The 71,874-nt window shown below is 46.2% G+C and overlaps 2 protein-coding genes across 3 annotated transcripts; both read right to left on the reverse strand.

Moving 5' to 3' along the window:
* Positions 1–7,539: 7,539 nt before the first annotated feature.
* rhogd (ras homolog gene family, member Gd) lies at positions 7,540–17,037 on the reverse strand. Of its 2 annotated transcripts, none has more exons than XM_014213180.3 (3): positions 16,959–17,037; positions 10,655–10,824; positions 7,540–10,543 (listed from the first exon to the last, which is right to left on the reverse strand). In XM_014213180.3, exons 2-3 carry the CDS (start codon positions 10,781–10,783, stop codon positions 10,097–10,099), a joined length of 576 nt encoding a protein of 191 aa, XP_014068655.1. In that variant the 5' UTR covers positions 10,784–10,824; positions 16,959–17,037; the 3' UTR covers positions 7,540–10,096. The 2 variants fall into 2 exon arrangements, with proteins under 2 accessions (XP_014068655.1, XP_014068656.1); XM_014213181.3 differs by having other exon boundaries at positions 16,962–17,019.
* A 3,305-nt stretch (positions 17,038–20,342) lies between these two features.
* LOC106612215 (uncharacterized) lies at positions 20,343–45,137 on the reverse strand. Its single transcript, XM_045724154.2, has 12 exons — positions 44,934–45,137; positions 42,055–43,038; positions 37,193–37,254; positions 31,125–31,227; positions 30,669–30,754; positions 30,318–30,418; positions 29,648–29,718; positions 29,314–29,421; positions 28,211–28,281; positions 26,491–26,608; positions 25,412–25,576; positions 20,343–23,806 (listed from the first exon to the last, which is right to left on the reverse strand). Exons 2-12 carry the CDS (start codon positions 42,529–42,531, stop codon positions 21,587–21,589), a joined length of 3,582 nt encoding a protein of 1,193 aa, XP_045580110.2. The 5' UTR covers positions 42,532–43,038; positions 44,934–45,137; the 3' UTR covers positions 20,343–21,586.
* Positions 45,138–71,874: the final 26,737 nt, after the last annotated feature.

Consider the following 71,874-nt stretch of genomic DNA (forward strand, 5'->3'; position numbering starts at 1 on the left):
CCACAGAGCTGATAGATACAGCTAACCTCCCACAGAGTTGAGAGATACAGCTAACCTCCCAGAGAGCTGATAGATACAGCTAACCTCCCACAGAGCTGATAGATACAGCTAACCTCCCACAGAGCTGATAGATACAGCTATTCTCCCACAGAACTGATAGATACAGCTAACCTCCCACAGAGCTGAGAGATACAGCTAACCTCCCACAGAGCTGATAGATACAGCTGAGCTGATAAATACAGCTAACCTCCCACAGAGCTGATAGATACAGCTAACCTCCCACAGAGCTGATAGATACAGCTAACCTCCCACAGAGTTGAGAGATACAGCTAACCTCCCAGAGAGCTGATAGATACAGCTAACCTCCCACAGAGCTGATAGATACAGCTAACCTCCCACAGAGCTGATAGATACAGCTAACCTCCCACAGAGTTGAGAGATACAGCTAACCTCCCAGAGAGCTGATAGATACAGCTAACCTCCCACAGCGCTGATAGATACAGCTAACCTCCCACAGAGTTGATAGATACAGCTAACCTCCCACAGAGTTGATAGATACAGCTAACTTCCCACAGAGCTGATAGATACAGCTAACCTCCCACAGAGCTGATAGATACAGCTAACCTCCCACAGAGCTGATAGATACAGCTAACCTCCCACAGAGCTGATAGATACAGCTAACCTCCCACAGAGCTGAGAGATACAGCTAACCTCCCACAGAGCTGATAGATACAGCTAACCTCCCACAGAATTGATAGATACAGCTAACCTCCCACAGAGCTGATAGATACAGCTAACCTCCCACAGAGCTGAAGGATACAGCTAACCTCCCACAGAGCTGATAGATACAGCTAACCTCCCACAGAGCTGATAGATACAGCTAACCTCCCACAGAGCTGATAGATACAGCTAACCTCCCACAGAGCTGATAGATACAGCTAACCTCCCACAGAGCTGAGAGATACAGCTAACCTCCCACAGAGCTGATAGATACAGCTAATCTCCCACAGAGCTGATAGATACAGCTAACCTCCCACAGAGCTGAGCGATACAGCTAACCTCCCACAGAGCTGAGCGATACAGCTTAGCTCCCACAGAGCTGATAGATACAGCTAACCTCCCACAGAGCTGATAGATACAGCTAACCTCCCACAGAGCTGATAGATACAGCTAACCTCCCACAGAGCTGATAGATACAGCTAACCTCCCACAGAGCTGATAGATACAGCTAACCTCCCACAGAGCTGATAGATACAGCTAACCTCCCACAGAGCTGATAGATACAGCTAACCTCCCACAGAGCTGAGAGATACAGCTAATCTCCCACAGAGCTGAGAGATACAGCTAACCTCCCACAGAGCTGATAGATACAGCTAACCTCCCACAGAGCTGATAGATACAGCTGAGCTGATAGATACAGCTAACCTCCCACAGAGCTGATAGATACAGCTGAGCTGATAGATACAGCTAACCTCCCACAGAGCTGATAGATACAGCTAACCTCCCACAGAGTTGATAGATACAGCTAACCTCCCACAGAGCTGATAGATACAGCTAACCTCCCACAGAGCTGATAGATACAGCTAACCTCCCACAGAGCTGATAGATACAGCTAAACTCCCACATAGCTGATAGATACAGCTAACCTCCCACAGAGCTGATAGATACAGCTAACCTCCCACAGAGCTGATAGATACAGCTAACCTCCCACAGAGCTGATAGATACAGCTAACCTCCCACAGAACTGAGAGATACAGCTAATCTCCCACAGAGCTGAGAGATACAGCTAACCTCCCACAGAGCTGATAGATACAGCAATACTCCCACAGAGCTGATACATACAGCTGAGCTGATAGTTACAGCTAACCTCCCACAGAGCTGATAGATACAGCTAACCTCCCACAGAGTTGAGAGATACAGCTAACCTCCCACAGAGCTGATAGATACAGCTAACCTCCCACAGAGCTGATAGATACATCTAACCTCCCACAGAGCTGATAGATACAGCTAACCTCCCACAGAGTTGAGAGATACAGCTAATCTCCCACAGAGCTGATAGATACAGCTAACCTCCCACAGAGCTGAGAGATGCAGCTAACCTCCCACAGAGCTGATAGATACAGCTAACCTCCCACAGAGTTGAGAGATACAGCTAACCTCCCACAGAGCTGATAGATACAGCTAACCTCCCACAGAGCTGATAGATACAGCTAACCTCCCACAGAGCTGATAGATACAGCTAACCTCCCACAGAGTTGAGAGATACAGCTAACCTCCCAGAGAGCTGATAGATACAGCTAACCTCCCACAGAGCTGATAGATACAGCTACCTCCCACAGAGCTGATAGATACAGCTGAGCTGATAGATACAGCTAACCTCCCACAGAGCTGATAGATACAGCTAACCTCCCACAGAGTTGAGAGATACAGCTAACCTCCCAGAGAGCTGATAGATACAGCTAACCTCCCACAGAGCTGATAGATACAGCTAACCTCCCACAGAGCTGATAGATACAGCTATTCTCCCACAGAACTGATAGATACAGCTAACCTCCCACAGAGCTGAGAGATACAGCTAACCTCCCACAGAGCTGATAGATACAGCTGAGCTGATAAATACAGCTAACCTCCCACAGAGCTGATAGATACAGCTAACCTCCCACAGAGCTGATAGATACAGCTAACCTCCCACAGAGTTGAGAGATACAGCTAACCTCCCAGAGAGCTGATAGATACAGCTAACCTCCCACAGAGCTGATAGATACAGCTAACCTCCCACAGAGCTGATAGATACAGCTAACCTCCCACAGAGTTGAGAGATACAGCTAACCTCCCAGAGAGCTGATAGATACAGCTAACCTCCCACAGCGCTGATAGATACAGCTAACCTCCCACAGAGTTGATAGATACAGCTAACCTCCCACAGAGTTGATAGATACAGCTAACTTCCCACAGAGCTGATAGATACAGCTAACCTCCCACAGAGCTGATAGATACAGCTAACCTCCCACAGAGCTGATAGATACAGCTAACCTCCCACAGAGCTGATAGATACAGCTAACCTCCCACAGAGCTGAGAGATACAGCTAACCTCCCACAGAGCTGATAGATACAGCTAACCTCCCACAGAATTGATAGATACAGCTAACCTCCCACAGAGCTGATAGATACAGCTAACCTCCCACAGAGCTGAAGGATACAGCTAACCTCCCACAGAGCTGATAGATACAGCTAACCTCCCACAGAGCTGATAGATACAGCTAACCTCCCACAGAGCTGATAGATACAGCTAACCTCCCACAGAGCTGATAGATACAGCTAACCTCCCACAGAGCTGAGAGATACAGCTAACCTCCCACAGAGCTGATAGATACAGCTAATCTCCCACAGAGCTGATAGATACAGCTAACCTCCCACAGAGCTGAGAGATACAGCTAACCTCCCACAGAGCTAAGAGATACAGCTAACCTCCCACAGAGCTGAGAGATACAGCTACACTCCCACAGAGCTGATAGATACAGCTGACCTCCCACAGAGCTGAGAGATACAGCTAATCTCCCACAGAGCTGATAGATACAGCTAACCTCCCACAGAGCTGATAGATACAGCTAACCTCCCACAGAGCTGATAGATACAGCTAACCTCCCACAGAGTTGATAGATACAGCTAACCTCCCACAGAGCTGATAGATACAGCTAACCTCCCACAGAGCTGATAGATACAGCTAACCTCCCACAGAGCTGAGAGATACAGCACACTCCCACAGAGCTGAGACAGAGATGGGGGAGATGTATCTGAACTCTGAGACAGACCATGGTTAATATGTGTAGGTGTAACAGATTGAGATCGTACTGGACAAACTCAGCCAGTTGGCCCCTAGAATCAGATATTTTCACTGGTCCACTGCTCAGTATGTTTTCAAGCCGACGGTCACGTGTGTTGGCCAGCAGAGGGTCACTAGTTTAAGCCATGTTACCGACAGGGAGTGGAGGAAGCAATACAGGTTGCAGCACAGTGGCACCAATTACAAAGGCCTAGCTCTTTAATGGAACTGTAGGAAAAAGAACCGTAGAGGGAGAAAGACAGAGTGAGCTAGTAAGGGAGAGAAATCTGTAATGGAAATATTCTGTGTGTATTGTGTTAAGACCTTGGTATATCTTCTCCTCTCCTCAGTTCTCTATCCAGGCTTTACAGTGGATGTCCTCAGCTCTGCACCAGAGTAACTTAGCTGTCCTCAGCTCTGCACCAGAATAACTTAGCTGTCCTCAGCTCTGCACCAGAATAACTTAGCAGTCCTCAGCTCTCCACCAGAGTAACTTAGCAGTCCTCAGCTCTGCACCAGAGTAACTTAGCTGTCCTCAGCTCTGCACCAGAGTAACTTAGCTGTCCTCAGCTCTGCACCAGAGTAACTTAGCTGTCCTCAGCTCTGCACCAGAGTAACTTAGCTGTCCTCAGCTCTGCACCAGAGTAACTTAGCAGTCCTCAGCTCTGCACCAGAGTAACTTAGCAGTCCTCAGCTCTGCACCAGAGTAACTTAGCTGTCCTCAGCTCTGCACCAGAGTAACTTAGCTGTCCTCAGCTCTGCACCAGAGTAACTTAGCAGTCCTCAGCTCTGCACCAGAGTAACTTAGCAGTCCTCAGCTCTGCACCAGAGTAACTAAGCAGTTCTCAACTCTGTACCAAAGTAACTTAGCTGTCCTCAGCTCTGCACCAGAGTAACTTAGCAGTCCTCAGCTCTGCACCAGAGTAACTTAGCTGTCCTCAGCTCTGCACCAGAGTAACTTAGCTGTCCTCAGCTCTGCACCAGAGTAACTTAGCTGTCCTCAGCTCTGCACCAGAGTAACTTAGCTGTCCTCAGCTCTGCACCAGAGTAACTTAGCAGTCCTCAGCTCTGCACCAGAGTAACTTAGCTGTCCTCAGCTCTGCACCAGAGTAACTTAGCTGTCCTCAGCTCTGCACCAGAGTAACTTAGCAGTCCTCAGCTCTGCACCAGAGTAACTTAGCTGTCCTCAGCTCTGCACCAGAGTAACTTAGCTGTCCTCAGCTCTGCACCAGAGTAACTTAGCAGTCCTCAGCTCTGCACCAGAGTAACTTAGCTGTCCTCAGCTCTGCACCAGAGTAACTTAGCAGTCCTCAGCTCTGCACCAGAGTAACTTAGCTGTCCTCAGCTCTGCACCAGAGTAACTTAGCAGTCCTCAGCTCTGCACCAGAGTAACTTAGCTGTCCTCAGCTCTGCACCAGAGTAACTTAGCAGTCCTCAGCTCTGCACCAGAGTAACTTAGCTGTCCTCAGCTCTGCACCAGAGTAACTTAGCTGTCCTCAGCTCTGCACCAGAGTAACTTTGATGCATGCATGTTTGTAGTCCTATAGACGAAGGTGGTCCGGACTTCAAACCTCCCTGATTTCAGCTGGGTTGGTCTTAATCAATTACGTCTAGTAGTTTAAACGCATGTCTTGTAGAGCTGGGCGATATCAACCAAATTACATATTGCGATAAATTGTCTAAATTGATGCAATAATGATCAATAGAACCATAAGTTAATCCTATAAATGTGCACCACAGTTTAAAATGATCCTTTAAACTATTAAACTACTACTATTCTGATGGTTGAAGCCATCAATTGTCCCATTAACATTTTCTCATATTAGCAAACATTTCATTTCAAACTTCACATTTGTCTGGTATAGGCTACTTATCCAAGTGAACGATATGAACAAACTTCACATTTGTCTGGTATAGGCTACTTATCCAAGTGAACGATATGAACAAACTTCACATTTGTCTGGTATAGGCTACTTATCCAAGTGAACGATATGAACAAACTTCACATTTGTCTGGTATAGGCTACTTATCCAAGTGAACGATATGAACAAACTTCACATTTGTCTGGTATAGGCTTCTTATCCAAGTGAACGATATGAACAAACTTGCTGCGATAAGTGATTGGTATGGTCATTGTTGATCATTTTAGGTTCATCGTCACAGCTCTAATGTCTGGTATGTCGTCTAAGCAGTTTTATGTCCATATTGTATCTACTAAATGTCAAATAGGTCTTCTTACTATTCTGTGCCAACAATGTCAACCTCTTGAATAAAACTCAAACATGAACGGAATAAAACATTTCAGGACAGAAAATACGCATACTGTTGTGGGAGTTTGTTGGTGAAGTTCAACACATCTATCACGTGGTTAGAGACAACGCCCACAAAGGTCACAGACATTTTTCAGAGTTAGCAACACTTCGATATTCTAGAGCAGGAAGAATGGATGGAACTTGTCGGTGTCTGCTGAGTTGAAGGATGACTCAGAGAGAAGAGGAGACGAGGGTGGAACTTTAACTCTGAGGCTGTGTCCCAAATGGCACTATTTCCTATATAGTGCACTACCTTTGACCAGAGCCCTATTGCCTGTAGTGCACTGCTTTTGAACAGAGCCCTATTGCTTGTAGTGCACTGCTTTTGAACAGAGCCCTAAGCGGGCCCCGGTCAAAGGTAGTGGACTATAATGAGAATAGAATGCCATTTGGGACGTTACCTCTGAATGTATAAGGTTGTGTAACACCAGTGTGTAAACCAGGGAAGAATAAAACAGAGGGGCTTTGTCGCCATCTTGTGTTGAAGAATGGTTATGTATTCAATACAAACTACAAAATATATATATATATATAGAGATATATGTATTTTAGTACTGCAAATTGTTATTTCCATCAAAGTCTGTGCTGATAAATATGCCACAGTAGCCTTCAATGTATCTTTTAAAAGGGACTGAATACATACAGTACATGTAGCCACTTGGGACTTGGTGCTTAGAGCTGTGTTCTAGGTCTACTGTGTCATGACCTGGTGCTTAGAGCTGTGTTCTAGGCCTACTGTGTCATGACCTGGTGCTTAGAGCTGTGTTCTAGGTCTACTGTGTCATGACCTGGTGCTTAGAGCTGTGTTCTAGGCCTACTGTGTCATGACCTGGTGCTTAGAGCTGTGTTCTAGGTCTACTGTGTCATGACCTGGTGCTTAGAGCTGTGTTCTAGGTCTACTGTGTCATGACCTGGTGCTTAGAGCTGTGTTCTAGGTCTACTGTGTCATGACCTGGTGCTTAGAGCTGTGTTCTAGGCCTACTGTGTCATGACTTGGTGCTTAGAGCTGTGTTCTAGGTCTACTGTGTCATGACCTGGTGCTTAGAGCTGTGTTCTAGGCCTACTGTGTCATGACCTGGTGCTTAAAGCTGTGTTCTAGGTCTACTGTGTCATGACCTGGTGCTTAGAGCTGTGTTCTAGGTCTACTGTGTCATGACCTGGTGCTTAGAGCTGTGTTCTAGGTCTACTGTGTCATGACCTGGTGCTTAGAGCTGTGTTCTTGGTCTACTGTGTCAACGCTCTAACCACTAGGCTACCTGCTGCCCCATGCTGTGTTGCCTTGCTATGTTGTCGTCTTAGCTCTCTCTTTATGTTGTGTTGTCTCTCTTGCCGTGATGCGTTTTGTCACCCACAAGCTCACCATCTGCAGAAGCAGAGAACGCCACACAGGAAATAACACATCACTATTTAACTATAAGAATTTTATTTTGCATAGTTAAAAAATAATCTCATTGTTAGTTAATTTATACAAATACACTTTTGATATATATATATATATAATTACAAAAATTCTACAAATAAATCAAGTTCCCAGTGTATAATAAATGGAGAACCCCCCTGGGGGTTTTGCTCTAGCACTTCACTGCTGATTCAAATAAACAACTCATCATCAAGCTTAGATTATTTGAATCAACTGTGTAGCGCCATGGCAACAACCAAAATACACACCCCATGGGGTCCCCTGGAATTTGGGAAACACTGGACTACACACACACCGTGGTGCGCACACACACACACACACACACACACACACACACACACACACACACACACACACACACACACACACACACACACACACAGAGCTGTAAGACGGAAAGGCCCCAGGTGTGTGTTGTTTTAACAGCATGTTCAGAGAGTGAAATCAGGACACGGTAACAGGATTTACACTGACAGACGCTTTCATTCTCTTACATTCAATCCTCTACACAACAGTCACAGCGATCTGTCAAACGAACACATCTGTTTCCACGAAGCCCTGAAGGACCTCCACGTCACTTTTCTTGACAGAATGAAGCAAACTCCCTCTGTAACTTGAGTGGAATGACATGGTTCTTCCACTCAAGAGTTTTTTTAGTTCCCCCCAACCACACAAATAATAATTTCCATCTCTCTCCTTACCTAGAAGAGAAGTCCCATGACCGGTTACGGTTTAGTTTACATTCAAACTAACAGCTGATCACCTGAATAAATTGATTTAAAAATATTTTTGGAATAAAACAGGAATGAGGTTTATTGCTCTCTTGGTTTAGGCTTTCATACTCTGAGTCCCAAATGGCACCCTGATTACTTATTTAATGCACTAGAAAGGGAGTAGTGTGCCATTTGTGATGCACCCTTAAATAGATCTTCAGAAGGTTTGGCCCTGTACATTTTCAGTATGATACCCTATCCAGACTATAAATCCACCCATGTTTCATTCATTTAATAAAACCATGCAGTAATAAAAGACAAGCCTAAATAATGTAGTTACTGGAATCAGAGCCCCACTTCCTGCTGTAGTCAGTTATCACAGCCTGTAAACCCCATCGTCCATTTACCAGCATCATATAGGTTGTAGCATAAATCACATTCTAGTGGCAAACGCTAAAGACTGTGAACACAAGTTCACACCACAACACCCACACCACTTCTCTGATGTCAGTTATAGGGCTACATCCGTTTCCGAGTAGGACCGAAAGAGAAGAAACATTATGTAAAAATCAAAAAGCTTGTTTCATGGCACTTTGAGAAAGAAGCTTTGGTTCTTCTGAGAGGATGTCATGTTGAGTTAATCAAATCCCAGAGACTGGTGTCACGCCAGCTAATCAACATTTTTCTAATACAATCATTTTGGGATCTAAAGAATATACATCTAGATAAAAAAGGTAGATAAAACATTTTAAAAATCAGATATCATAGAATAAGGCACATAAAATGTCATTGGCATAAATAACCGGAAGCAACAATCTGATATCTCTGTTGTTCCATCATTCTGGTCAGCATTAATCATAAAAACTCACAACATTCAGCCAACCAATCGAGTCATTGATTTTAAAATGTCTGCTCACAACCCCGTTGATTTGGCCCTTGCATCATAATTGGATTAGGCTAATGTCCATTTGATGGGAAATTAAGAAGGGTCATTTGAAGGGAAATTAAGAAAGCAAACTGGACACCTAGCTAAAGCAGAGAGCTGCACAAAACAAGATGCCCAAAACCTATAGGCTATTTCCAGGTCTGGTTTCAACAGTACTTGATGGATATCCTGAATAGCTGACTGGATAGGCTGTGATTGAGGGAGTGGTTACCTTTATACTAAGACAGAGCTCATCTCTCCAGCTCTATCAGGTCACTGTACATTGGGGATCTGTCACTATGGAACATTAAGAAACATCTTAAAAGGAAGGGATTGCACAAAACAAAATAGACCGATTGTATTAGCTAAGGCAGAAGCATCTTTTTGAACATTGCTACAAATCAAGTGATATCAATAGATAACATTAACAGCAGACTGGGAGGAGAGAGACTATGCTCCCCTGCAGCTCTGTTGGCATAGTCACTTTGGTGATACAATTCCAAGTGGATTAAACTCTGAGGAGAGGAAAATAATAGATCCAGGGTAATTCAACTCTGACCCTACGAGGTCCAGACTACAACTGGTTTCAGTTCTACCTGATAATGAATTTCTCCCACCTGGTGTCCCAGGTCTAAAGCAGTCCCTGATTAGAGTAAGAAGGAACAAAAAAATGCAGTGGAACTGGCTTTGAGGTCCTGATTTGATTTTGAGGCTACTGGAGGAAGGAGAGAAGTGAGCTGAATCAAGAGTCTTTACAGGCAGAGGGGCCTGAGTCCATCTCCTCCAACAAACTCAAACTTGCTCCCAGTCATAGTCTCTCTACCTTCTTTTCTTCTCACTCTCTCCATCCGTGTCCCTCCCTTAGTCCCCTCCTCCTGAAGTCCCAGTCACCAGCCCATTCCATTACAACAGTACACACTTCCTGGCATTCTTTTTGGTAACGGGATACAACACGGCCCGTACGGCCTCGGTAAACACTTCCCTGACCCCTTCCTGCGTCAGAGCGGAACACTCCATGTACTTCACCGCTCCTATCTGCTTAGCCATGCTGTTCCCCTGTTGCTGTGTGGTTGGAGCTAAACCCTGCTCCTTCAGCTTCTTCACCGTCTCCCCATCATTCCTCAAGTCCCTCTTGGTCCCCACTAGGAGGATGGGCACGCTGGGGCAGTGGTGAGACACCTCCGGGTGCCACTTGTGGCGGACGTTGGCGTGGGATGAAGGACTCCCGATGGAGAAACAGATGACGAAGACGTTGGATTGGGGGTAGGAGAGAGTACGGAGGCGGTCGTACTCCTCTTGTCCGGCTGTGTCCCACAGGTTGAGGCTGACGCTGCGACCATCTACCGTCATCTGCGACACACACACACACACACACACACACACACACACACAGAGATGAAAAATCCAGCTGTAAAAAACACAGGCAGACGAACACACAGACAGGGGGAAACACAGGTGTACCTGGGCGCTGTAGTTGTCAAACACGGTGGGGATGTACTCCTCAGGGAAAGCGTTGGTGGTGTAGGAGATGAGGAGGCATGTTTTACCCACGGCACCGTCCCCCACCACTACACACTTCATGGTCTGCATTTTGCCTTCCTAAGACCAACCTACCACACGGGTTGCAGAACCTGGGGAGAGAGAGAGAAGTGGGGAGGAGAGAGAGAGAGAGAGAGAGAGAGAGAAGTGGGGAGGAGAGAGAGAGAGAGAGAGAAGTGGGGAGGAGAGAGAGAGAGAGAGCGAGAAGTGGGGAGGAGAGAGAGAGAGAGAGCGAGAAGTGGGGAGGAGAGAGAGAGAGAGAGCGAGAAGTGGGGAGGAGAGAGAGAGAGAGAGAGAAGTGGGGAGGAGAGAGAGAGAGAGAGAGAAGTGGGGAGGAGAGAGAGAGAGAGAGAAGTGGGGAGGAGAGAGAGAGAGAGAGAAGTGGGGAGGAGAGAGAGAGAGAAGTGGGGAGGAGAGAGAGAGAGAGAGAGAAGTGGGGAGGAGAGAGAGAGAGAGAGAGAAGTGGGGAGGAGAGAGAGAGAGAGAGAGAAGTGGGGAGGAGAGAGAGAGAGAGAGAGAAGTGGGGAGGAGAGAGAGAGAGAGAGAAGTGGGGAGGAGAGAGAGAGAGAGAAGTGGGGAGGAGAGAGAGAGAGAGAGAAGTGGGGAGGAGAGAGAGAGAGAGAAGTGGGGAGGAGAGAGAGAGAGAGAAGTGGGGAGGAGAGAGAGAGAGAGAAGTGGGGAGGAGAGAGAGAGAGAGAAGTGGGGAGGAGAGAGAGAGAGAGAAGTGGGGAGGAGAGAGAGAGAGAGAAGTGGGGAGGAGAGAGAGAGAGAAGTGGGGAGGAGAGAGAGAGAGAAGTGGGGAGGAGAGAGAGAGAGAAGTGGGGAGGAGAGAGAGAGAGAGAAGTGGGGAGGAGAGAGAGAGAGAGAAGTGGGGAGGAGAGAGAGAGAGAGAAGTGGGGAGGAGAGAGAGAGAGAAGTGGGGAGGAGAGAGAGAGAGGAGAGAGAGAGAACACAATTAGACCCAACCAAATCATGAGAAAACAAAAATATAATTACTTGACAAATTGGAGAAAGACAATCCAAGAAAACTAAGCAAACTAGAATACTATTTGGCCCTAAACAGAGAGTACACAGTGGCAGAATACCTGACCAGTGGCAGAATACCTGACCACTGTGACAACCACAATTAAGGAAAGATTTGATGATGTACAGACTCAGTGAGCATAGCCTTGCTATTGAGAGAGGCAGCCGTAGGCAGACTGCTCAGTTTGGCCGGGTTAGCAGCTCTAGGAAGAGTCTTGGTGATTCCAATCTTCTTCCATTTAAGAATGATGGAGGCCACTGTGTTCTTGGGGACCTTCAATGCTGCAGACATTTTTTGGTACCCTTCCCCAGATCTGTGTCTAGAAACAATCCTGCCTCTGAGCTCTACGGACAATTCCTTCGACCTCATGGCTTGGTTTTTGCTCTAACATGCACTGTCAACTGTGGGACCTTATATAGACAGGTGTGTGCCTTTCCAAATCCTGTCCAATCAATTAAATTCACCACAGGTGGAATCCAATCAAGTTCTAGAAAAACTTCAAGGATGCTCAATTTAAACAGGATGAACCTGAGATCAATTTCGAGTCTCATAGCGAAGGGTCTGAATACTTATGTTAACAAGGTATGTTTCTATATATATATATATATACATTTGCACAACTAACCGGTTTTCGCTTTGTTGTTATGGGGTAGTGTGTAGATTGATGAGGGGGGAAAACTATTTAATCAATTTTAGAATAAGGCTGTAACGTAACAAGATGTGGAACAAAGGAAGGAGTGAAAACTTTCCGAATGCCCTGTATATCAGCCCTCTGATTACAATGAAGAGCAAGACATGCTGCTCTGTTCTGGCCAGCTGCAGCTTCACCAGGACTTATCTTATTAGCATTCAACCACACGACTAGAAAACAATCAAGATAAGACAAAACTAGAGTCTGCAGGACTTGCTTTTTGGAGTGTGGTGTCAAAAAAGTAGAGCATCTCTTTATTACAGACAGACCCCTCCCCATCTTTACAACCATTGAATCTATATGTTTTGACCATGACAGTTTACAATCTAAGGTAACACCAAGTAATTTAGTCTCCTCAGCTTGTTCAACAGCCACACCATTCATTACCAGATTCAGCTGAGGTCTAGAACTTAAGGAATGATTTGTACCAAATACAATGCTCTTAGTTTTAGAGATGTTCAGGACCAGTTTATTACTGGCCACCCACTCCAAAACAGACTGCAACTCTTTGTTAACCTGTTAGGGCTAGGGGGCAGTATTGACACAGCCGGATAAAAAACGTACCTGATTTAATCTGGTTACTACTCCTGCCCAGTAACTAGAATATACATATAATTATTGGCTTTGGATAGAAAACACCCTAAAGTTTCTAAAACTGTTTGAATGGTGTCTGTGAGTATAACAGAACTCATATGGCAGGCCAAAACCTGAGAAGATTTCATGCAGGAAGTGGCCTGTCTGAGAAGTAGTGTTTCATCTTGGCTCTTTTTATTGAAGACTCAGGATCTGTGCAATACCGTGACACTTCCTACGGCTCCCATAGGCTCTCAGAGCCCGGGAAAAAGCTGAACGATATCGAGGCAGGCTCTGGCTGAAACACTTTATCGCTTTTGGCAAGTGGCCACTCAGACTACTATGGGCTTAGGCGGGTGCCCGCTTCGACCGAATGCATTCTTTTCCTTTGTCTGTTTACCTAAACGCAGATTCCCGGTCGGAATATTATCGCTTTTTTATGAGAAAAATGGCATAAAAATTGATTTTAAACAGCGGTTGACATGCTTCGAAGTACGGTAATGGAATATTTAGAATTTTTTTGTCACAAATTGCGCCATGCTCGCCACCCTTATTTACCCTTTAGGATAGTGTCTTGAACGCACGAACAAAACACCGCTGTTTGGATATAACGATGGATTATTTTGGACCAAACCAACATTTGTTATTGAAGTAGAAGTCCTGGGAGTGCATTCTGACGAAGACAACAAAGGTAATAACATTTTTCTTATAGTAAATCTGACTTTGATGAGTGCTAAACTTGCTGGGTGTCTAAATAGCTAGCCCTGTGATGCCGGGCTATCTACTTAGAATATTGCAAAATGTGCTTTCACCGAAAAGCTATTTTAAAATCGGACATATCGAGTGCATAGAGGAGTTCTGTATCTATAATTCTTAAAATAATTTTTATGCTTTTTGTGAACGTTTATCGTGAGTAATTTAGTAAATTCACCGGCAGTGTTCGGTGGGAATGCTAGTCACATGCTAATGTAAAAAGCTGGTTTTTGATATAAATATGAACTTGATTGAACAAAACATGCATGTATTGTATAACATAATGTCCTAGGGTTGTCATCTGATGAAGATCATCAAAGGTTAGTGCTACATTTAGCTGTGGTTTGGGTTTATGTGACATTATATGCTAGCTTGAAAAATGGGTGTCTGATTATTTCTGGCTGGGTACTCTGCTGACATAATCTAATGTTTTGCTTTCGTTGTAAAGCCTTTTTGAAATCGGACAGTGTGGTTAGATTAACGAGAGTCTTATCTTTAAAATGGTGTAAAATAGTCATATTTTTTAAAAATTGAAGTAATAGCATTTCTAAGGTATTTGAATAACGCGCCACAGGATTCAACTGGCTGTTGAGTAGGTGGGACGCAAGCGTCCCACCTAACCCATAGAGGTTAAGGGTTTCAGTGATTTCATTAGTTGTGGTTTCTGATGCGTATATGGTTGAATCATCAGCATACATGGAGACACACACACTTTGTTTAATGCCAGTGGCAGGTCATTGGTAAAAATGGAAAAGAGCAGAGGTCCTAGAGAGCTGCCCTGCGGTTCACCACACTTTACATGTTTGACATTAGAGAAGCTTCCATTAAAGAAAACCCTTTGAGTTCTAGTAGATAGATAGCTCTGAATCGATCATATGTCAGAGGTTGAAAAGCCATAACACATAGGTTTTTTCAACAACAGGTTATGGTCAATAATATCAAAGGCTGCACTGAAATCTAACAGTATCGCTCCCACAATCTTATTATCAATTTCTTTCAACCAATCATCAGTCATTTGTGTCAGTGCAGTACATGTTGAGTGCCCTTCTCTATAAGCATGCTGAAAGTCTGTTGTTCATTTGTTTACAGAGAAATAGCATTGTATTTGGTCAAACACAATTTGTTCCATATGTTTGCCAAGAGCTGGCAGCAAGCTGATAGGTCTGCTGTTGGAACCAGTTTTCCACCTCCCCCACACTAACTTTACAAAATTCAAACTTGCAATGCTTTTCTTTCATTGTTTTTATATGCATTAATACGATGGCTCACTGTTCGTTGTTGGCACTTCCTGCATAAGTTAGCCAATGGCAACATCAAATGGTTTTGTGATGAATAAGCCATGTGATTCGATGAAAGATGGAGTTGAATGTCTTTTTGCCAATAATTTCATTTAAAGTACTCCAAAGCTTTTTTCCATCATTCTTTATGTCGTTGATCTTGGCTTCATAATACAGTTCTTTTTGTTGAGTTTATTCACATAATTTCTCAATTTACAGTAAGTCAGCCATTCAGATATACAGCCAGACTTATTAGTCACTCATTTTGCCCAATCCCTATCAACCATTTCAGGGGGGGAAGGAGGAGGGGGGGAGGGAAGGAGGGGGGGGGGGGGGGGGGGGCGAGAGGGCAGGAGGAGGGGGGGCGAGAGGGCAGGGGGGGGCGAGAGGGCAGAAGGAGGGGGGCAGGGAAGGAGGAGGGGGGGAAGGGAAGGAAGAAGGGGGGAGGGAAGGGAAAGGGAAGGAGGAGGGGGGGAGAGGGAAGGAGGAGGGGGGGAGAGGGAAGGAGGAGGGGGGGAGAGGGAAGGAGGAGGGGGGGAGAGAGGGAAGGAGGAGAGAGGGAAGGAGGGGGGAGAGAGGGAAGGAGGAGGGGGGAGGGAGGGGTGGAGGAGGGGGGAGAGAGGGAAGGAGGAGTGGGGAGAGAGGGAAGGAGGAGTGGGGGAGGGAGGGAGGGAGGGAGGGAGGGAGGGAAGGAGGAGGGGAGGGAAGGAGGAGGGGGGAGAGAGGGAAGGAGGAGGGGGGAGAGAGGGAAGGAGGAGGGGGGAGAGAGGGAAGGAGGAGGGGGGAGAGAGGGAAGGAGGAGGGGGGAGAGGGAAGGGTGGAAGGAGGGAAGAAAGGAGGAGGGGGGAGAGGGAAGGAGGAGGGGGGGAAGAGGGAAGGAGGAGGGGGGGAAGAGGGGGAAAAGGGAAGGAGGAGGGGGGAAGAGGGGAAAGAGGGAAGGAGGAGGGGGGGAGAGGGAAGGAGGAGGGGGGGAGAGGGAAGGAGGAGGGGGGAGGGAAGGAGGAGGGGAGGGGGGAGGGAAGAGAGGGAAGGAGGAGGGGGGGAGAGAGGGAAGGAGGAGGGGTGGAGAGAGGGAAGGAGGAGGGGGGGAAGAGGGAAGGAGGAGGGGGGGAAGAGGGAAGGAGGAGGGGGGGAAGAGGGAAGGAGGAGGGGGGGAAGAGGGAAGGAGGAGGGGGGGGAAGAGGGAAGGAGGAGGGGGGGAAGAGGGGAGGAGGGGGGGAAGAGGGGAGGAGGGGGGGGAAGAGGGGAGGAGGGGGGGGAAGAGGGAAGGGGAAGAGGGAAGGAGGAGGGGGGGAAGAGGGAAGGAGGAGGGGGGAAGAGGGAAGGAGGGGGGGAGGGAGAGGGAAGGAGGAGGAGGGGGGAAAGGAGGAGGAGGGGGGAAAGGAGGAGGAGGGGGGAAAGGAGGAGGAGGGGGGGAAAGGAGGAGGAGGGGGGGGGAAAGGAGGAGGAGGGGGGGGAAAGAGGAGGGGGGAAAGTAAATATAAGGTTGTTTGTATCCTCTAACCGATTTGACTCTAAATCAAAGTCCACAGGCGAAACAGAAACCATTAGCAACGCATTGACTGTAGTTATCAAATCTTTCTTTTTAATTAACAAGGTACTAGTTAAGTACAATGATTTAACTATGATAAAATGTAAAGCCTGAGTAATAAGCAACAATAAATTGCTATCCTTGGTAGTCAACTTTTGGGCGCACCCATACTAGCCAGCCAGCTAGATGGAACGCTAAGGACCTAACGTTAGCTAGCGTGCTAGCAAGCAAGCATGTGGAGTTTCTCAAAGTTTAGACTTCCTAAAAACAATTAAAGTGGTTATTAGCCACAATCAGCACATAGTTAGTATACATATAGGTATAACAATAGTTTGCCAGAATGATCTATATTTAAAAAAAAGTGTTGTTTATCTTACCACCTCTCGACTAGAGCTCAACTTTTTAGCCGTGTAGAGTCAATCACAACTTCATCCGGGGAACTTTCGTAAACGCCCACCACGTACGACGTTACTTACGTGATCATGGTAGTTGTAGTTTTTCTTCTTGTCTTACTTCAAGTTGTTAAGAGGTCATTCGGACGCTAGATGGCATTATAAACCATAACATAAACCATTAACAATGACTAAAGCAACAGTAGTCAGACCATGCCAAAATGTTAACACAAGTCATTAGGTTATAATCACAAAATTAGATCATTTTATTCTGATTGATCAGTTTAAATGCAGGATTGGAGGGCTGCTACCCACTGACTGACTGAACGTGTTTTTAAACCTGCTCTTTTAATCTCTTTCTCTCTTATGCACTTTGCACTGTTTTAACTTCCATTCATGTGTATTGTGTAACTACACAGAAACAAAAAATAGAAATGCAACATGTAAAGTGTTGGTCCCATGTTTCATGAGCTGAAATAAAAGGTCCCAGAAATGTTCCGTACTCACTTGACTGCAGTTTGGCATCGTAACCAACTTCAGTGGGCAAATGCTCACCTTCGATGACCACTGGCATGGTTGAATCCCGGTTTCAACTGTACCAGGCAGATGGCAGCGTGTATGGCGTTTTTAACAGAGTGCCCCATGGTGGGGGCACTCTGTTAACACAATTGCATTTTATCGATGGCAATTTGAATGCACAGAGATACCGTGAGGTGATCCTGAGGCCCATTGTTGTGCCATTCATCCGCAGTCACCTCATGTTTCAGCGTGATAATGCACTGGCCCATGTAGACAATTCCTGGAAGCTGAAAATGTCCAGGTTCTTCCATGGCCTGCATACTCACCAGACATGTAACCCATTGAGCATGTTTGGGATGCTCTGGATCAACGTGTACGACGGCTTGTTCCAGTTCCCGCCAATATCCAGAAACTTCAAACAGCCATTGAAGATGAGTGGGACAACATTCCACAGGCCACAGTCAACAGCCGGATCAACTCTATGCAAAGGAGATGTGTCTAGCTGCATGAAGCAAATGGTGGTCACACCAGATACTGACTGGTTTTCTGATCCACACCCTTACCTTTTTTTAAAGGTATCTGTGACTAACAGAGGCATATCTGTATTCCCAGTCATGTGAAATCCATAGATTATGGCATAATGAATTTAAGCTGACTGATTTCCTTATTTGAACTGTAACTTCATAAAATCTTTGAAATTGTTGCATGCTGTGTTTTTATTTTAGTAGTGTATGTGCTTTCTGCTATCTTGAAAAATAGATGTAAATCTCAACGTGACTGTTTAAATAAAGGATTAATAAAATAATACATTTGGTTGGGTGTAGGACAGGCCTAACCATTTAAAAAAAAAAGTGACCCCCTTGACCAAGCGCAAAAACGATCTGTTTTCTTCTGATACCATTCACAGTGCTAATGATGACCATGTCTCAGCTGCTTTGTCCGCTTTCTTCTGAAGAGAACAGACACTAACATGCCTTCACTGGTTACGTTTAACTTAAGTGTAGGGTTCATTGTCCAGTTCAGTTCATAAAATGTGTAATCTATGAATGTTTGTAGATAGTAACAGAGCGGTTGTAACTTTTCATCACAAGCAGAAGAGGAATAGGAAAGGAAGCCACTTCAGAATACTGGGGCAGACTGGGGACAGAAATTACCCCTGACATTTCTAACACACCAGTCCATTTCTTTCCTTGAGGCCCCCACACCGGCTCATTTTCTGTCCAAAAAAAAACAAGTTAGACAGGCCCATCCCATCTGGCATTTCCCCGAAATATTTGGTATACTCATTTCCCCAACCACATCTCCCATCTATACACTGATCCAGGTAAAGCAATGGATGCGTCCCAAATGGCAGCCTTTTCACTTTGTAGCACAGTACCCTGGTCAATAGTAGTACACTATAAAGGGATTAGGGTGTCATTTGGTATGCAGAGTGGTTAAGAGGTCAGTGCTGACCAACCACCAGACAATATTGGAACGCTAAGAGGCACCAGTTTATTGCTCTGCCCTCCAAGGGGTTCTGGCGTCAGCGGCGTCACTGTGGCCTGTAAACAGAGCTCTCCCACTGAACTCCTACACACCACTCTCACCCCTATTCTCCAAGGAGGTCCCCTAGAATGCCTGCAGTGTCACCATGGCAATGGTTACAGGCCTGAGGGGGAGGCTGATTATGTCAAGTCATGGAGAAGGAGTGAAGCTGAGGGGCAGGGGAGAGAGGGAGAGAAAAGGAGTGACGCTGAGGGGCAGGGGAGAGAGGGAGAGAAAAGGAGTGACGCTGAGGGGCAGAGGAGAGAGGGAGGGAAAAGGAGTGACGCTGAGGGGCAGTGGAGAGAGGGAGGGAGGGAAAAGGAGTGAAGCTGAGGGGCAGTGGAGAGAGGGAGGGAGAGAAAAGGAGTGACGCTGAGGGGCAGTGGAGAGAGGGAGGGAAAAGGAGTGACGCTGAGGGGCAGTGGAGAGAGGGAGGGAGGGAAAAGGAGTGAAGCTGAGGGGCAGTGGAGAGAGGGAGGGAGAGAAAAGGAGTGACGCTGAGGGGCAGTGGAGAGAGGGAGGGAGAGAAAAGGAGTGAAGCTGAGGGGCAGTGGAGAGAGGGAGGGAGAGAAAAGGAGTGAAGCTGAGGGGCAGTGGAGAGAGGGAGGGAGAGAAAAGGAGTGAAGCTGAGGGGCAGTGGAGAGAGGGAGGGAGAGAAAAGGAGTGACGCTGAGGGGCAGTGGAGAGAGGGAGAGAAAAGGAGTGACGCTGAGGGGCAGTGGAGAGAGGGAGGGAGAGAAAAGGAGTGAAGCTGAGGGGCAGTGGAGAGAGGGAGGGAGAGAAAAGGAGTGACGCTGAGGGGCAGTGGAGAGAGGGAGAGAAAAGGAGTGAAGCTGAGGGGCAGTGGAGAGAGGGAGGGAGAGAAAAGGAGTGACGCTGAGGGGCAGTGGAGAGAGGGAGAGAAAAGGAGTGCGGAAAAGAGGACAATGGTGTGTTAGTAGAGCAGGACAGCTTTGTCTCTGCAGGACGACGTCTCTTGATGCTGATAACGAGCCAACAGCTTGGTTATTAAGAAAGCTCTCTAGTCTAAAATACTATGACCAGTGGCAGACTATTCACTATATAGTGCACTACTCATGACCAGGGCACATAGGTATCTGATCAAAAGTAGTGCACTATATAGGGAATAGTGTCATTTGGGATGAAATCAACCATACTGTGACCATCCCGATGTCTGGGGAAACTGATTGTGGAGATGGCCAGTAACCGCAAGACAAAAGAACAGCTGTGCATACACTCAAAAGAAAACCTGCCTTACAGTTCCTTATTGTGTTTAAACAAAAACAGTCTTTTAATGAGGTAAAACAACAACACACACCCATAGTGATTAGCATTTTTATTTTATTTTACAAATGCACTCATTGTCGCCATGGATTACAATTCATGTCGTTCAATTTAAGTCTCTTTTTTTATATAAACATCAGCAGTAGAATATTACAGTGAGTATCCTAGCAACAGGTCACCTCTTCACTTGTTAAAGTGCATCAAAATGAAGAGCACATTCAAGATTAGGTTAACCAACAAAATCAATCGATTACCAATAATCAATTCAATATCATACTGATTGATTGCTGATTGGGCAAACAAATAGCCCGAGGTGAGAAAGCAATGGAAGAGAAAGAAGGGTCACACAGTCTGAGGAGTCTGGTCCATGCACCTATTCATTTACAAATACACTTCTAAGACTACACACTCAAATCATTGAGGACTCAGAAATGACGTCGCACATAGGAGCTGGACTGATCAAATATGGTGGTCCCCAATGGCTTCCTATTCCCTACATGGTGCACTACCTTTGACCAGAGCGCTATTGGCTCCTGTCAAAAGTAGTGCACTATGCCCTGACAAATTGAGGCTGTTCTGAGGGTAAAAGGGAGGTGGTGCAACTTAATATTAGGATATTTGGTATACTCAATGTATAGGGAATAGGGTGCCATTTAGGACACACATAAAGTTAAATAAATTAACCCCTTGAAAAAAAAAAATGCCATTTTCAACATACACCCTAAAAAAACAAGTTGATGAGAATGATCTGTTGGACGACCAAGGCACAGAGGAGGCCGCAGTGCCACATAATTCTAAATTAAGGATTTTCTACAAATGAACAAGGTCAGAGGCACACATTTCAGGAGCTTGACGAAGTCCAGGTTGGGGGGTAGTCTCTCCCTGAAGTGCCCTGTTGACTGCACAGGACACTAGTGGATGGAGGTAGTGTGTAGAACAGAAAACATTTCTATCTACAGTGACAGTACAGCCCATATGCAAAACAGAACAGCTGTAGAGTGGTGTAGTGGCAGCCATTTTGTTGGAGTTGCAGTCCTTTGTCATCTTCCCAGCAGACAAGAAAGTGTATGGGAGAGACCTAAGTGAAAACGCCCCATCAATTCTGGACAAGCTGAATAGAGTCTGAATGGACCAGTAACTACCTACTCCGCCAGAACAGAGAGGTCTGATACAAGTCATTTACTGATTCCCACATACATGTACAATGGACCCAAATACACACAAGGTACGTGTGTAAGTAAGACTCCTGTATAAAGTTGAAAAAGTGGTATGATCTGCCATGATCACTTCCACATGGGTGAGGATGCAGGACGGTCCATTTTAGGCCCAGGTATCCGTGTTGCTGTGGGGGTTTTACAGGCAGAAACAGCAGCTCTAGAGGCCTCTGTGCCGGGGCTCGTCTTGGCCGTTTTAGTCCTGGCCGCAGCTATAATAGCTGTACGGATGGTTTTAGCTGTAGCAGAGGAGGGGCTGTGTGTGGAGCGGGGTTGAGAGGAGTGTTGGGTCTCAGAGTTGGAGGTGGGGGCGAGACGTTTGGTCACCCTGAGAGGAGAGCCTCTGACAAAGGCTGGCTGGGTGGTAGCTGTACTACTAGTGGTGCTGGTGCTAGAAGTCCTCTCCCTCTCTGGTCCAAGCCCCAGCCCAGCTCTCTCTGATACCCGGCGGGTCAAGGTGGGTTTCCCTGGGGCCAGCTGCTGGTTCGCACCCCCAGCCTGGCTCCTCTCACTCCTGGTGCTACTGCTCCGCTTCACCTCTGTCTGGGTAGTAGTAGGACGCGTGATGGGTGAGGAGCGCATGGAGGCGCTGCGTATGGACGGGGACGCCAGACGAGTGGAACGTGGTGTAGTCTGTAAATTAGGATTTGGGACAGGGCCAGTGGGTGTCTGTATCTCTGGTTTGGAAATTAAACGGGCTCTATGGATGCCTGTATCGTTAGGCAGACGTGCACGGGGTACCAAGCCCCTCTTAGCCCCTCCTCGGACAACAGGGGTGTTCCCCCCGCTCCGAGAGTCCTCTTTCCCCATTGGAAGTCCGGCACCAGCCCCTGGAGTCTCCGCCTGCCTCTCTTTCCTCCACTTGGAGCAGAGGCTGGGTGGGGCTTTGGGGAGAGGTGTGGTTGGAGTGGGAGGAGGGGATAGGTTGTCATAGGAATGCAGGCCTCGGACCAGGGTGTGGCACTCCAGGGTTTCGCCCACACGTGGGTATGACCGGTCCCTCTCCCTGTCAGGGCTGCAGACCTCTGGGCATTGATATGCCCGCTGTGGGCTCAGCTCTGGTAGGCTGGGAGGCAGCCATTTCTGTTCTACTGGTGTAGAGCGAGATTCTGTTTCCCTCTGCTGGGTTGTTCCCCCCTCAGGTGAAAGCCTCAGCTCCAAGGCACCACCAGTTCCTTGTGTGGTCTCCTTGTCTCCCTTAGACTCCTGCAATTGGACACCGTCTGAGGCATCAGTGGCCATGGATGATTTTGATTGGCTCTCAAAGGGCTGCTCAGTCACCTCAGTGACCGTTGACCGTGTGAGAGGAGCGAAGTCAGGGTCCTGATGCGCTGCGTCTCTGACTGAGGAGTCTGTGTGTTTCTCCTGAGAAACAGGGGTAGGGTCAGTCCCCTCTAGGTCATGCCTGTGTCTAAGACCAATGGTATTTCTTCTCACACTGGGGATGGCAGTAGTGGTAGTGGAGGAGTGTCTATGAGGACTGGCCATAGACTTAGTGGTCAGTACATCCTGGTCAGGGCTGGCATCAACTGTCCGCTCATGTTCAGTCACTTGAGCCGTTGGTGCGAGTCGGCTTTCAATGATGTTAGTAGCAATTCCATGTTGGGTTTGGGTGACATAGGCAATAATGTCCTGCCTGTTTTGGGGGACATTGAATCTACGTCCACACTGGGTTTGAGTGACGTTAGAAGTCAGTTCATGTTGAGTTTGTGAGACTTGAGTCTGAGTTGTCCTCTCATGATTTGGTCTCTTAGTCTCCAGGACTGGTTGGTGCTGATGGACCAAGGGCTCTGTCCTGGTCTCTGTCCCCAGGGATGGCCTCTCCTGGCTGGGGTAGGTGGGGCAGGGAAGCCCTGGGGAGGTCTGGGGGTGGATGGAGGTATTACTGAGGTTGGAGGAGTTGTTGAGGTGGGGATATGTCTGAAGAGGAGCGGAGGTGGTGTTCTGGAGGAGATGAGAGTTGTAGTTCTGGAGGTGGGTGGAGGAGGTTTGAGGAGGAGGGGAGGATGAGGAGTTGTTTTGGAGGAGATGAGAGTTGAAGTTCTGGAGGTGGTGGGAGTGCCTGCGGTTCTCCTGGGTTCTAAGGCTGCGCTGGCTCCAGGTGTGGCTCAGGTTCTCAAGGGTTCTCTCCAGGTCATCCTGGTTCTTCTGGGTTCCCAGTGGGGACACCCGACCCAGAACCACACCCAGGTCCAGCCCTGTACACACGGCCACGGAGCGACGCTTCTCCACCATCTCACGCTCTCGCTCCATCCGCTTCTGCTCCTTCTGTTCCCGCTCTGCGTTTTCCTGAGAGGGAACATGATGAGTTACATTAGTTTATGGTAGAAGAAGAAACATCAAGTATACATTTATCAGCACAGCATCTACGCCTCCATCTTATGTGTTTTTGTCCTCATCAGTCTATAACTCCTGTCATACATACATACATACATACATACATGCATACTTTTTTTTACTATTTTATACATTGTAGAATACTGAAGACATCAAAACCATGAAATAACACATGAAATCATGTAGTAACCAAAAAACGTGTTAAACGAATCAAAATCTATTTTAGATTCTTCAAAGTAGCCACCATTTGCTTTGCACACTCTTGGCATTCTCTGAACCAGGTTCATGAGGAATGCTTTTCCAACAGTCTTGAAGGAGTTCCCACATATGCTGAGCACTTGTTGGCTGATTTTCCTTCACTCTGCGGTCCAACTCATCCCAAACCACCTCAATTGGGTTGAAGTCGGGTGATTGTGGAGGCCAGGACATCTGATGCAGCACTCCATCACTCTCAGTCAAATATCCCTTACACAGCCTGAAGGTGTGTTTTGGGTCATTGTCCTGTTGAAAAACAAATGATAATCCCATCTTGTTTGTGCTTAGTGGGACTGCGTATCGCTGCAGAATGCTGTGGTAGCCACGCTGGTTAAGTGTGCCTTGAATTCGAAATAAATCACTGACAGTGTCACCAGCAAAGCCCCCCCACACCATCACACCTCCTCCTCCATGCTTCACGGTGGGAACCACACATGCGGAGATCATCCGTTCACCTACTCTGCGTCTCACAAAGACACGGCGGTTAGAACCAAAAATCTCAAATTTGGTCTCATCAGACCAAAGAACATATTTCCACCGGTCTAATGTCCATTGCTCGTGTTTCTTGGCCCAAGCAAGTCTCTTCTTATTGTTGTGTCCTTTAGTAGTGGTTTCTTCGCAGCAATTTGTCCATGAAGGCATGATTTACTCAGTCTCCTCCGAACAGTTGATGTTGAGATGTGTCTGTTACTTGAACTCTGTGATTTGGACTGCAATCTGTGGCGCAGTTAACTCTAATGAACTTATCCTCTGCAGCAGAGGTTACCCTGGGTCTTCCTTTCCTGTGGCGGTCCTCATGAGAGCCAGTTTAATCATAGCGCTTGATGATTTTTGCAACTGCACATTTTCCGGATTGACTGACCTTCATGTCTTAAAGTAATGACGGACTGTCGTTTCTCTCTTCCACAAATTAACAAGTCATATTTGTTAATTGAAATGCATTCCAGGTGACTTCCTCAGGAAGCTGGTTGAGAATGCCAAGAGTGTGCAAAGCTGTCATCAAGGCAAAGGGTGGCTACTCAAATATATTTTCATTTGTTTAACACTTTTTTGGTCACTACATGATTCCATAGTTTTGATGTCTTCATAACTATCTGCCCAAGCTACAAAGTCAGAAGCCCAACCTCGTCCTCTTCTTAAAAATCAGATTTTAAACCCAACCCTAAGTCTAACCCAAACCTTGAATTATGACCAAACGGCTCATTTTAGTTTTCATAAATGTTTACAATATGGACAAAATCTGGACTTTGGCCATGTAGTGGGAAACATACAGACAGTTTGATGTAAAGCAGTCGGTCTCACCTGTACGGCTCTTTGGAAGCGAAGGCAGAAGGAGTGAAAGACCCTGCAGGCCTCCTCCAATTTAAAGATGCTGTCATCCTCACAGAAGAATTCAACCAGAGCCTGACTGGACATCCTCATCCCCTCCACGTCATCCTCTGCTTCCTTCAGACGGTCCTCTGCCACCTAGAGAGAGAGATGAGGAGATCGAGAGAGCAAGAAAGGGAGATTAGACTCACTGTTTTGACCAAGGAGGAAAAATAAGGTGAGAAGAGACTCAAAGTTAACCAAAGCCATGTGAGTTTCAATGTTGTTCTTTGTGAGTTCATAAATTCTCACTTCACTAGACACCATAGATCAGTGTTTATAATTACCGTAATTTCCGGACTATTAAGCGCACCTGAATATAAGCCGCATCCACTGAATGAAAAAATATATATATATTTTGAACATAAATAAGCCGCACATGTCTATAAGCCACAGGTGCCTACCGGTACATTGAAACAAAGGAACTTTACACAGGCTTTAACAAAACACAGCTTGTAACAAAAAGTAAAAAATTAGCAGTAAGCTTTACCGGTAGTTGTCTTTTTGCACTGAGTCAATTCCTCACGCTGCTGTTTCCAACGTCTTATCATCGACTCATTAAGACCAAGCTCCCGTGCAGCAGCTCTATTTCCTTTCCAACAGCCAGACAAATCGCCTTCAACTTGAAAGTTGCATCATATGCATTTCTCCGTGTCTTTGCCATGATGAGGGTGACAAAATGACTACCGTAATCAGAATGATGGGAAGTTTGAGAGCGCTCGATTTAATCAAAACAGTAAACAAAAAAGTTGTTTGACCTTAACCCGTTCGGCAATTTCATTGGTCTAATGAAAGCTTCATGCCGCCAAAAACTGAGCACGTCACAGAATGTGTTTTTTAGGAGAACAAAAAAATTGAAAGCGGGAAAAATCCATATATTAGCCGCGTCATTGTTTAAGCCGCGAGGTTCAAAGCCTGGGAAAAAAGTTGCGGCTTATAGTCCGGAATTTACGGTATGCATGTTCTAGATCAGTGTGTGTTCTAAATCCATGTTCTAGAATCTAGTTCAGTACCTCCAGGAAAGACCGTGTGAGCTGCTGGATCTCTGCCTCCGTCTGGACACTGATCCTGAGGGATGCCACACGCATGTGGAGTCTGGAGAGATCTTCTACTACCGACTCCTCACACAACCTATAGGAAGACAGAGACCAGAGATGCATTACTTGACATGACATTTAAAAAGGTAGATTCAGCGATATGAGATAGACGCAGAAAGTAAACAGCATAAGTGGGTCAATTTCCATAACTAAGAACGTTGAAGCGCGAGGCTCAACTACCCCCTGGCTATCACACTGAACAGGCTGAAGCATATCCGTGCACATGCACAGATACTGTTTGTGACTGTGTTGCATCTCGCTTATCTCAATATCTCCAGTGCTGCTTGTGGCAACGTCATTTCACGGAGTTCACCTTTATAGATGATAGTAAAGTGATTGCTGCGAGATTATGTGACCCAAAAAATAGATGGCGTCTACTCCAAAAGTTGGCCAAACTGCAAATGTACGGCTCTGGATAAAACCTTGTGTTTTTAACCACAACCCAACCTGTTGCTGCGATCCATAAGAGACTATGAGGCAAAGTAAACCATATGGGAATCTTTGTTTCAGAAGATGCTGTTACTTAGATTCTAACTCAAAGCAGTGGTTCCTAAGCTGTGACCTACATAAAGCTGTTATTTTCCCTCAAAGCAGTGGTTCCTAAGCTGTGACCTACATAAAGCTGTTATTTTCCCTCAAAGCAGTGGTTCCTAAGCTGTGACCTACATAAAGCTGTTATTTTCCCTCAAAGCAGTGGTTCCTAAGCTGTGACCTACATAAAGCTGTTATTTTCCCTCAAAGCAGTGGTTCCTAAGCTGTGACCTACATAAAGCTGTTATTTTCCTCAGACATCTTAATACATCCAAAATGTCCCCTTTGGCTCCGCCCCAGCAGGAGTAGGCTGTCGCTCATTACTAGGTCCTGACTGACTTACAGTAACACCGATACCCACAGAGTAACTGACAGTAAGCGTGCGTCCCAAATGGCACCCTATTCCCAATATAGCGCATTGACAAAAAGTACTAGGTGCCATTTGGGACACAATCTAAGTGTCCTACATAGCTAACCAAACCCAAAACCCCAACAGAGCCGTAATATTGGATTGAAACAGAAATGTTGTCATGAGCCATATTAAAACAAGGGGATAGCTATATCACTAACAGCTGGACAGAGCTCCAGTACTGTAACACAATACAGTCCTGTTGAAACTGTTCTTGTTGGGCGTAGTGTGTGTGAGATAGCAGCCTGCTGGGGCGTATTGATGTTATAGGACGGATCTCATATGCTCCCCAGAAGCATCCAAAACACCACGAGCCACGTTCAAACACTTCAGATTCCTTCCTTCCTCTCTTTAATTAATTACAGATCTGCTAGACTGGTTAAAAGCAAGGAAATGGAAACCTTGCTTTACAAGCAGATCACGTAAAGATCTGTGTTTGCCCCAAGGTACACTAACTATTAGAACAAGGACGCGTTCAACAGGACAACGTTTTGGAACGTTCGGATAGAAATAGGTAACATAGAAGAAATATGCCTCTCTGACGTGTAGACCAAGGAATCATGTTGGCTCTATTCATGGCAATTCTATCTGCAACAACAATGTTTGGCAAATGAATGTGGCCCAGGCTCTGAGGAAGAAGGAGGGTATTTCTAAACTTGGGGGGGGGGGGGGGCTGTATTATTGGCTCTTACTAACCTGGAGGCGGGGCCGACGTGTCCTAGTTGGCCAGGAAACGACAGTAAACTCTGGTCCTTTTTCACCGCTTCCTGTGGAGACAGAGACAGAGCTGATCCAGCTATTGTTTCACACAGTGAGCCGTCATAATTCTGGCTGAATCATTGCATTGTGTCACGATTCAGTGTGTTGATATGGTTATTGTGAATGTAATAATTCATGGTTGGTCAAATACCCAACACATAGTTTGAAAGAGATTCTGAAGACCCGTTTCATCTGTGCCAATTGAACAATTCTGCGATATAACAAAGTGTCAAGTTTTTAAAAGGAAACTAAATGTGCAGTCTGTCAGATGGTTGTGAGTCTTCAATAAATAGTAGTCTGGGATTCATCGTCGTCTTTGAACTGCATCTAGAGTTTCTTTAGATGTGGCATATTAATGCTTTAGCTTAAGTCTTCACTGAAAGATAAATTCAAGTCAAGCACTTCAAGGGTCTCCTCCTCACTGCAGTGTGACTTGCACTGAGTGTACAAAACATTATGAACACTTGCTTTTTCCATGACAGACTGACCAGGTGAATCCAGGTGAAAGCTATGATCCCTTATTGACGTCACCAGTTTAATCCACCTCAAATCAGTGTAGATGAAGGGGAGTAGACAGGTTAAAGAAGGATTTTTAAGCCTTGAGACAATTGAGACTGGTTGTATGTGTGCCATTCAGTGTGTGAATGGCCAAGACAAAAGATTGAAGTGTTTTTGAAAAGGGTATGGAAGTAGGTGCCTGGTGCACCGCTTTGAGTGTGTCAAACTGCGACATTGCTGTTTTTTTCCTTTTTTACACTCAGCAGTTTCCTGTGTGTATCAAGAATAGCCCACCACCCAAAGGACATCCAGCCACTTGACAACTGTGGGAAGCATTGGAGTCAACATGGGTCAGCATCCCTGTGGAATGAATTGATGCTGTTCTGATGGCAAAGGTGGGTACAACTCAATATTAGGAAGGTGTATATTTGACTACATCAGGGTAGGAGTGGTGATCTACAGTAGGATCAGTTTTGCATTTTAGATGACAAGGAATACAGCTATTATGCACAAAACGTATCTGATCATAGATCAGGTCTTACCATGGCCACGAAGTGCAGGAGGTTCATGCCTGGCTTGTTGGCTTTAGTGTCGGCCAGCTTGAGCAGGGATGGGATTCGGAACCCTGCTGCGTTGCCTGCGTACCCACCCTGAGGTCAAATACAGTAGGTCAGTGAAAATAGGTCTCACACACACACACACACCATCTTAAACAAACACAACATTACAAAACCCAGGTGCAGCCAGAGTGATGCTCTGGAACCCAGTGCAGACCCCAGTCCTACACCGGCAGCATTGTGCACACAGATAAAGGACGTCTCTCTCTTTCAACTGAAAGGTAAAAAGAAAGGAGAAGAAAGAAAGTATAATACTCACAGCGTTCATGTAGTTTCCTGCCTTCAGAACCAGACGGAGGATAGAGTGCAGCTCAGGACAGCTCAACAGCTCTGAGAGAGAGAGAGACAGACACAGAGACAGACAGGTGATTAAAGGGGAAACTAAACCCCCCGCTGATTAAAGGGGAAACTGATTGAAGGGGTGGGGGCGCTGATGAAGAGCAGTAGGCCATGTCTGTGTCCAAAATGGCTCCCTATACCTTTTATAGTGCACTACTTTTTACCAGGGCCCATAGGGATCTGGACAAAAGTAGTGCCCTATGTAGGGAATAGGGTGCCATTTGGGATGTATTGGTAGTATCTAAAAATGGGAAGTAGATGGGCAACAAAGGGGGTTAAAGGGACGGTGATGAGTAGTAGTCTAGAGTAAAACTAAATAACTTCCACCATTTCATACTGAACTCCAACAAGACAGAGCACTAAAAGGGGAAGTGAACGGTACGGAAGGGAACGGTACGGAAGGGAACAGCCACAAAAGAGTTTGAAGGGGCGGTGATAGGGAGTAGAGCAGACCTAGGGTTCATCCCAAATGGCACCCTATTCCCTATGGGAGAGCCCTATGGAACCTGGTCAAAAGTAGTACACTATATAGGGGATAGGGCACCATTTGGGACATATCCATTTACTAAAAGCCCCTGTTGATGGTTTACCTCTGGCCGCCTCCCTCAGACATCTGGCTGCCAGACAGAGAGAGGTCACGGCAGGGTCAAACTCCTCCTGCAGGATCATGGCGTCCAGACGCAGACGAAAGCTAACGGTGGAGAAAAGGGGAGGAGAGGATGAGAGTGGTCAGAGCCTTATCGATCATCAGACACACATCAGCACAGAGTGGAAAGTCAGTGAATCAGCCATTATAGTGTGTTGAGGGTGGGAGTCACTGCAAAAATGAGAACAGCCGATAAATTGGCATGTTTTGCAACATAGTTTGAACTTCAAGGTTAGGGTTTGTAATAGTTGTAAAACAGTGAAGTGATAACAGTGCTAGAGGTTGTGTGGTATACCTGGGGACTTCCACTAGCAGAATCATGAAGAGGTCAGACTCCCCGAGCCCACTGCGTTCTGCCTTGAACCTCTTCAGGCGAGCCTCCTGTATAAACACCCAGACAGACAGCTTAGAGATATTATCAGTTAGCTTTCCTGTTACAGTCTACAAACCTCATTCCTTTTACTGGGAATTCCACCTGGGTTTCATTTACTAGAATCTCCCAAAATAATATTTAGAATTCAAAGCTTTGCTTTCGAGTCCAGTGGAAGAACCCCCATCACCCAGGATGAGTCCAGTGGTAGAACCCCCATCACCCAGGATGAGTCCAGTGGTAGAACCCGCATCACCCAGGATGAGTCCAGTGGTAGAACCCCCATCACCCAATAGAGGGGTGGGGGGGGGGGTTACAGGCTAGTCAGTGTTGCAGTAGGAGCTACGGTGTGTCGGAGAGGACGCAGAGCAGAGTCTTTACCTCGTCTGCGTCAGGCAGCAGTTTGCAGAGCTCAGACAGTTTCTCAGCCCCGTAGCGGGTCCCGACCCCCTGCCGGATATCCTCAACTATCTCCTGGACAGCCCTGTAGACACATGACACACATCAGCTCTATGGTGACCTCACTTCACACACACACGTCTGCGGGGTTTAGGGAAACGGAGTTTTAGCCACAGAGGATGGAAGTTACTGATATACTGAGGTGATTCAAGAGAACACTAATTATTTAAGAAATCATGCAGGGGTGTAGAATAGCGGAGGGGGTATCATGCAGGGGTGTGGAATAGAGGAGGGGGTATCATGCAGGGGTGTAGAATAGCGGAGGGGGTATCATGCAGGGGTGTAGAATAGCGGAGGGGGTATCATGCAGGGGTGTAGAATAGCGGAGGGGGTATCATGCAGGGGTGTAGAATAGCGGAGGGGGTATCATGCACGGGTGTAGAATAGCGGAGGGGGTATCATGCAGGGGTGTGGAATAGCGGAGGGGGTATCATGCAGGGGTGTAGAATAGCGGAGGGGGTATCATGCAGGGGTGTGGAATAGCGGAGGGGGTATCATGCACGGGTGTAGAATAGCGGAGGGGGTATCATGCAGGGGTGTGGAATAGCGGAGGGGGTATCATGCAGGGGTGTAGAATAGCGGAGGGGGTATCATGCAGGGGTGTGGAATAGCGGAGGGGGTATTATGCAGGGGTGTAGAATAGCGGAGGGGGTATCATGCAGGGGTGTGGAATGGTGTCATGGGTTTGATATTCTCTGATTACTCTGCTTGGTGCATGCACACGCATGGTCAAGCTTATCACCTCTTATCTGACTGACTGTTGGGGGAAAAGGCATTTGACGCCACGTTGGCGACACACAGCATGACATGTGCCCTGAGCAAATACACATACAGAGATAAAACACACACAGGCGCTCAACACAGACACTTCGGCAAACACCATATGTAGACACCAACACACAGCGGTCCTTAGAGGTTGAGGTATCACCAGACAGAGAGAGAGAGAGAGCAGAAACTGGCCAGTCCCTGACTGTATGACCTCTCCCCAACTCGAACTTCCTCCAAATGACACAAGTCTGCAGCTCAACCCCTCCAGGAGCCCATTAGAAATACATCTCTCCTTTCATCACTACCTACATCACACAGCTTTCACCATTCCTTCACTCTCCCCCCCTCTTTCCCTGGCTTTTCCTCTCTCCCTGGCTTTTCCTCTCTTTCCATCTCCCCACTATTTTGTTGACTTTCCTCTTTCCTACTTCTCCCCCCTTCATTACATATTTTCCTCCCTTCTCTCTCCCCTATATGCCCCCCTTTTTCGGTCTTTCTCTTACATTTCTCCTCTCTGCCTGTCGGCCCTGTGTTCACTCCAATGCCATGGCTCTGCCTGTCGGCCCTGTGTTCACTAATGCCATGGCTCTGCCTGTCGGCCCTGTGTTCACTAATGCCATGGCTCTGCCTGTCGGCCCTGTGTTCACTAATGCCATGGCTCTGCCTGTCGGCCCTGTGTTCACTAATGCCATGGCTCTGCCTGTCGGCCCTGTGTTCACTAATGCCATGGCTCTGCCTGTCGGCCCTGTGTTCACTAATGCCATGGCTCTGCCTGTCGGGCCCTGTGTTTACTAATGCCATGGCTCTGCCTGTCGGCCCTGTGTTCACTAATGCCATGGCTCTGCCTGTCGGCCCTGTGTTTACTAATGCCATGGCTCTGCCTGTCGGGCCCTGTGTTTACTAATGCCATGGCTCTGCCTGTCGGCCCTGTGTTCACTAATGCCATGGCTCTGCCTGTCGGCCCTGTGTTCACTAATGCCATGGCTCTGCCTGTCGGCCCTGTGTTCACTAATGCCATGGCTCTGCCTGTCGGCCCTGTGTTCACTAATGCCATGGCTCTGCCTGTCGGGCCTGTGTTCACTAATGCCATGGCTCTGCCTGTCGGCCCTGTGTTCACTAATGCCATGGCTCTGCCTGTCGGGCCCTGTGTTTACTAATGCCATGGCTCTGCCTGTCTGAATCAGAGATAACACTAACCTTTGTTAAGGAGTGAAAATACACATGGCTCAACTGGGATTATCCTGATTCAAAAGAGTTCAATAAAATGTTTTTGCCTTTGTAGCCTGCGGCCTGTTATTTCTATGCAGAACTGAATGCTGGATACAATAATTGTCTCCACAGCTGAAATAGAGCATAATGAAAAAGTAGAGGGAAGTAGCACACGTATTAATGCCATAGTGTCTCACGAAGGGGCCAATCAAACGACTTCCACCCATGTCGCAAATCTAAAAGTACTTTGTGACTCACACAAGACAAACAAGCTCCATGTAAGAAGACACGTTTTTGTCCATAGGAGAGGCTCTTCTCCCTTCATAAAGGCTTTCAACTACATGTTCTGACATATGCTGTTTAGAGAGAGAAAAGCGCTCTTCAACTAGGATGCGCACAATTGAATCTCTGTGAACTCTGTGTGCAGTACACAAGGGGCATGACAACATACCTACTCTGCAAGAGGGCATTGCCTGGTAACTACCGTCATACCCACTAGTGTTCTCACAAAACCAGAATTTTGACTTCGATACTCGATACCACAGCAAAAAAAAACAAGTCATATTAGCCAAAGATCTGTTGAAATGATCTGTTGAAATGTATGCATTAATGAATCAATCTAACCACATCACAATGGTAATCATTTATTTGAATGGTAAATTTCTATCTAAACTGGGTGAATCAAGACGTAGCCTATGAATGCATATTGAATAGGAGTTACTGAGCTTTTTTTGGCTGACTTCAAGAAGCTACAGATGAAAAACTCTGTTTATCCTTCCATGTGGGACTTATTGTATTGTACTGTTCAACAATTGCATAGAAGAAGCAAGCTCTCCTTCTACAAATGTGTGAGCGGTCTCTAAGACCCATGACATCATTCACAGACAGAGTCCGTTCAAGGCTCGAGCAAAGATGATCTTGACTGGGAGAGACGTGAGGCGGAGGAAACAAAGTGAATTAATAATGTTTTTGGTGATAATCAGCAATATTTAGCGTTATGGTTTGCATATTTTTTTTGGGGGGGGGGGGGGACTCCCAAGTGGCGGAAATGGAGGAAAACTCCTGAGCGGAAATGGAGGAAAACTCGCCTCCCTGCGGACCTGGCATCCTTTCACTCACTCCTCTCTACATTCTCCTCTTCTGTCTCTGCTGCTAAAGCCACTTTCTACCACTCTAAATTCCAAGCATCTGCCTCTAACCCTAGGAAGCTCTTTGCTACCTTCTCCTCCCTCCTGAATCCTCCTCCCCCTCCCCCCCCCCTCCTCCCCCTCTGCGGATGACTTCGTCAACCATTTTGAAAAGAAGGTTGACGATATCCGATCCTCGTTTGCTAAGTCAAACGACACCGGTGGTCCTGCTCACACTGCCCTACCCTGTGCTTTGACCTCTTTCTCCCCTCTCTCTCCAGATGAAATCTCGCGTCTTGTGACGGCCGGCCGCCCAACAACCTGCCCACTTGACCCTATCCCCTCCTCTCTTCTCCAGACCATTTCCGGAGACCTTCTCCCCTTCCTCACCTCGCTCATCAACTCATCCTTGACCGCTGGCTACGTCCCTTCCGTCTTCAAGAGAGCGAGAGTTGCACCCCTTCTGAAAAAACCTACACTCGATCCCTCCGATGTCAACAACTACAGACCAGTATCCCTTCTTTCTTTTCTCTCCAAAACTCTTGAACGTGCCGTCCTTGGCCAGCTCTCCTGCTATCTCTCTCAGAATGACCTTCTTGATCCTAATCAGTCAGGTTTCAAGACTGGGCATTCAACTGAGACTGCTCTTCTCTGTGTCACGGAGGCTCTCCGCACTGCTAAAGCTAACTCTCTCTCCTCTGCTCTCATCCTTCTAGACCTATCTGCTGCCTTTGATACTGTGAACCATCAGATCCTCCTCTCCACCCTCTCCGAGTTGGGCATCTCCGGCACGGCCCACGCTTGGATTGCGTCCTACCTGACAGGTCGCTCCTACCAGGTGGCGTGACGAGAATCTGTCTCCGCACCATGCGCTCTCACCACTGGTGTCCCCCAGGGCTCTGTTCTAGGCCCTCTCCTATTCTCGCTATACACCAAGTCACTTGGCTCTGTCATATCCTCACATGGTCTCTCCTATCATTGCTATGCAGACGACACACAATTAATCTTCTCCTTTCCCCCTTCTGATAACCAGGCGGCGAATCGCATCTCTGCATGTCTGTCAGACATATCAGTGTGGATGACGGATCACCAGCTCAAGCTGAACCTCGGCAAGACGGAGCTGCTCTTCCTCCCGGGGAAGGACTGCCCGTTCCATGATCTCGCCATCACGGTTGACAACTCCCTTGTGTCCTCCTCCCAGAGTGCTAAGAACCTTGGCGTGATCCTGGACAACACCCTGTCGTTCTCCACTAACATCAAGGCGGTGACCCGATCCTGTAGGTTCATGCTCTACAACATTCGCAGAGTACAACCCTGCCTCACACAGGAAGCGGCGCAGGTCCTAATCCAGGCACTTGTCATCTCCCGTCTGGATTACTGCAACTCGCTGTTGGCTGGGCTCCCTGCCTGTGCCATTAAACCCCTACAACTCATCCAGAACGCCGCAGCCCGTCTGGTGTTCAACCTTCCCAAGTTCTCTCACGTCACCCCGCTCCTCCGCTCTCTCCACTGAGCTAACATTATACAGTCCAGACTCCCAGTTAGTTCAGTGGTTCCTCAGGACAGACTAGAGCCAGTATAAGAGGGGAGCTAACATGATGCAGCCCAGTGAGTTCATTGGTTCTTCAGATAGGCTGGAGCTAGCAATGAGTAAGTGGAGGCTGTGGAGCAGGCATGGTGCTCTCGCTCTATAAGGGTAATCGGCTGCGCTGATTGACTTGATCCTCTCTAAATCAGTAGACGACGTGAGACACATTTGACAGAAGTACCAAAAGTAACACATTTCAGTAATTAACCGTGTTCTGGTATCGGAAGAAGTACCAACATTTTGGTATACCGTGCAATACTAATACCCACAGAGACCAACACACAGACACCAGCCATATCTGACCCACACAGACACCAGCCATATCTGACCCACACAGACACCAGCCATATCTGACCCAAACAGACACCAGCCATATCTGACCCACACAGACACCAGCCATATCTGACCCACACAGACACCAGCCATATCTGACCCACACAGACACCAGCCATATCTGACCCACACAGACACCAGCCATATCTGACCCACACAGACACCAACCATATCTGACCCACACAGACACCAACCATATCTGACCCACAGAGGCCAACACACAGACACAGCATAAACAGCAAAGACATTCCAAACAGTACACCGATTTTAAACCTACGATCTAAACTCTACATAAAATAAAAGTGAAAAGTGAAAACATCAAGCTATAGAAAAGCGCCACCCTTGGTTTTACAAGAAATGTTATGACTTTTCAGGACTAGTAATTTACAGACTTTTCACCTTGTGTTTCCAGACTCATGAACTCTACAGGAGGAGGATCAGCGTCTCAAAGGCGTGCGTCCCAAATGGTGCCCTATTCGCTACAGGGCCCTGGTTAAAAGTGGTGCACTGTAAACGGAGTAGGGTGCCATTTGGGACACAAGCCTGTGTCCGACAGTCTTTACTGAAGGGCAGCTCTCCTTAACGGTCTGAGCAGGTGTCAACTTTGACCCCTCAGGTCACCATCTTATCCCCCTACCACTTTGTGCCCCCCTACAGTCCAGTTGCTAAGGCAGGATGCCATTTCATCTGCACCTGTTACCTTCTTGACACCCCCTGTCCCCTCACACTTAGAAACCCCCCCCCCCCCCACACACACACACACACACACTTCCCACTCCTCGATAGTGTGAAGGGTTGTTCCCCTGGGTACTATCCCGGCCCCTTGTACTTCCTACTACAGACTCTAAGAGCTTTTCTGATTCATGGTGCTTGACCTCTGATACCAGAGCAGCACATGCTCTCTAGGACCTTCCAGATAAATACTTAGAAAAATGAAAGTGTGTGATGAGGAAAGGGATCCTTACGTCTTAAACTGACGTAGAAATATTCCAACATTCATACTGCGTTTGGAGTCCAGTAGTGAGACCTGCAAACACAGACACAGAGAACATGTCAGATGCTATGATCAAGCTGGAATAACAGTCAGTAGTATACCGGTATCTCAGTGGAGGCCGCTGAGGGAAGGAGAGCTCATCATAATGGCTGGAACAGAGAGAATGGAAACAATGTGTTTGATACCATTCCACTGATTCCGCTCCAGCCATTACCATGATCCCGTATTTCCCTATTAAGGTGCCACCAACCTCCTGTGTGGTATATGCAGTATCTCTTTCAACTTTACAGACACCACATGCTATCAATATAGGCTACCTGGCAGTTTAAACTACACCTCGCCTCAATGCCAGTCAGTGCCAGTTTAAACTACACCTAGTCAGTGTCTGCCTCTAGCCAGCATGCTGTTGTCGTGGCACAGCAACAACATACCACTGTTGAATGCACACACATACTGGCACTAACTCATACTGCGCTCCTATCCCATACCTTGTCTGTGGTGCCATCTCCAGTCCTCTCACTCACCCTCCCTCCCCCACCCATCTCCAGTCCTCTCACTCACCCTCCCTCCCCCACCCATCTCCAGTCCTCTCACCCACCCTCCCTCCCCCACCCATCTCCAGTCCTCTCACCCACCCTCCCTCCCCCACCCATCTCCAGTCCTCTCACCCACCCTCCCTCCCCCACCCATCTCCAGTCCTCTCACTCACTCTCCCTCCCCCACCCATCTCCAGTCCTCTCACCCACCCTCCCTCCCCCACCCATCTCCAGTCCTCTCACTCACTCTCCCTCCCCCACCCATCTCCAGTCCTCTCACCCACCCTCCCTCCCCCACCCATCTCCAGTCCTCTCACCCACCCTCCCTCCCCCACCCATCTCCAGTCCTCTCACCCACCCTCCCTCCCCCACCCATCTCCAGTCCTCTCACTCACTCTCCCTCCCTCCCCCACCCATCTCCAGTCCTCTCACCCACTCTCCCTACCCCACCCATCTCCAGTCCTCTCACTCACTCTCCCTCCCTCCCCCACCCATCTCCAGTCCTCTCACCCACTCTCCCTACCCCACCCATCTCCAGTCCTCTCACTCACTCTCCCTCCCCCACCCATCTCCAGTCCTCTCACTCACTCTCCCTCCCCCACCCATCTCCAGTCCTCTCACTCACTCTCCCTACCCCACCCATCTCCAGTCCTCTCACCCACTCTCCCTCCCCCACCCATCTCCAGTCCTCTCACCCACTCTCCCTCCCCCACCCATCTCCAGTCCTCTCACCCACTCTCCCTCCCCCACCCATCTCCAGTCCTCTCACTCACTCTCCCTCCCCCACCCATCTCCAGTCCTCTCCCCCACCCCCCACCCATCTCCAGTCCTCTCCCCCACCCCCACCCATCTCCAGTCCTCTCCCCCACCCCCACGCATCTCCAGTTCTCTCACCCTCCCTCCCCCACCCATCTCCAGTTCTCTCACCCTCCCTCCCCCACCCATCTCCAGTTCTCTCACCCTCCCTCCCCCACCCATCTCCAGTTCTCTCACCCTCCCTCCCCCACCCATCTCCAGTTCTCTCACCCTCCCTCCCCCACCCATCTCCAGTTCTCTCACCCTCCCTCCCCCACCCATCTCCAGTTCTCTCACCCTCCCTCCCCCACCCATCTCAAATCCTCTCCACCTCCCCCACCCACCCGTCTCCAGTCCTCTCACCCTCCCTCCCCCACCCATCTCACCCTCTCCCACCCATCTCCAATCCTCTCACCCTCCCACCCATCTCCAATCCTCTCACCCTCCCCCACCCACCCATCTCATCCTCTCCCACCCATCTCCAGTACTCTCACCCTCTCCCACCCATCTCCAATCCTCTCACCCTCCCACCCATCTCCAATCCTCTCACCCTCCCCCACCCATCTCCTGTCATCTCCCCCTCCCCCACCCATCTCCAGTCCCCTCCCATCTCCACTCCTCTCCCATCTCCACTCCTCTCCCTCCCATCTCCAGTCCTCTCTCCAATCCTCTCACCCACCCATCTCCACTCCCCCTCCCATCTCCACTCCTCTCTCCAGGCCTCTCTCCAATCCTCTCACCCATCTCCAGTCCTCTCTCCCTCCCATCTCCAGTCCTCTCATCCTCTCCCACCCATCTCCAGTCCTCTCATCCTCTCCCACCCATCTCCAGTCCTCTCATCCTCTCCCACCCATCTCCAGTCCTCTCATCCTCGCCCACCCATCTCCAGTCCTCTCATCCTCGCCCACCCATCTCCAGTCCTCTCATCCACCCCCCACCCATCTCCAGTCCTCTCCCCCACCCCCACCCATCTCCAGTCCTCTCCCCCACCCCCACGCATCTCCAGTTCTCTCACCCTCCCTCCCCCACCCATCTCCAGTTCTCTCACCCTCCCTCCCCCACCCATCTCCAGTTCTCTCACCCTCCCTCCCCCACCCATCTCCAGTTCTCTCACCCTCCCTCCCCCACCCATCTCCAGTTCTCTCACCCTCCCTCCCCCACCCATCTCCAGTTCTCTCACCCTCCCTCCCCCACCCATCTCCAGTTCTCTCACCCTCCCTCCCCCACCCATCTCAAATCCTCTCCACCTCCCCCACCCACCCGTCTCCAGTCCTCTCACCCTCCCTCCCCCACCCATCTCACCCTCTCCCACCCATCTCCAATCCTCTCACCCTCCCACCCATCTCCAATCCTCTCACCCTCCCCCACCCACCCATCTCATCCTCTCCCACCCATCTCCAGTACTCTCACCCTCTCCCACCCATCTCCAATCCTCTCACCCTCCCACCCATCTCCAATCCTCTCACCCTCCCCCACCCATCTCCTGTCATCTCCCCCTCCCCCACCCATCTCCAGTCCCCTCCCATCTCCACTCCTCTCCCATCTCCACTCCTCTCCCTCCCATCTCCAGTCCTCTCTCCAATCCTCTCACCCACCCATCTCCACTCCCCCTCCCATCTCCACTCCTCTCTCCAGGCCTCTCTCCAATCCTCTCACCCATCTCCAGTCCTCTCTCCCTCCCATCTCCAGTCCTCTCATCCTCTCCCACCCATCTCCAGTCCTCTCATCCTCTCCCACCCATCTCCAGTCCTCTCATCCTCTCCCACCCATCTCCAGTCCTCTCATCCTCTCCCACCCATCTCCAGTCCTCTCATCCTCGCCCACCCATCTCCAGTCCTCTCATCCTCGCCCACCCATCTCCAGTCCTCTCATCCTCTCCCACCCATCTCCAGTCCTCTTATCCTCCCCCACCCATCTCCAGTCCTCTCCCCTCCCCCTCCCATCTCCAGTCCTCTCCCCTCCCCCTCCCATCTCCAGTCCTCTCCCCCACCCATCTCCAGTCCTCTCACCCTCCCTCCCCCACCCACCCATCTCATCCTCTCCCACCCATCTCCAGTCCTCTCACCCTCTCCCACCCACCCATCTCCAGTCCTCTCACCCTCTCCCACCCACCCATCGCCAGTCCTCTCATCTCCAGTCCTCCCATCCTCTCATCCTCTCCCACCCATCTCCAATCCTCTCACCCTCCCCCAGTCCTCTCATCCTCGCCCACCCATCTCCAGTCCTCTCATCCTCTCCCACCCATCTCCAGTCCTCTTATCCTCCCCCACCCATCTCCAGTCCTCTCCCCTCCCCCTCCCATCTCCAGTCCTCTCCCCTCCCCCTCCCATCTCCAGTCCTCTCCCCCACCCATCTCCAGTCCTCTCACCCTCCCTCCCCCACCCACCCATCTCATCCTCTCCCACCCATCTCCAGTCCTCTCACCCTCTCCCCCCCACCCATCTCCAATCCTCTCACCCTCCCCCCCCACCCATCTCCAGTCCTCTCACCCTCCCTCCCCCACCCATCTCATCCTCTCCCACCCATCTCCAGTCCTCTCACCCTCTCCCACCCAGCTCCAGTCCTCTCACCCTCTCCCACCCACCCCCAGTCCTCTCACCCTCCCATCCCCAGTCCTCTCCAGTCCTCTCCCCAGTCCTCTCCCACCCACCTCCAGTCCTCTCCCACCCACCTCCAGTCCTCTCCCCATCCTCTCCCACCCATCTCCAGTCCTCTCATCCTCTCCCACCCATCTCCAGTCCTCTCATCCTCTCCCACCCATCTCCAGTCCTCTCATCCTCTCCCACCCATCTCCAGTCCTCTCATCCTCTCCCACCCATCTCCAGTCCTCTCATCCTCTCCCACCCATCTCCAGTCCTCTCCCCTCCCCCTCCCATCTCCAGTCCTCTCCCCCACCCATCTCCAGTCCTCTCACCCTCTCCCACCCACCCCCAGTCCTCTCACCCTCCCATCCCCAGTCCTCTCCCCATCCCATCCCCAGTCCTCTCCCCAGTCCTCTCCCACCCACCTCCAGTCCTCTCACACCCACCTCCAGTCCTCTCCCCATCCCATCCCCAGTCCTCTCCCCATCCCATCCCCAGTCCTCTCCCCATCCCATCCCCAGTCCTCTCCCCATCCCATCCCATCTCCAGTCCTCTCACACCCACCTCCAGTCCTCTCCCCCTCCCCCACCCATCCCCAGTCCTCTCCCCATCCCAAGTCCTCTCACACCCACCTCCAGTCCTCTCCCCCACCCACCCCAGTCCTCTCCCCCACCCCCACCCATCTCCAGTCCTCTCCCCCACCCATCTCCAGTCCTCTCCCCCACCCCCACCCATCTCCAGTCCTCTCCCCCACCCATCTCCAGTCCTCTCCCCCACCCATCTCCAGTCCTCTCCCCCACCCATCTCCAGTCCGCTCATCCTCCCCAGTCCTCTCATCCTCCCCAGTCCTCTCATCCTCCCCAGTCCTCTCATCCTCCCCAGTCCTCTCATCCTCTCCCACCCATCTCCAATCCTCTCACCTTATCCGTGGTTTTGTCCTGGGGTGAACTGCATCGCATCAGCACAGACCTCCATCTCAAACTGCCGGGTCTGTCCTGAGGTTTACTGTCCTTCTGTCTAAACAGCTCATCCAGAGAGTGTAGATCTATAGGGAACTCTTCCTCCTCCGTAGCCGCTCCACTCCAGACACTCTTCCTCCCCTCCACCTTCTCCTTAGGGATCTGCTCCCAGTTCAGCTTCCTTAGCCGGCTGTGACGGGCCGAGTCCATATGGGTTAGAGGAGAGGAGGGAGGTGGGGGAGGAGGAGGCGGCGGGGGAGGAGGAGGAGTATGAGCAGGGGTGAGGGGTAGGGGAACAGGTTTAGCGCCAGGAAGGAGAGGGAGGGTATCCATGGCTGTCACTTCCAAGATGAGGGGCGCAACACCGCGAGGGCTGGCGGGTGGCGTTCCATGAAAGGCACGGGACTCCTTGATGGACACGGTGAGGTTGATAAGCATAGAGGCTAATTGGGAGTTAGGATAGGGCTCAACTAGGGTTTAGGACTGGGACTGGTTGAAGAGCATGGAGGCTAGTTGGGAGTTAGGATAGGGCTCAACTAGGGTTTAGGACTGGGACTGGTTGAAGAGCATGGAGGCTAGTTGGGAGTTAGGATAGGGCTCAACTAGGGTTTAGGACTGGTTGAAAAGCATGGAGGCTAGTTGGGAGTTAGGATAGGGCTCAACTAGGGTTTAGGACTGGTTGAAGAGCATGGAGGCTAGTTGGGAGTTAGGATAGGGCTCAACTAGGGTTTAGGACTGGGACTGGTTGTGGTCTAACAGTGCAGATAGCCAGAGTTCAACACAGATAGATGGATATTGAAATGTAGGCTATAGGGGCTAGTTAGGGTGTAGCTTTAATGCTTGTTAGGGTGCTTCCCAACGGGCGAGTACAGTCTCTACTCAACCAAGGTGTCTTCTCTCTATTCTCTTCTCACAGTGGTGCAAGTCTCAGTCAGTCCCTCCAATCTAGGAAAACAACAACACAATGAAATCAGCTCCCAGGAAGGTTCAATAGACAGACAGACCTCAGAATACTGCTCATGCCATCTGTATTATACCAATATAGGCTATTCAGCAGTATAGGGTATCAGACAATGTAATGAAGCATTTCATCCAGTCTCCACGATCACATGACTTATTTAAAGACAGACATTATAAATACAGGCCCTGTCTAGTCTGGTCCTGGGCTTGACATTAACATCTTCATATGTTTTAGTTACTACACATTTGAGATGACATCAGATGCTCTGAGATTCAGAAGCCAAGTGTTCCATTGTCACTCCTTCTGATAAGCTGATGTAAAAAGGTTGAGCCTTAGCCTACATCAACCTATGTCATTTGGAATCAGTGTAACTTATGTTGTTGATTGTGATTGACAAACCACATTTTCAAATAATAAAAGTATGTCTTATCCATCTGTATTCTTTGAGTAAAACTCTGTACCAGACTAACACCGGTATTTAAGGTTTTTCAAGAAGCATTTGGAATATTCCAGTGTGCTGGCCCGCAAGCTACTAACTCGCCCACACCTGGCTAGTCCTTTAATTACCAGCATGGTTATGCCTGTTATATCTCTGTTCATCACTCTACAGCGGATCTAACTGGCTGTTTGTTACACAGTCTGAAACATGTTACCTTCAGTCAGGTTACAGAGAGAAAGACAGAGAGAGAGCGAGAGAGAACAGCATGTGTAATCCTGCACTGTTTCACCCTGATGCCTGCCTCAAGTCCACACACACGCCCTGCCTGCTGCTCTACCTTCTAATTATTGCAAATGGGAGAGAGGTGTAGAGAAACAGGTGATCTACTCTCTCTCTCACACGGAAAGGTGTTACAGAAAACGCCCCCACATTGTCTGTGTCTAATATGACTAGATTCTATTCAGATAGGACTTGTCCGGTCACGAATATTAAACAGATTCTGAAAATTAGCAATAAGCATCATGCACCCAATGGGGAGTTTTGGATAGGCCTTTCCTGCAATTATACAAACGAGTCAGTAAGGTTTCAAGTGCATGTTCTAATTAATTGGATTGAAAATATAAGTTATTCAATCATAATGGCAACATGTGGGGCTCCTCGTGTGATTTTCTTTGCATGAATGACAACTCTCGGGTACAATGGCGCTCTGAGGCCCGTAATCAATGCCAAGTTAGTTGTTTCAATTTGCACGGCATGAGCGCGCAACAGAGGCTGCTTTTAGACTGACTGCACAATTCTGATCTTTTTTGGACCAATCATATCAGATTTTCAACATCAGATTTTTCTTCTAGAGCTAATCTGATTGGTCAAAAAGAACAATACGTTCAAAAGAAGATCAGAATTGTGCTGCCTGTCTAAACACAGCCAAAGACCTTACATCTCTGATTAGGCCAACCGTAAATTACTATTTTTTCCTACTATACAGCCAAGACAGTCATTCTTCAAAAGTAAACAATGTTAAATAAATACATAATTTGGGAGAAGTAGGCGAAGATAGTTCATAGCCTGATGGTTTTAATTCAAGGAGGAATGAAGAGATTGTGTGGACACCCCCAAAACAAACACATTCAATTGACAGATTTAATCTAAAACGGTGTCAGTTCCTAAAATAGACTTTCTTTCATTTAAAAACACTCAGCCACCTAGGTAGCATGGGCCTACCGTGAATATTCAGAATTTGATCATCTCTGCATGTTTTTTCTCAATTAAATGTAGGCTAAATTACTTTATAAAGACAATTGTTTAGGCTATAGAGAAATTGCAATAATGACTTAAATTTACAAAGCAATCCTCTAGTTTATCGTATTCGGTTTATCGTGGTTATTTCCAGCTTTTCCTGCAAAAAGAAAATCACTAAAAACAAAAACACATGCTACTTACAGTGCGTTATGATGCGATATCCAACTTTCCAAAGGTAACACCCAAAGTTATTTTACAATTCCTTCTTTCTTGTTGTAAACTTCAATGAAAAACGTATTGTTTTAATTCGTTCTCTGTTGCTTGATGCCTCCTCGCTCAAGCCAATGCATTGTGCTGCTCCGCAGTTTGAAGTGTTCTACTCTGCTCTGCTCAATTTGCAGGAAAACTTTCCTAGCGCTGAAGGAACGCGCAGGCGCGCCGCCGCGTCGTTTAGATTTGCCCAGGATCGCGCACCTCAGGACTCAACGTTTTGGAACGTTCAGATAGAAATATGTTATGTAGAACAAACATGCCACTCTGACATGTAGAATAAGGAATCACGGCGGCTCTATGCATGAATATATATCTGCAACGTTCGATACGTTTGGCAACTGAACGTGGCTCTGACCTTCTTGCATTATTTCATCCCAACTTTCCCATGTGATGGTCAAACAGGTACTACACTAATCACTCCAGTGGTTTCCCCTGCATACCTGAGCACATTTATAATGCCTGGACACATTTACAACAGGCTTACACACTAACACACTTTTATTTAACTAGGCAAGTCAGTTAAGAACAAATTCTTATTTTCAATGACGGCCTAGGAACAGTGGGTTAACTGCCTTGTTCAGGGGCAGAACGACAGATTTTTACCTTGTCAGCTCAGGGATTCAGATCTAGCAACCTTTCGGTTACTAGTCCAACGCTCTAACCACTAGGCTACCTGCTGCCCCAACACATAATGGTGAATAAAAAGAGTACTTATGAGATGATATAGAAATTGCCATTATTAGGATAAAATGTATAGATACAATTGTGGCCAAATATATTGGCACCCTTGCACTTTTGTTAAATAATTCCCTATTTCTTCTAAAATAAATTGAAACTGAATTTTTTTTTGGTCTTCACACCTGGTTTTTGTATTTTCAACATTGCCGAACCAATTTTATTTTTGTAAACTAAAGTTTACAATTTAATTTGAAAATAAAAACAAATGGCATTAAGGCAATTATTGGCACCCCGGAGCTAATACTTGGTTACACAGCCTTTCCCAAGATAACGCTGGCAAATTCTTCTTGTAGCCATCAATGAGCTTGCTGCACCTTTCTGCTGGCAATTTGGCCCACTCTTCACCAGCAAACTGCTCTAATTCTTCAAAGCCCTCCACCAACCGCTGTTTTCAGCTCTCGCCATAGTTTATGGATGTGATTCAGATCTGGACTCTTCGCTGACCACTCCAGAATCGTCCAACGTTTCTTCTTGAACCTTTCCAGTGTGCTTTTGATGTGTGCTTGGGGTTGTTGTCCTGCTGGAAGACTCACAACCTTCAACAGAGACAGTTTTTGGACTGTGTCTCTGGAATGGTTCAGAGATGCTGTATCTGAATCACATCCAAAACCAATGCTAAAATCTAAAAACGGCAGTTGGCGGAAGGCATCCCTCAAACATTGAACAATTCGAAATTGCCAGTTAAAAGGTGCAGCAAGATCATTGATGACAACAAGAACAATTTATTGTTACAGTATCTTGGTGATAAGTCCTTGTTCCAGGGTTATCATCACAGGGGGGTGGGGCTGTGATCTCGGCCTGGTGTAGAGAGCCTTGATCAGGGGAGAGAGGAGGGGAACAAGACCCTGAGAAACCACATGGATTAGACAGACATGGAGATTATGTTCAGATCCAGATGAGACTAGAGAGGGAGAGATGGAGCAGGGGATGAGTGAAAGAGAAGGAGCAGGAGGGAGAAAGAGCCTGCTGAGTGGGAACAGAAACAATTATAGAGAGAGAAAAATTAGAGAGAGAGTGTATGAAGGGATGAAGCCTGAAAGCCAAGAAGCTAGAAGTCCAGACAGGCTGTTGACCCATGGGTGTGAAGCCACAACACTGGCCTTTCATTAGACGTGCTTGGGCGTCCGGGGTGCTTCTGGACCCATGTCACCTGTGTGTTCTCAGGTAGGTAGCCTCCTTTACACGGCACGGTGACAGAAACAACTTAACACATCAGAGGCAGTAGTAGTTCATTAGGAGGTTATGACCTCTCAGGACCAGACATTCTTCTCTCTGACTCCGTCTATCCATCGGGGTGTGTTATGATTATGGCGAGACTGTGCCAGAATAAACTAACTCTCAGGAAATGTCTCTTTCTGTCCAGTCAGTTCAGGCTTTATTTAAATAGAATTTAACATTTGATTTGATTTAATTTAGTCCTATTCATTAACTTAGATGTTTGGTTGAGATGGAAACGTGAATCCAACATATCATTTATTAATTTGTAGACAAACTGGAATTAAAGCCAGATTAAGTCTGCGGCACAAAAGATACATTTCGTTGGCAACTAAACACAATTCAATATCACTTTTGCAATACATTAAATAGCCTAAAGTTAAAGCTATCTTACAGACTAATGTAACAGTATTTATTCAAACTTAAAATGAGTAAAACATCCGTGGCCACACTGAGGTTACTGTAACTATAATGTTTTCTAATGTAATCATAGAAAGAGTACGTGTTCAAGATAGAATGCAAAGGTCATCACAGGTCTGTGGACATCTTCACAATGCCTGTAACAATCTGAGTAGAATCTTGAACGTCATTGATCACTTGAACCATGTACTGTTAATGTAATCTCAACTACAATCCATTTGTTTGTGATATAAGATAAAGCACAGTGGTTTCACATTAATCTGTTGTGTAAATACAACATATCTGACAGTGTATTCCCATTTCAACTATGTTGAGCTTTTAAAAAAAGGATGAAAGCGAAGTGATAACACATTTAGATGACAACTAAAGCAGACGACCTGATATTGTTTTTCTATTGGACTTTGGTTGAGCTTTTACAGCTTTCAGATGAAAGCATAGTGATAACACATTGGGAATTCAACAAACTTCTGGCTGTCTTTTTGAGTGGGTGAAAAAAGATTCAAATCTCATTGATCAATGTCTCAACCAAATATTACCTACATTTCCACGTTGAAATGTACACATACATCTATATATACATACATACACACATACATACACACACATATATATATATATATATATATACAGTATATACATACTATGGATGTGTTTTGGTGTTCACCGTTTGATCAATTGATGAGGGTGATTTGTGTGAATGTTTTGGTAAGTGGGGGACCATAAGCGTGAGAACTGCCCCCACCCCCTAATGCTTACAGATGGACTGTCAACCCCTCTCTCCGACCCCCTCCAGAAACTCAGATTAAAGCTTGATGGGGTCGTTACAGCCGTACAGGGAGAGTTTAGCCTCTCTCCTTTAGAAATCTCTAATCTCTCTTTGATGTCCTTCAGGGTTACATACAGTAAAGGTGAGCACCTCCCATGAGTCACACACACACACACACACACACACACACACACACACACACACACACACTCATGGACACACACACAAAATAATGCACGCAGAAAGGAAAGCTGTACAATGATGTCCCATTAGTTGAAACCTCACAGCTAAACATAACAGACAATCTAGTCAATGTAATAAAGTACACCAATAAACAGGCGAGTCAACATCTCAATGTAAAGTTATTGTTAGGAGGAGCTCCTGGTCTTCAAATAATACTAATTTCACAGAGCTTTGTACAGTTAATTTGGTCACAGGACCTAGCAGTGATCCAGGCTTGATAAATCCTCTGCTGGGCTGTCTGGTCTGGTGCGGATTTCCTTCAGGGCCTATCTGTCCCGAGTGGAGAATACATACACATTCCCCTCACAGTTCTTTATTAGTCAGCTTAATATCCCCTAGAGTCTATTGACATACCGGTGCGTCAATCTAAGTTACATAATAATACAAAAATCCCCATAACGATCCGTCAGTTTAAGATATCTGTTGTTTTTTTTGTTGTTGCATGGGATGAGTCTCAATCCACCACATCCTCCTATGGCGACCTTCCTCATCTGCAGTGGAAAGTGTCCGAGTTACAGTGGACTATGACATATCCCGAATAACCACTGTTCTCACGAAAACGGCTGTAGCGTCCAAACGGTTTGTCCTACAAACTAATATGACCACTCTATAGAAAGATGAAACACATGATGGTGGTCTCCGTTTTGCTCTACAACCCCCACAAGTGTCACGGGACTCGTCTGAAGGGAACACATACAAATGAATGGAAGAATGGAGGTAGTTTTGTGCCTACCCCAAAAATGTGTTAAATATGTGTAAGAAAGAAATGTGTCACTGTCCCAATACCATTGGAGCTCATTGTATATCTCAGGAAAACTCAGAGCCCTATAGGCAACTCTGGGCCCTACAGTTGTTATAGGCTACACTACCGGTCCAAAGTTTGGACACACCTACTCATTCCAGGGTTTTTCTTTATTTGTACTATTTTCTACATTGTAGAATAATAGTGAAGACATCAAAACTATGAAATAACACATATGGAATCATGTAGTAACCAAAAAAGTGTTAAACAAATCAAAATACATTTTATATTTGAGATTCTTCAAAGTAGCCACCCTTTGCCTTGATGACAACTTTGCACACTCTTGTCCTACCACCTCCCTCCCTCTCTACTCCTGGTACTACCCCGCTCACCCCTCCCTCCCTCACTCCATTCCTCCCTCCCTCCCCTCCCCTCTCCCTCCCTCCTCACTATTCTACCCCCCCCCCTCTGTCCTCCCCCTCCCTCCTTGTCCTACTACCCCCTCCCTCCCTCTCTATTCTGTCTGTTTGTCTTTGTACATCTGGCTGTCGGAGCCACTTCCGACTCCAATTAGGATTTCCCGAGACTCATTAAAAGGGCTTATTGGCTGAGAGAAACCACCAGCCCAGACTGACTACTGCTCCTCTGTCCCCTTCCCACCCCTTCCCACCCCCACTATGCTACGCTATACTGTCTTGGTGTGTGTGTGTTTCTGTGTGTGTGTGTGTATGTTATTGGTGTGTGTGTGTGTGTCTTGCCATTTATGAGCAGCTCTGTGACTCAATCATCACACTACAGTCTCACTCCACTAGAACTCCACGGTGACACACGGTGACACACGGTGACACACGGTGACACACGGTGACACACGATGACACACGATGACACACGATGACACACGGTGACACACGGTGACACACGGTGACACACGGTGACACACGATGACACACGGTGACACACGGTGACACACGGTGACACAATGACACAGACAAATCTCCTCTCTTCTCCTTTTATTCCTGTGTTTCTCCACACTCCCTCTTGTCTTTACTTGGCTGTTTCCTTCTCAGGGCCTGTAATGGTTGAAACTGACACAGACTCCTCAGTCGTATCTAATGACTGGTGCAATGTGTGCTTCCAGACTGTACAATTAATGTAAGCAGTGGAAATTGAATCAAATGAAATCTCTTCTCCCTACCAGTTGGCCGTTGACTAAACTCAAGTGCTTGTTGGATTAATGAATGACAATGAGACATCCACGGAGGCAGTAGTTTAGAGCACATAGACCCCAATCTGAGTTTACAGGGGGTCTCTCTGGAAGGGTAGCATCCCAAATGGCACCCTATTCCCTATATAGTGCACCCCTGGTCAAAGTAGTGCACTATGTAGGGAATAGGGTGCCATTTGGGATTCAGCAGTCCATGTATCTGGAGGAGGCTGTCTGTGTGGCAGGACCGCTCACATAGTTCATATTCAAAGGACCCGGGGCCTTGTAAAGGAAGCCATAAATAGAGATTGACAAAGCGAGTTGCATACACAAAGACCTGGCCTTTAAATAGGCTGTGTGTATAGTGGGGTGTTGGGGTGGAGGTGGAGGACTGGGGCTGTGTATAGTGAGGCAGAGCAGAGGGATGCAGGGGGGCTGGGGCTGTGTATAGTGAGGCAGAGCAGAGGGATGCAGGGGGGCTGGGGCTGTGTATAGTGAGGCAGAGCAGAGGGATGCAGGGGGGCTGGGGCTGTGTATAGTGAGGCAGAGCAGAGGGATGCAGGGGGCTGGGGCTGTGTATAGTGAGGCAGAGCAGAGGGATGCAGGGTGGGGTGAAAGAGTACTGGGGCTGTGTATAGTGAGGCAGAGCAGAGGGATGCAGGGTGGGGTGAAAGAGTACTGGGGCTGTGTATAGTGAGGCAGAGCAGAGGGATGCAGGGGGCTGGGGCTGTGTATAGTGAGGCAGAGCAGAGGGATGCAGGGTGGGGTGAAAGAGTACTGGGGCTGTGTACAGAGGGGTGGAAGGGTGGAGGCCTGAGGGAGGGCTGTGCTAGGGTGGTCATGTATAGAGTCTATAGTGGGTCATTAAAGCAAGGTCTCACACTAAGCCTCCCCTCTCCCCCATCACTGCAAACAAACTAACCCCACAGCTCACATTCTAGAACCTTGGTCAGATTGTCTTTCAGTTCCATTTTCTGTGTTCTAACACATTCTAGAACCTTGGTCAGATTGTCTTTCAGTTCCATTTTCTGTGTTCTAACACATTCTAGAACCTTGGTCAGATTGTCTTTCAGTTCCATTTTCTGTGTTCTAACACATTCTAGAACCTTGGTCAGATTGTCTTTCAGTTCCATTTTCTGTGTTCTAACACATTCTAGAACCTTGGTCAGATTGTCTTTCAGTTCCATTTTCTGTGTTCTAACACATTCTAGAACCTTGGTCAGATTGTCTTTCAGTTCCATTTTCTGTGTTCTAACATATTCTAGAACCTTTACTATACCCTGCATCAGGTGCAGTATGCAAGTAAGGGACTTCTTTTTTTTTCTTACATTTTTGATTGTTTGATTATTTTGAAGAATTCAAATAATATTGTGACGAATTCAAGCTCAATTGATTTGAGTTATGAAACGTGAGTTGCATGCTATCACTAGTGAGTTATTGAGAGATATTTCTAAGTGAATTAAACGTGAGTTACATGGTATCACTAGTGAGTTATTGAGAGATATTTCTAAGTGAATGAAATGCTATCAGTAGTGTGTCTTATTGACAAATTGTTTATAGCCACTTTCTTAACCGGATTCTCCTTCCATCGTCAGCGCCAAGCATCTACGTGCCCTACACTGCGTAAAGCCTTGTTCCACGCACACGCGCACACGCCCCCCCCCACACACACACACACACACACACACACACACACACACACACACACACACACACACACACACACACACACACCACACACACACACACACACACACACACACACAGTTACTTCAACCAGCTAAACCTAATTATCCCCACTTCCCCGCCCCCTTCCCCTCTGAGCCAAGCAGTGATGTCAACCATAGAGAGGTTGGATTGGCACACCGCCCAGCAATGGTTAAACTGGCAGGAGGAGAGGAGGAGGAGAAGAGGAGAGGGGGAGAGGAAAGGAGGAGAGGGGGAGAGGGGAGAAGGAGGAGAGGGGAGAGGAGGAGATGGGGAAAAGAAGGGGAGAGGAGGAGGGGAGGAGCAGGAGAAGGAGAAGGAGAGGAGGAGAGGGGGAGATGGGGAGAGGAGAGGAGGAGAGGAGGAGAGGGGGAGATGGGGAGATGGGGAGAGGAGGAGAGGAAGAAGAGGAGAGGAGGGGAGGAGGGGAGGAGAGAAGGGAGGAGGGGGGAGGGGAGGAGAGGAGGGGAGGAGGGGAGGAAAGGAGGGGAGGAGAGATTCTGGCTGGCCGTTGCGTAGGGTCCAAATGGATTAGAGTTTCAGCTAAGCGCTGGAGCAGCAAAACCAAACTCCCCCTCTCTCTCCTGTCTCTCTCGCCCCAATCCAGCTCACATCCCAACCAACATCTCGCTTTTTCTCCCAACTCTCCCCTCTCCAGCTCTGATTAAGTCAGCCCGGTTAATGCTGAAAGGAGAACATGCAGGGAGATGCAAGGGACTGGGCCCTGGAGGGCCCTGGGGGCCCGGGACCTTCTCCTAGGGGATTAATCTATAGCGTTGTCCCCTCTGCTTCCACTCAGCAGGCCTGTGCTGAGGTCCATTTATTACGACCTAAACTGTTACGTAAGAACACAGCCTACCTTTTGCTGAGGCATCTGAGATGTTAGTTATACAAGACACTCTCTGACTCAGCCACAGTCCAGTTTATACCCTCAGGCCCTTGGGCTGGGATTCTCTGACTCTGCCACGGTCCAGTTTATACCCTCGGGCCCTTGGGCTGGGATTCTCTGACTCAGCCACGGTCCAGTTTATACCCTCGGGCCCTTGGGCTGGGTTCTCTGACTCTGCCATGGTCCAGTTTATACCCTCGGGCCCTTGGGCTGGGATTCTCTGACTCAGCCATGGTCCAGTTTCTACCCTCGGGCCCCTGTGATTCTATGAGATTCTATTAGCCGTGGTCCAGTTTCTACCCTCGGGCCCCTGTGATTCTATGAGATTCTATTAGCCGTGGTCCAGTTTCTACCCTCGGGCCCCTGTGATTCTATGAGATTCTATTAGCCGTGGTCCAGTTTCTACCCTTGGGCCCCTGTGACTTTCTGTGATTCTATGAGCCACAATCCAGTTTCTGTAGAGGCTGCATGGCAATTGGGTGACGAGACAGGGAATCTTCATCAAGGATCAGCTAAAGAGGAAGGCTATCAATGGGTCAAAGACAGTCAATGTATGGGGCCTATGATGGATTCCCTATCACTTGTCTTAGTAATGTTGATGACAACCACAATATTCTGAAATATTTACAAAGTGAAAGTAACAGAGGAGATGACATACTGTAGATTGAGTCAATTAAAGTCTACGAAAGCACAGGATATGAGTTTGTGTGGTTGTTTTCTTTGAGTGAAAACACTCCCTCCCTTTTTCTCTTCTGACACAGAGAGAGCTGGCATGCATGGATAAGAGAGAAGAGAGGATAAAAAGGAAGAGTGGCCACTGCAGGGTCACAATGGCCAGCTGAGTTATTTGGAGAACCCCTGTGGAAATGGAAGGGGTATGAAGGCCTGTTGCTAGGCCTGTTGCTAGGCCTGTCACACACACACACACACACACACACACACACACACACACACACACACACACACACACACACACACACACACACACACACACACACACACACACAACACACAAACCCAACCCTGTGATTGTAGGTCAAGTACACTAGAGATCTACTTTGCCATAAAGATCAGAGCTCTTGGAGGCTAATGTATCATATTTGCTAAATTAATACATGGTATTCATATGCCTCTGATGGTTGTTATTTATATACAGTACCAGTCAAAAGTTTGTACACACCTACTCATTCAAGGGTTTTTTGTATTTTTCAATTTTTTTAGCCACCCTTTGCCTTGATGACAGCTTTGCACACTTAACAGGTGTGTCTTGTTAATTTGAGGAATTTATTTCCTTATTAATGCGTTTGAGCCAATCAGTTGTGTTGTGACAAGGTAGGGGTGGTACACAGAAGATAGCCCTATTTGGTTAAAGACCAAGTCCTACTCTGGCAAGAACAGCTCAAATATGCATGTCTAGCTTTAAGACATGAAGGTCAGTCAATGTGGAAAATTACAACAACTTTGAAAGTTTCCTCAAGTGCAGTCACAAAAACCATCAAGCGCTATGATGAAACTGTCTCTCATGAGGACCGCCACAGGAAAGAAAGACGCAGAGTTACCTCTGCTGCAGAGGATAAGTTCATTAGAGTTACCAGCCTCAGAAATTGCAGCCCAAATTAATGCTTCACCGAGTTCAAATAGAAGACATCTCAACATCAACTGTTCAGAGGAGACTGCGTGAATCAGGTCTTCATGGTCAAATTGCTGCAAAGAAACCACTACTAAAGGACATCAATAAGAAGAAGAGACTTGCTTGGGCCAAGAAACACGAGCAATGGACATTAGATTGGTGGAAATCTGTCCTTTGGTCTGATGAGTCCAAATTTGAGAGTTTTGGTTCCATCCACCTTGTCTTTGTGAAACGCAGAGTAGGTGAATGGATAATCTCCGCACGTGTTGTTCCCACCATGAAGCATGGAGGAGGAGGTGTGATGGTGTGGGGGTGCTTGGCTGGTGACACTGTCTGTGATTTATTTAGAATTCAAGGACACTTCACCAGCTTGGCTACCACAGCATTCTGCAGCGATACACCATCCCATCTGGTTTGCACTTAGTGGGACTATCATTTGTTTTTCAACAGGACAATGACCCAACACACACCTCCAGGCTATGTAAGGGCTATATGACCAAGTGGGAGAGTGATGGAGCGCTGCATCAGATGACCTGGCCTCCACAGGCACCCGGCCTCAACCCAATTGAGATGGTTTGGGATGAGTTGGACCGCTGAGTGAAGGAAAAGCAGCCAACAAGTGCTCAGCATATGTGGGAACTCCTTCAAGACTGTTGGAAAAGCATTCCAGGTGAAGCTGTTTGAAAGAATGCCAAGAGCGTGCAAAGTTGTCATCAAGGCAAAGGGTGGCTACTTTGAAGAATCTCAAATATAAAATGTATTTTGATTTGTTTAAGACTTTTTTGGTTACTACATGATTCCATATGTGTTATTTCATTGTTTTGATGTCTTCACTATTATTCTACAATGTAGAAAATAGTAAAAATAAGAAAAACCATTGAATGAGTTGGTGTGTCCAAACTTTTGACCGTGACTGTATCTCTGCTGGTTGTTATTTATTTATCTCTGATGGTTGTTATTTATATATCTTTGCTGGTTGTTATTTATTTATCTCTGCTGGTTGTTATTTATATATCTCTGATGGTTGTTATTTATATATCTCTGCTGGTTGTTATTTATATATCTCTGCTGGTTGTTATTTATATTTTTTTTTATATATTTCTGCTGGTTGTTATTTATACAATATACACTACACTTTGTAGTGTAGTGTGTTTGTAGTGTAGTGTGTTTGTAGTGTAGTGTGTTTGTAGTGTAGTGCAATGTAGTGTGTTTGTAGTGTAGTGTAATGTGCTTGTAGTGTAGTGTGTAATGTAGTGTAGTGTAATGTGTTTGTAGTGTAGTGTGTAGTGTAGTGTAGTGAGTGTAGCGTAGTGTAGTGTAGCGTAGTGTTGTGTAGTGTAGTGTAGTGCAGTGTGTAGTGTGTTTGTAGTGTAGTGTAATGTAGTGTAGTGTTGTGTAGCATATTAGAGTGTAGTGTAGTGTAATGTAGTGTAGTGTGTTTGTAGTGTAGTGTGTTTGCAGTGTGTTTGCAGTGTAGTGTAGTGTAGTGTATTTGTAGTGTAGTGTAGTGTAGTGTAGTGTAGTGTTTTGTAGTGTAGTGTTTTGTAGTGTAGTGTGTTTGTAGTGTAGTGTGTTTGTAGTGTAGTGTAGTGTTTTGTAGTGTAGTGTGTTTGTAGTGTAGTGTAATGTGCTTGTAGTGTAGTGTGTAATGTAGCGTAGTGTAGTGTAGTGTAGTGTAGTGTAGTGTAGTGTGTAGTGTAGTGTAGTGTAGTTTAGTGTAGTGTGTTTGTAGTGTAGTATAATATTGTGTGTTTATAGTGTAGTGTGTTTGTAGTGTAGTGTAGTGTGGTGTAGTGTAGTGTAGTGTAGTGTAGTGTATTGTGTTGTGTAGTGTGTAGCATAGCGTAGTGTGTTTGTGGTGTCGTGCGTTTGTAGTGTAGTGTAGTGTGGTGTGGTGTAGTGTGTTTGTAGTTGTGTGTAGTTTATTTGTAGTGTGATGTGTTTGTGGTGTAGTGTAGTTTAGTGTAGTGTAGTGTGTTTGTAGTGTAGTGTAGGGCAGTGTGTTTGTAGAGTGTTTTTAGTGTTATGTGTTTGTAGTGTAGTGTATTGTATTGTATTGTAGTGTAGTGTAGTGTGTTTTTAGTGTAGTGTGTTTCTAGTGTACTGTGTAGTGTAGTGTAATGTGTTTGTAGTTGTGTGTAGTGTCTTCGTAGTGTGTTTGTGGTGAAGTGTAGTTTAGTGTGTTTGTAGTGTGTTTGTAGTGTAGTGTGTTTGTAGTGTAGTGTAGTGTAGTGTGTTTGTAGTGTAGTGTAGTGTAGTGTAGTGTAGTGTAGTGTGTTTGTAGAGTAGTGTGTTTGTAGTGTAGTGTGTTTGTAGTGTAGTGTAGTGTAGTGTGTTTGTAGTGTAGTGTGTTTGTAGAGTAGTGTGTTTGTAGTGTAGTGTGTAGTGTAGTGTAGTGTAGTGTAGTGTGTTTGTAGTGTAGTGTATTGTGTTTGTAGTGTAGTGTAGTGTGTTTGTAGTGTAGTGTAGTGTAGTGTGTTTGTAGTGTAGTGTGTTTGTAGTGTAGTGTAGTGTAGTGTGTTTGTAGTGTAGTGTGTTTGTAGAGTAGTGTGTTTGTAGTGTAGTGTAGTGTAGTGTGTTTGTAGTGTAGTGTGTTTGTAGTGTAGTGTGTTTGTAGTGTAGTGTGTTTGTAGTGTAGTGTATTGTGTTTGTAGTGTAGTGTAGGGTAGTGTGTTTGTAGTGTAGTGTAGTGTAGTGTGTTTGTAGTGTAGTGTGTTTGTAGAGTAGTGTGTTTGTAGTGTAGTGTGTTTGTAGAGTAGTGTGTTTGTAGTGTAGTGTGTTTGTAGTGTAGTGTAGTGTAGTGTGTTTGTAGTGTAGTGTAGTTTGTGGTGTGGTGTAGTGTAGTGTGTTTGTAGTGTAGTGTGTAGTGTAGTATAGTGTGTTTGTAGTGTAGTGTAGTGTAGTGCAGTGTGTAGTGTGTTTGTAGTGTAGTGTAATGTAGTGTAGTGTTGTGTAGCATAGTAGAGTGTAGTGTAGTGTAGTGTAGTGTAGTGTAGTTTAGTGTAGTGTGTTTGTAGTGTAGTGTGTTTGTAGTGTAGTGTGTTTGCAGTGTAGTGTAGTGTGTTTGTAGTGTGTTTGCAGTGTGGTGTAGTGTAGTGTATTTGTAGTGTAGTGTTTTGTAGTGTAGTGTTTTGTAGTGTAGTGTGTTTGTAGTGTATTGTGTTTGTAGTGTAGTGTAATGTGCTTGTAGTGTAGTGTGTAATGTAGTGTGTAGTGTAGTGTAGTGAGTGTAGCGTAGTGTAGTGTAGTGTAGTGTGTAGTGTTGTGTAGTGTAGTTTAGTGTAGTGTGTTTGTAGTGTAGTATAATATTGTGTGTTTATAGTGTAGTGTGTTTGTAGTGTAGTGTAGTGTGGTGTAGTGTAGTGTAGTGTAGTGTAGTGTGTAGTGTAGTGTGTAGCATAGCGTAGTGTGTTTGTGGTGTTGTGCGTTTGTAGTGTAGTGTAGTGTGGTGTGGTGTAGTGTAGTGTAGTGTAGTGTGTAGTGTAGTGTGTAGCATAGCGTAGTGTGTTTGTGGTGTTGTGCGTTTGTAGTGTAGTGTAGTGTGGTGTGGTGTAGTGTGTTTGTAGTTGTGTGTAGTTTATTTGTAGTGTGATGTGTTTGTGGTGTAGTGTAGTTTAGTGTAGTGTAGTGTGTTTGTAGTGTAGTGTAGGGCAGTGTGTTTGTAGAGTGTTTTTAGTGTTATGTGTTTGTAGTGTAGTGTATTGTATTGTATTGTAGTGTAGTGTAGTGTGTTTTTAGTGTAGTGTGTTTCTAGTGTACTGTGTAGTGTAGTGTAATGTGTTTGTAGTTGTGTGTAGTGTCTTCGTAGTGTGTTTGTGGTGAAGTGTAGTTTAGTGTGTTTGTAGTGTGTTTGTAGTGTAGTGTGTTTGTAGTGTAGTGTAGTGTAGTGTGTTTGTAGTGTAGTGTAGTGTAGTGTAGTGTGTTTGTAGAGTAGTGTGTTTGTAGTGTAGTGTGTTTGTAGTGTAGTGTAGTGTAGTGTGTTTGTAGTGTAGTGTAGTTTGTGGTGTGGTGTAGTGTAGTGTGTTTGTAGTGTGTTTGTAGTGTAGTGTGTAGTGTAGTATAGTGTAGTGTGTTTGTAGAGTAGTGTGTTTGTAGTGTAGTGTGTTTGTAGTGTAGTGTAGTGTAGTGTGTTTGTAGTGTAGTGTAGTTTGTGGTGTGGTGTAGTGTAGTGTGTTTGTAGTGTGTTTGTAGTGTAGTGTGTAGTGTAGTATAGTGTGTTTGTAGTGTAGTGTAGTGTAGTGTAGTGTAGTGTAGTGTGTTTGTAGAGCAGTGTGTTTGTAGTGTAGTGTGTTGTAGTGTAGTGTGTTTGTAGTGTAGTGTGTTTGAGTGTGGTGTAGTGTGTTTGTAGTGTAGTGTAGTGTGTTTGTAGTGTAGTGTAGTGTGGTGTAGTGTAGTTGTAGTGTAGTGTGGTGTAGTGTAGTTGTAGTGTAGTGTGTTTGTAGTGTTTATGCAGTGTAGTGTATTATAGTATAATGTGTTAAATTTCAATGAAATATAAATAATATATTTACAAGACACAAGGAGACCGGAAAAGGACAGAATTAAGTCATAGAAAACATAGTTTGGTCAAAGCAAAACAGTATCCTTTTTACTCTTCTGCTTGAGACCCCAAAAATAAACAAAGTGATAAAGTCAACAAACACACAAGTATCACCTGGCTCAGACCAGGCCGGTAAACACATCCATGTGTCTCAGTTTAGCCATCGCGTGTATATACTAGTGGCCCCCTCGGCTCTCTGTTGTGAAAACTCAAGATGGGCTCTAAGGAAAGCAGAGACACAGAGTTAAAGGATTAAGAACAGTAATAGCAGAGAGAGAGAGATGAGAGGGGGGGAGAGAGAGAGAGAGAGAGAGCGAGAGAGAGAGTGAAAAAGAGAGAAAGTAAGGAAGAAAGTGATAGCGAGAGAGAGCGAGAAAGAGAGAGAGAGAGATCCTCCATGAGATATAAGGTGAGATTCCCAGAGGGCCAAAGTCCCATTTAAAGAGCCCCCGAGGTTAAGGTTAGAGGTCAAGGGTTATCTCTGTTTAGGGTTAAAGGGTTTAACCTTAGGGGTATACTACAATGGAAGCTACATCTACTCAGGCTTTTAGCCAGCTTCAGTTAGCTTCACATTCCAGGTCAGGCTTCGTCCATACTACGGTGGATATTTGATCATGCAGCTTCCACTAACTCAAGCAGGCTTGAAACTGCATGTGCAAGTCCACATGGCTAGTCAAACACCAAATTATTCATTGAGACAACGCTGAACCATCAATCCATGGGCAAGTGTCACGTCCTGACTATAAAGTGGTCTTATTTTCTATGGTAGAGACGGTCAGGACGTGACTAGGGGTTTTATCTAGTTTAATTTTTCTATGTTGTGTTCTAGTTAAATTTTTCTATGTTGGGGTTTTTGTATGATTCCCAATTAGAGGCAGCCGGTCATCGTTGTCTCTAATTGGGGATCATATTTAAGGAGTTGTTTTTCCCACCTGTGTTTGTGGGAGATAATTTTGAGTTAGTGCATGTAGCACCTCTTTGTCATGGTTTGTTGTATGTCTTGCATTGTTTCACATAAAAGTGTAAGTATGTGGAATGATACCCACACTGAGCTTTGGTCCGTTCCTACACACAGTCGTGACAGCAAGTCAGTAGCACATTTTCATTTTTGCAGAAATCAACATGAAAGAAAAGTTATCTTGCAAATTTATCCAGAATGGATTCCAACCCTAATCTTGCTTACAACTGCACTGGGATCGGATAGGCTTTCTGTTTAAATTAAGACACCACGGCGCTGGTGCAAAATATGGCTTGAAAAACTTCAATCCAGGGATGAGAAGTGCGTTGTACTCCAAATTGTCCCATTAACTGTTACACCGAGAAGATTTGAGCGACTGCTAGATTTTCCAGGAAACTGCCCTTTTTGTTCTCATGCTAGGTAGCAGAAGCCACAGCAGTCATTTTGGAATGGCAGTGTCAACCAATCAGCTCCTTTGTTGTTCAATGTGATGTGCCATTCCAAAGTGGCTACTGCTAGGTAGCATGAGGATGAAAACAGCAGTTGTGATGATGGGACAATTGAGTACACCGTGGTGTCTTAATCTAGACAGGTCTGACTCCAGGGAAGGAATCTGATTTCATTGGTCCTCCACTCGCAGCTCAGTCATTTCATTGGTCCTCAACTCATGGTTCTGTCATTTCATTGGTCTTCAACTCACGATTCTGTCATTTCATTGGTCCTCAACTCGCGGCTCAGTCATTTCATTGGTCCTCAACTCGCGGCTCAGTCATTTCATTGGTCCTCATCTCGCGGCTCAGTCATTTCATTGGTCCTCAACACGCGGCTCAGTCATTTCATTGGTCCTCAACTCGCGGCTCAGTCATTTCATTGGTCCTCAACTCGCGGCTCAGTCATTTCATTGGTCTTCAACTCGCGGCTCAGTCATTTCATTGGTCCTCAACTCGTTGCTCAGTCATTTCATTCAGGGTAAGTGGAATTAGCCCTGAGTCAGTCTGCCCTGGAGCAGGTTAGTTCTGAAGGATTCGTTGCTTTAGAAATGTACCTGGATAAAAGGTGAGCTACTTTCATATGACCGGATCTATCTAGTTGAACTCATAGTTTACCAAAGTTACCTCGCTAACTCCTCAAACCTGATTCGTAGTATAGGGCTTCTGGGTATGGATAGGGGCTGTGGTATGGCTGGGGGCTGTGGGTATGGATAGGGGCTGTGGGTATGGATAGGGGCTATGGATAGGGGCTGTGGTATGGATAGGGGCTGTGGGTATGGATAGGGGCTGTGGGTATGGATAGGGGCTGTGGGTATGGATAGGGGCTCTGGGATACTTTCAGCAGTCGGACAGATTAACCAGTAAAGCGCAAACATCAGGTATACAGGGGATAAAACCGAAAAGAGGAGACCAAATGCATGCCTCCTGTCATACACAGATACACACATACACACACATACACACACACACACACTGCCCCACAGCTCTGGGTGTGGTAGAAGAGAGGAAGTCAGCGGGGAGTCGAGGTGTTGATCTGTCATCCTGTTGTTGATGATCCTACACCTAAATGTTGTTTCAGACACACACACACACTTATGCACACACACACACACACGCATATGCACACACGCACACACACACACGCACACACACACAAACACGCACACACACAAACACACACACACACACAAACACCTGCCTGTTGTCCATGGGTCCAAGTGTAACTGAACGGGTTAACGGAGGTGATTTGTTTATTGAAGGTGGTGTGACTCTGTAAATGGGATCTCTACTGGTTAAGACTTTATAAAGGTGATCTCTACTGGTGAAGACTCTATAAATGTGATCTCTACTGGTTAAGACTTTATAAAGGTGATCTCTACTGGTTAAGACTCTATAAAGGTGATCTCTACTGGTTAAGACTCTATAAAGGTGATCTCTACTGGTGAAGACTCTGTAGAGGTGATCTCTACTGGTTAAGACTCTATAAATGTGATCTCTACTGGTTAAGACTTTATAAAGGTGATCTCTACTGGTTAAGACTCTATAAAGGTGATCTCTACTGGTTAAGACTCTATAAAGGTGATCTCTACTGGTTAAGACTCTAAAAAGGTGATCTCTACTGGTGAAGACTCTGTAGAGGTGATCTCTACTGGTTAAGACTTTATAAAGGTGATCTCTACTGGTTAAGACTCTATAGAGGTGATCTCTACTGGTTAAGACTCTGTAGAGGTGATCTCTACTGGTTAAGACTCTGTAGAGGTGATCTCTACTGGTTAAGACTCTATAAAGGTGATCTCTACTGGTTAAGACTGTAGAGGTGATCTCTACTAGTTAAGACTCTGTAGAGGTGATCTCTACTAGTTAAGACTCTGTAGAGGTGATCTCTACTAGTTAAGACTCTGTAGAAGTGATGTCTACTGGTTAAGACTCTGTAGAGGTGATCTCTACTGGTTAAGACTCTGTAGAGGTGATCTCTACTGGTTAAGACTCTGTAGAGGTGATCTCTACTGGTTAAGACTTTATAAAGGTGATCTCTACTGGTTAAGACTCTGTAGAGGTGATCTCTACTGGTTAAGACTTTTTAAAGTTGATCTCTACTGGTTAAGACTTTATAGAGGTGATCTCTACTGGTTAAGACTCTACAAAGGTGATCTCTACTGGTTAAGACTCTGTAGAGGTGATCTCTACTGGTTAAGACTTTTTAAAGTTGATCTCTACTGGTTAAGACTTTATAGAGGTGATCTCTACTGGTTAAGACTTTATAAAGGTGATCTTTACTGGTTAAGACTCTACAAATGTGATCTCTACTGGTTAAGACTCTATAGAGGTGATCTCTACTGGTTAAGACTCTGTAGAGGTGATCTCTACTGGTTAAGACTCTATAAAGGTGATCTCTACTGGTTAAGACTCTATAAAGGTGATCTCTACTGGTTAAGACTTTATAAAGATGATCTCTACTGGTTAAGACTATAAAGGTGATCTCTACTAATTAAGAATCTATAAAGGTGATCTCTACTGGTTAAGACTCTATAAAGGTGATCTCTACTGGTTAAGACTTTATAAAGGTGATATCTACTGGTTAAGACTCTATAAAGGTGATCTCTACTGGTTAAGACTCTATAAAGGTGATCTCTACTGGTTAAGACTCTATAAAGGTGATCTCTACTGGTTAAGACTCTATAAAGGTGATCTCTACTGGTGAAGACTCTGTAGAGGTGATCTCTACTGGTTAAGACTCTGTAGAGGTGATCTCTACTGGTTAAGACTTTATAAAGGTGATCTCTACTGGTTAAGACTCTATAGAGGTGATCTCTACTGGTTAAGACTCTGTAGAGGTGATCTCTACTGGTTAAGACTCTGTAGAGGTGATCTCTACTGGTTAAGACTCTATAAAGGTGATCTCTACTGGTTAAGACTGTAGAGGTGATCTCTACTAGTTAAGACTCTGTAGAGGTGATCTCTACTAGTTAAGACTCTGTAGAGGTGATCTCTACTAGTTAAGACTCTGTAGAGGTGATGTCTACTGGTTAAGACTCTGTAGAGGTGATCTCTACTGGTTAAGACTCTGTAGAGGTGATCTCTACTGGTTAAGACTCTGTAGAGGTGATCTCTACTGGTTAAGACTTTATAAAGGTGATCTCTACTGGTTAAGACTCTGTAGAGGTGATCTCTACTGGTTAAGACTTTTTAAAGTTGATCTCTACTGGTTAAGACTTTATAGAGGTGATCTCTACTGGTTAAGACTCTACAAAGGTGATCTCTACTGGTTAAGACTCTGTAGAGGTGATCTCTACTGGTTAAGACTTTATAAAGATGATCTCTACTGGTTAAGACTATAAAGGTGATCTCTACTGGTTAAGACTCTATAAAGGTGATCTCTACTGGTTAAGACTCTATAAAGGTGATCTCTACTGGTTAAGACTTTATAAAGGTGATATCTACTGGTTAAGACTCTATAAAGGTGATCTCTACTGGTTAAGACTCTATAAAGGTGATCTCTACTGGTTAAGACTTTATAAAGGTGATCTCTACTGGTTAAGACTATAAAGGTGATCTCTACTGGTTAAGACTCTATAAAGGTGATCTCTACTGGTTAAGACTCTATAAAGGTGATCTCTACTGGTTAAGACTTTATAAAGGTGATCTCCACTAGTTAAGACTATAAAGGTGATCTCTACTGGTTAAGACTCTATAAAGGTGATCTCTACTGGTTAAGACTCTATAAAGGTGATCTCTACTGGTTAAGACTTTATAAAGGTGATCTCTACTGGTTAAGACTATAAAGGTGATCTCTACTGGTTAAGACTTTATAAAGGTGATCTCTACTGGTTAAGACTATAAAGGTGATCTCTACTGGTTAAGACTCTATAAAGGTGATCTTTACTGGTTAAGACTCTATAAAGGTGATCTCTACTGGTTAAGACTGTAGAGGTGATCTCTACTGGCTAAGACTTTATAAAGGTGATCTCTCCTGGTTAAGACTCTATAAAGGTGATCTCTACTGGTTAAGACTCTATAAAGGTGATCTCTACTGGTTAAGACTCTATAAAGGTGATCTCTACTGGTTAAGACTCTATAAAGATGATCTCTACTGGTTAAGACTCTATAAAGGTGATCTCTACTGGTTAAGACTCTATAAAGGTGATTTCTACTGGTTAAGACTCTGTAGAGGTGATCTCTACTGGTTAAGACTCTATAAAGGTGATCTCTACTGGTTAAGACTCTATAAAGGTGATCTCTACTGGTTAAGACTTTATAAAGGTGATCTCTACTGGTTAAGACTATAAAGGTGATCTCTACTGGTTAAGACTCTATAAAGGTGATCTCTACTGGTTAAGACCCTATAAAGGTGATCTCTACTTGTTAAGACTCTATAAAGGTGATCTCTACTGGTTAAGACTCTATAAAGGTGATCTCTACTGGTTAAGACCCTATAAAGGTGATCTCTACTTGTTAAGACTCTATAAAGGTGATCTCTACTGGTTAAGACTCTATAAAGGTGATCTCTACTGGTTAAGACTCTATAAAGGTGATCTCTACTGGTTAAGACTTTATAAAGGTGATCTCTACTGGTTAAGACTATAAAGGTGATCTCTACTGGTTAAGACTCTATAAAGGTGATCTCTACTGGTTAAGACCCTATAAAGGTGATCTCTACTTGTTAAGACTCTATAAAGGTGATCTCTACTGGTTAAGACTCTATAAAGGTGATCTCTACTGGTTAAGACCCTATAAAGGTGATCTCTACTTGTTAAGACTCTATAAAGGTGATCTCTACTGGTTAAGACTCTATAAAGGTGATCTCTACTGGTTAAGACTTTATAAAGGTGATCTCTACTGGTTAAGACTATAAAGGTGATCTCTACTGGTTAAGACTCTATAAAGGTGATCTTTACTGGTTAAGACTCTATAAAGGTGATCTCTACTGGTTAAGACTGTAGAGGTGATCTCTACTGGTTAAGACTTTATAAAGGTGATCTCTCCTGGTTAAGACTCTATAAAGGTGATCTCTACTGGTTAAGACTCTATAAAGGTGATCTCTACTGGTTAAGACTCTATAAAGGTGATCTCTACTGGTTAAGACTCTATAAAGGTGATCTCTACTGGTTAAGACTCTATAAAGGTGATCTCTACTGGTTAAGACTCTATAAAGATGATCTCTACTGGTTAAGACTCTATAAAGGTGATCTCTACTGGTTTAGACTCTATAAAGGTGATCTCTACTGGTTAAGACTCTGTAGAGGTGATCTCTATGGTAATCAGGATGAGACGAGGAAACGACTGTACATTTGAGGGTAAAACACACACACGCTGCGACATACACACATGTGGGTCTAAACATCACCAGAACCATGGTCAGCATTACATCAGCTTGTTGTGGTCCTTGTTGTGGGAACAGCCCCCTATCTACATTGACGGGACAGTAGTGGAGAGGGTGGAAAGTTTTAAGTTCCTCGACGTACACATCACGGACAAACTGAAATGGTCCATCCACACAGACAGCGTGGTGAAGAAGGCACAGCAGCGCCTCTTCAACCTCAGGAGGCTGAAGAAATTCGGCTTGTCACCAAAAACACTCAAACTTTTACAGATGCACAATCGAGAGCATCCTGTCGGGCTGTATCACCGCCTGGTACGGCAGCTGCTCCGCCCATAACCGGAAGGCTCTCCAGAGGGTAGTGAGGTCTGCACAACGCATCACCGGGTGCAAACTACCTGCCCTCCAGGACACCTACACCACCCGATGTCACAGGAAGGCCAAAAAGATCATCAAGGACAACAACCACCCGAGTCACTGCCTGTTCACCCCGCTAACATCCAGAAGGCGAGGTCAGTACAGGTGCATCAAAGCTGGGACCGAGAGACTGAAAAACAGCTTCTATCTCAAGGCCATCAGACTGTTAAACAGCCAGCACTAACATTGAGTGGCTGCTGCCAACATACTGACTCAACTCCACCCACTTTAATAATGGTAAAATTGATTACATCAATTTATCACTAGCCACTTTATATTATATAATGTTTACTTACCCTACATTACTCATCTCATATGTGTATACTGTACGCTATACCATCTACTGCATCTTGCCATCTTGATGTAATGTATCACTAGCCACTTTAAACAATGCCACTTTATATAATGTTTTCATACCCTATGTTACTCATCTCATATGTATATACTGTACTCTATACCATCTACTGCATCTTGCCATCTTGATGTAATGTATCACTAGCCACTTTAAACAATGCCACTTTATATAATGTTTTCATACCCTACATTACTCATCTCATATGTATATACTGTACTCTATACCATCTACTGCATCTTGCCTATGCCGTTCGGCCATCACTCATTTATATATTTTTATGTACATATTCATATTCATTCCTTTACACTTGTGTGTATAAGGTAGTTGTTGTGAAATTGTTAGGTTATATTACTTGTTAGATATTACTGCATGGTCGGAACTAGAAGCACAAGCATTTCGCTACACTTACATTAACACCTGCTAACCATGTGTATGTGACAAATAAATTTGATTTGATTTGAAACATCACCAGAACCATGGTCAGCATTACGCCAGCTTGTTGTGGTTCTATTTGTGAGTCCTCCACCATGGAGGAGCTCCATTATAAGTCCAGGTTGACATCAGTCAGCTCCATTATGAGTCCAGGTCGACATCAGTCAGCTCCATTATGAGTCCAGGTCGACATCAGTCAGCTCCATTATGAGTCCATGTCGACATCGGTCAGCTCCATTATGAGTGCATGTCAACATCAGTCAGCTCCATTATGAGTCCAGGTCGACATCAGTCAGCTCCATTATGAGTCCAGGTCGACATCAGTCAGCTCCATTATGAGTCCATGTCGACATCAGTCAGCTCCATTATGAGTCCATGTCAACATCAGTCAGCTCCATTATGAGTCCATGTCAACATCAGTCAGCTCCATTATGAGTCCAGGTCGACATCAGTCAGCTCCAGTGACCCTGAGAGAATTCTCAAATCAAATCGAATTGTATTTGTCACATGCGCTGAATACAACAGGTGTAGACCTTACCGTGAAATGCTTACTTACAAGCCCTTAACCAACAATGCAGTTCAAGAAATAGAGTTAAGAAAATATTTACTAAATAAATTAAAGTAAAAAATATACAATTAAAATCAAAAAGTAGCATTATGACGTAATAAATTACATAACTTGTTGAGTGTAGTCTTAGTGCCAGCATTGGTTTGTGGTGGTAAATAGATGGTTAGGAATAATATGGAGGAGAACTCCCTTGGAAGATAGTGTGGTCTACAGCTTATCATAAGGTACTCTACCTCAGGCGAGCAATACCTCGAGACTTCTTTAATATTAGACATCGCTCACCAGCAGTTATTGACAAATAGACACACAACCCGCCCCTTGTCTTACCAGACGTAACTGCTCTGTCCTGCTGATGCACGGAGAAGCCAGCCAGCTCTATATTATCCGTGTCGTCATTCAGCCACGTCTCGTTTATACATACGATATTACAGTTTTCAATGTCCCATTAGTAGGATAGTCTTAATCGTAGATTGTCCAGTTTGTTTTCCAATGATTGCACGTTGGCCAATAATACGGAGGGTGGTGGTGGTTTACCTACTTGTCGGCGAATTCTTAAAAGGCACCCCGCCCTCCTCCCCATTTTCCTCCGTCTTTTCTTCACACTGACGATGGGGATTTGGGCCTTATCTTGACAAAGCAGTATATCCTTTGCATCTGACTCATGAAATAAAAAATCTTTGTCCAGTTCAAGGTAAATAATCTCTGTTCTGATGTTGTCACGCCCTGACCTTAGAGAGCCGCTTTATTTTCCATTTGGTTAGGTCAGGGTGTGATGTGGGGTGGGCATTCTATGTTATCTATTTCTTTGTTTTGGCCGAGTAGGGTTCCCAATCAGAGGCAGCTGTCTATCGTTGTCTCTGATTGGGAATCATACTTAGGCAGCCTTTTCCCACCTGTGTTTTGTGGGTAGATGTTTTCTGTTTAGCATTCTGTGCCTGACAGAACTGTGCGTTTTCGTTTTTTCCTTTGTTATTTTGTTTGAGTGTTTAGGTGATTAATAAATAATATCATGAACACTTTCCACGCTGCGCTTTGGTCCACTCCTTCCGACGAAACCCGTTACACATGTCCAGAAGATAAGAGACGGTAGCATCAACATTATGTACAAAATAAGTTATAAACAATGTGAAAAAACAAACAAAATAGCACAGCTGGTTAGGAGACCGTAAAACAGCAGCCATCCCCTCTGGTGCCATTATACATGTCCCACATAATGCTGAGCAGCCTCTGATCTAAAATAAACATCCTATGGCTGATTACACACATATGACTGGGTGACAATGAGGTCACTAGTGTGGTGAAGCGGTTTGTGTGTGTGTGTGTGTGTGTGTGTGTGTGTGTGGTGTGTGTGTGTGTGTGTGTGTGTGTGTGTGTGTGTGTGTGTGTGTGTGTGTGTGTGTGTGTGTGTGTGTGTGTGTGTGTGTGTGTGTGTGTAAGAATACTTTGATGTGTGGGGGGCACTGTGAACACTGAGTGCTGTCCCCTTTGAACTGCCTCCACTAAACCTGATCTGACTGTCTGAGGTAATAGGTTGGTAGGATTTAAATTAATATTTAATATTTACATTTGGCTATGTAATTCACTATGTGATAATCTGCCAAATGCAAACATTATGGATGCACCTCTTCATTTTTTGAACCATAATGGAACCTCTCTTCCTTGCAAACCTTATTACTAGTCTGTTCAACCTCTCTTTCGTATCGTCTGAGATTCCTAAAGATTGGAAAGCGGCCCCGGTCATCCCCCTCATCAAAGGGGGAGACACTCTAGACCCAAACTATTACAGACCTATATCTATCCTACAGTGCCTTTCTGAAGTCTTTGAAAGCCAAGTGAACAAGCAGATCACCGAGTATTTCTAATCCCACCGTACCTTCTTCGCTGTGCAATCTGATCTCCGAGCTCAGCCACGCTCAAGGTCCAAAACGATATCATTACCGCCATCGATAAAAGACAGTACTGTGCAGCCGTCTTCATCAACCTGGCCAAGGCTTTCGACGCTGTCAATCACCGTGATCTTATTGACAGACTCAACAACCTTGGTTTCTCTAATGACTGCCTCGCCTGGTTCAACAACTTCTTCTCAGATAGAGTTCAGTGTGTCAAATCGGAGGGCCTGTTGTCTGGACCTCTGGCAGTCTCTATGGGAGTGCCACAGGGTTCAATTCTCGGGCTGACTCTTTTCTCTGTATATATCAATGATGTCGCTCTTAGTGCGGGTGATTCTTTGATCCACCTCTACGCAGACGACACCATTCTGTATACATCTGGGCCTTCTTTGGACACTGTGTTATTAAACCTCAAAACGAGCTTTAATGCCATACAACACTCCTTCCGTGGCCTCCAACTGCTCTTAAATGCTAGTAAAACGAAATGCATGCTCTTCAACTGATCGCTGCCTGCAACCGCCCGCCCGTCTAGCATCACTACTCTGGACGGTTCTGACTTAGAATATGTGGACAACTACAAATACCTAGGTGTCTGGCTAGACTGTAAACTCTCCTTCCAGACTCACATTAAGCATCTCCAATCCAAAGTTAAATCTAGAATCGGCTTCCTATTTCGCAACAAAGCTTCCTTCACTCATGCTGCCAAACATACCCTTGTAAATCTGACTATCCTACGATCCTTGACTTCGGCGATGTCATTTACAAAATAGCCTCCAACACTCTACTTTGCAAATTGGATGCAGTCTATCAGAGTGCTATCCAACACAGGAAGTAATAACACAGGTAGTAATAACACAGGAAGTAATAACACAGGAAGTAATAACACAGGAAGTGATAACAGAGGTAGCAATAACACAAGAAGTAACAACACAGGAAGTAATAACACAGGTATTAATAACACAGGAAGTAATAACACAGGAAGTAATAACACAGGAAGTAATAACAAGCAATAACACAGGAAGTAATAACACAGTGCTCACACATAAAAACAGCAGCAGTAGAGGTATGCAGGGTAGTGATTATAGCTGCCAGCCAGTAGTGATAAACCCTTTAGTACAGTGGTACAGGTATGAACTAGTCTCTGCTCTCTGATCTTCCCACCTCCATTGTTTTATTGTGATACTATACTGTATATTCCAGTATTGTTTTATACATACATCTCCCTCTCTTCTCTTCCCTCCCTCTCTCCCTCTCCTCTTCCCTGCCTCTCTCCCTCTCCTCTTCTCTTCCCTCCCCCTCTTCTCTCCTCTTGCATCCCTGTCCCCCTCTCCTCTTCCCTCCCCTCTCACCTCCCTGTCTCCCTCTCCTCTCCCTCCCTCCCTCCCTCCCTCCCTCCCTCCCTCCCTCCCTCCCTCCCTCCCTCCCTCCCTCCCTCCCTCCCCCCTCTCCTCTTCCCCCCCTCTTCTCTTGCCTCTCTCCCTCTCCTCTCCACTTCCCTCCCTCTTCCCCTTTCCTCTTCCCTCCCATCTCCTCTCCCTTCTCCCCCTCTTCTCTTCCCTACCTAATCTCTCACCTCCCCTCTTTCCCTACTTCCTCATCCTCCCTCCTCTTTCCTTAAGAGGAGGGAGGGTGGTCTTTTGAAAGATGTTTCTGTGACCAGCTGTTTTGCGATGTATCTTGTCATGTCTCCCTCACAACGGATAAGCAACACTCCAGGAGTGGTTACGTCATTGCCAGGCATTGCTAATTATCTGCCAGCCCAGCAGCTTGGTTCGTCATGGCGTGGCACACAGAATGCATCGCTTACACACACACACACACACTTCAGCATGGTTGGCGTTGCACATAGGATGCATCGCCCCACGGAATGCCAGGGCCCATAACACAGGCACAATGCTTCATGGCAACTTTTCCAAGGCCCGTAAGTAGCACAGCTCGGCCCAGTGCTCAATACCCACTGCCCCATACCCACTGCCCTATGCCCACTGCCCCATGCCCGCGACCCATTGCCTGCCTGGCTGACTGCGTCACAAACACACTGTTCCTATTGTACTTGGCTTGGTTAACCCCTCTAACCAGGACTTGCAAGCAAACCAGCTTTGTACTGCAGTTTTTGCTCTCTCTCTCTCTCTCTCTCTCTCTCTCTCTCTCTCTCTCTCTCTCTCTCTCTCTCTCTCTCTCTCTCTCTCTCTCTCTCTCTCTCTCTCTCTCTCTCTCTCTCTCTCTCTCTCTCTCTCTCTCTCTCTCTCTCTCTCTCTCTCTCTCTCTCTCTCTCTCTCATATATATATATATACATATATATATATACACACACTGCTCAAAAAAATATAGGGAACACTTAAACAAC

The sequence above is a fragment of the Salmo salar genome, chromosome 09 (genome assembly GCF_965601325.2).
Source record: "Salmo salar chromosome 09, fSalSal1, whole genome shotgun sequence".
In the NCBI taxonomy this organism is placed as follows: domain Eukaryota; kingdom Metazoa; phylum Chordata; class Actinopteri; order Salmoniformes; family Salmonidae; genus Salmo; species Salmo salar.

Excerpts from the sequence above, each read along its gene's own strand:
- rhogd (XM_014213180.3), bottom strand. The coding sequence starts at position 10,783 with ATGCAGACCATGAAGTGTGTAGTGGTGGGGGACGGTGCCGTGGGTAAA. Across the intron at positions 10,544-10,654 it reads TTGACAACTACAGCGCCCAG|ATGACGGTAGATGGTCGCAG; the intron begins GTACACCTGTGT and ends TGTGTGTCGCAG.
- LOC106612215 (XM_045724154.2), bottom strand. The coding sequence starts at position 42,531 with ATGCTTATCAACCTCACCGTGTCCATCAAGGAGTCCCGTGCCTTTCAT. Across the intron at positions 37,255-42,054 it reads AGGACAAAACCACGGATAAG|GTCTCACTACTGGACTCCAA; the intron begins GTGAGAGGATTG and ends CTGTGTTTGCAG. Across the intron at positions 29,719-30,317 it reads TCTGAGGGAGGCGGCCAGAG|AGCTGTTGAGCTGTCCTGAG; the intron begins GTAAACCATCAA and ends TCTCTCTCTCAG.